The sequence below is a fragment of the Rhinopithecus bieti genome, unplaced genomic scaffold (genome assembly GCF_001698545.2).
Source record: "Rhinopithecus bieti isolate Rb0 unplaced genomic scaffold, ASM169854v2 scaffold_7681, whole genome shotgun sequence".
NCBI classification, from domain to species: Eukaryota; Metazoa; Chordata; class Mammalia; order Primates; family Cercopithecidae; genus Rhinopithecus; species Rhinopithecus bieti.
The window spans coordinates 5,129,044-5,190,631 of NW_016806571.1; the positions used below are offsets into that span (position 1 = coordinate 5,129,044).

Genomic DNA, 61,588 nt, shown 5'->3' on the forward strand with positions numbered 1-61,588 from the left:
AAAACACTTGCATAAATGATCACGAGGAGCGCTGAGGGAAAAACAGTTGGTAGGAACAAGTGCTTATCAAACTGGGAAGTTGCTCTTATTTACAGCTGCTGGCTCAAGAATCATATGCTAGGCTGGGCGCAGTGGCTCATGCCTGTAATCCCAACACTGGTTGGCCAAGGTGGGAGGATCACTTGAGGCCAGGAGTTCAAGATCAGCCTGGGCAACACAGCAAGACTTTGTCTCTGCAAAAATTTTTTTTTGAAAATTAGCTGAGGCTGGGTGTGGTGGCTCATGCCTATAATCCCAGCACTCTGGGAGGCTGAGGCGGGTGGATCACCCAAGGTCAGGAGTTCCAGACCAGCCTGGCCAAAAGTGGTGTAGCTCCAACACTACTTTCTTGAAATATTCACTTTTCTTGAGAAGCAATTCGCAAACAGTAAACTTTCAGAGTTTTACAAAATTTCCTCAGTTTTTTACAGTTGTCTCATTCACACCTATTTGGCAACTTTTTTGTTTGCAAACTCACCTCTTTTGTCTTTCTAAAGCATTCAATTTGTTTTAGTTTGCTTCTTTTACTTTTTTGGAATTGTTTTTACAAAACTTTTACTTAATATAAAATACTATCAAGACAGCAGCAAAAGGCCAGGTGCGGTGGCTCACGCCTATAATCCCAGCACTTTGGGAGGCCGAGGCGGGCGGATTATGAGGTCCGGAGATGACACCACGGTGAAATCCCATAAAAATCTACTAAAAAATACAAAAAATTAGCCCAGCGCAGTGGCAGGTGCCTGTAAGTCCCAGTTACTCGGGAGGCTGAGGCAGAAGAATGGCATGAACCCGGGAGGGAGAGTTTGCAGTGAGCCGAGATTGTGCCACTGCACTCCAGCCTGGGTGACAGAGTGAGACTCCGTCTCAAAAAAAAAACCAAAAAAAAAAAAAAAAAAAAAAAATACAAAATTTAGCTGAGCGTCGCAGCACATCCCTGTAATCCCAGCTACTCAGGAGGCGGACGCAAGAGAATTGCTTGCAGGAGGTTGCAGTAGCCAAGACTGCACTCCAGCCTGGCAACAGAGCTAGACTCCACCTCAAAACAAAACAAAACAAAACAAAAAAGATAGCAGCAACAAACATCTATGGTTCAACTTTGTTTTTTGTTTTTGTTTTCATTTTTTTTTGAGACAGAGTCTCGCTCTGTCTCCCAGGCTGGAGCGCAGTGGCACCATCTCAGCTCACTGCAGCCTCCGCCTCCGGGGTTCAAGCGATTCTCTGCCTCAGCCTCTTGAGTAGCTGGGATTATAGGCATGTGCCACCATGCCCAGCTAATTTTTGTATTTCTAGTAGAGATGGGGTTTCACCATGTTGGCAAGGCTGTTCTCAAACTCCCAGCCTCAGGTGATCCACCCACCTCCGCCTCCCAATCAACTTAGTTTTAATAGAAACAATAACTCTTTCACATTAAAATTTCTTTCCCCTGTCACCCAAGATGGAGCCCAGTGTTGTGATCAGGGCTCACTGCCACCTTGACCTCCTGGGCCCAAGTGATCCTCCCATCTCAGCCTCCCAGGCCACGGGGACCACATGCACACACCACCAGGCCTAGCTAATTTTTGTTTTTTTTTGTAGAGACAGGGTCTCAACTATCTTACTCAGATTGGTCTCAAACTCCTGGGCTCAAGTGATCCTCTCGCTTCAACTTTCAAAGTGCTAGGATTACAGGTTTGAGTTACCACGCCCAGCCTATAACATATGTATAAAGACAAAGCAACTAACATTAAAAAAAAAAAAAAAAAAAAAAAGAAGGGGCTCGGAAAAAAAACAAAACCCTGTCCTTAAAAAAAAAAAAAAAAAAAATTTTAATTAGCTGGGTGTGGTGGCACAGGCCTGTAGCTCTAGCTACTTGAGAGGCTGAGGCTGGAAGATCGCTTGAGCCCAGGAGTTCAAGGTTACGGTGAGCTGTGATCATGCCACTCAACTCCAGCCTGGGTGACAGAGTAAGACCTTGTCTCAAAAAAAAAAAAAAAAGTGGAAACCAATATAATGACTCTTGGCAAGCATTCAACTCAACTAGTGGAAGCAGACTGACCAGGTCTACAGGAGAAAAACCTTCAAGCTTCAAACATTTAGAGAGGAAACAGGGTATGTCAGTTAACATAAGGAGCTAAATGGAGTCATTTAAGAGCTTCTATACACGTCTTAAGGATTTTCTAGGCCAAGTGCTGTGACTCAGGCCTGTAATCCCAGCACTGTGGGAGGCCAAGGCAGATGGAGATCACTCGAGGTCAGGACACTAGCCTGGCCAACATGGTGAAACCCCATCTCTACTAAAAATACAAAAATTAGCCAGGCATGGTGGCAGGCTCCTGTAATCCCATCTACTCAGGAGGCTGAGACAGGAGAATCACTTGAACCCAGAAGGCAGAGGCAGAGATCACGCCACTGCACTCCAACCTGGGTGACAAGAGGAAGATTCCGTTTTGTTTTGTTTTTTGGTTTTTTTTTTAAGGATTTTCTACATCAGTATACATACATTTATCTCATTCTTCCTAACTGCTGTACAGCATTCCACAGACTTAGTTATTCAGACAATCTTCATTTAATGAACAAGCGAGTTAAAATACTATTGCAAAAAATACTGCAATAAACATCCTAGTACAAATCTCTTCATTAATTCATCAATAAGAGATTATTTTTCTCGAATAATCATCTGAACATGGAATTACTGTACTACACTGAAGATATGCACATTTTCAAAATTTGATACTACCAAACAGCTCACCAAAATTAAAACCATTTATGTATATTAGTACCCATTTTATCACACCTTCACTGTTTTTAATTTTCGCCAATCTGATAGGTGAAAGAATTCTTCCCCACTCTATTTATTTACGCTGATAATAATTGGTGTTAGCAACTTCTTTCTATATATTGGACACTCACATGTCTTTTATGAATTGCCTGTACATACAATTTGCCCGGCCGGGCACAGTGGCTCACGCCTGTAATCCCAGCATTTTGGGAGGCCGAGGCGGGTGGATTACGAGGTCAGGAGTTCGAGACCAGCCTAACCAACATGGTGAAACCCCATCTCTACTAAAAATACAAAATTAGCCAGGCGTGGTGGCACGCGCCTATAATCCCAGCTACTCAGAAGGCTGAGACAGGAGAATCGCTTGAACCCGGGAGGCGGAGGCTGCAGTGAGCCGAGATCGTGCCACTGCGCTCCAGCCTGGGAGACAGAGCGAGACTCTGTCCCGGGAGGCGGAGGTTGCGGTGAGCCGAGATTACGCCACTGCACTCCAGCCTGGGCAACAAGAGCAAAACTCCGTCTCAAAAAAAAAAAAAAATACACTTCTCATGGAAGGCAGCAACAGGATGCGTGACGGTACAAATTTTGGATACACAGTAAAGGAATAGATGATCAGTAAATTCGTATTAGAGTTTCTAAAATCTTCCACTGCACCCCAATCTGTCTGGTTCCCTTGCTGCTCCAGGATGCGAGCCTGACCTCCCCAGCCAAGAAAAAGTAATGACACAACACTGCACCTCAAGTATGAAATTACTTTAAACACACTGCTTGGCTTAATATATTGTTTCCTAAAGTGTTCCTAGGGTACAACTGGCGGTATGCAAGATGATTTTAATGGTACGAAAACGAACATTTTAGTGACTAGTGCTTTTATTTCAACTTTCATAAACAATTATAAGTAGCCCATGAAACCCACGGTTTCATTTACATTGCTTAGATCGAGACTAACGCATTAAAACTTTTTAAGTCAGTCAATTTAAAGAGAACTATTCAGAAAACAATAGTACAGTTGATAAAAAGAGATTGCAAAAATTGTGACGATGGCACGGGATTGACTTAAAATTGCATATGCCTCTGGAACAAAGAGGTTTGTTCATACCCTGTACATCCCTCCAACAAAGTGAGTTGCCTCTGGCGGAGTTGAAGTCGCCACCTCTGATTTCCCCAACAGACAGCCAACTTGCCACGGGACAAAAGGACTAGACAGGGAAACACAACTGGCCCTTGGCTACGCCAATGGCGTTGCACCGCGCGGGGCACAACCTTCGGGGTTAAAGAGCCTCCTCGAGGAAGAGATTGGGACACAGCTAAAACAGATTGACCCACAACCACTCTAGGGACCATCACCTGCCCTTCTTCAGTCCTGGGCGTGAAGGCAGATTTCTCCACTAGCCTGTGCGGGAGAGGAGCCCTGGTATTTCTAAGACCAAGGACTACTGCAGGTTCGCCGAGTTCGAGGGACGCTATGTATGCCGCGTCTAGGCCCAGACACAGGCTTCCGCGTTACCGACACCGCGTGGGGGAGGAGGGCAAGACCCGAGGCTTGCAGAGATGGGGGGTGCACAGTGGCCACAGTAGGGAAGGTGCGGAGCATGATGGTGCTCTGTAGGAGCGCAGACGCTGAAAGGCGCGCTGCTGTGGCTGGGAGAAGAGTGCAGCCAGGAGTTTGTTCCCAATATCTTAGTGCTACGGCAAAAGAAGGGGGAGGAGTAATCGTGGGGCCCCCCACACACCCGCTGCGGCGGTACACTCACCCTCGCCAAAGTCCTTCCGGAAGTCTAAGTTCGAAGATGGCGCCGCCTGTCTGGTCGCGGTCTTATGACGAAATCTTGTTAGCTGCTCTTCACTGACGCCCCCACCCCAGTGCACAAAGTAAACACGTGTGCTTGGTCGGGAGTCGGTGCCGGGCTAGTTTTCTCTTAGACTCTGTATTCCATAATGCAGCGCGGCCAGAGTCACCGAGCCCTCCGGAGCCAGCCGAGTTCCAGGGCGTCTTCAGCGGCGCCAGGGACACTGCACGGCCTCATGGGAGTTGCAGTGTCAAAAAGGGCAGATGGACGCCTGCGCGGCCAACGGGTTCCCACGCGGCCTCGACGGGAGCCGGGAGGAGGCGGACTCCCAGGCCGGGCTCGCGCTTTGGATCGCTGAACCCTGCCTTTCCGGCTAGACTGCCGCGCCTGCAGCCGAAAGAGCCAGCTAGACCTGAGAGTCTGTACCTGCAACCTGGGCGGCGTCCGAGCCCAAGACGGAGTCTGAGAGACAAAGAAGTCTAGCCGCGGGCCGCTGTAGCGAAGTCAGGGATGGGCCCGAGAGAGCTTGGAAAGAGGACAAGGAAGGGAAGTAGAAGGAATAGAAAAGCATGGCTTTGGCTGAGCATGGTGGCTCATGCCTGTAATCCCAGCACTTTGGGAGGCCAACGCGGGGGAGGATCACTTGAGCCCAGGAACTCGAGACCAGCCTGGGCAACATAGACCCCGTTTTATTTTTATTTCTTCCTGAGACGGAGCCTTGCTCTGTCCCCAGGCTGGAGTGCAGCGACGCGATCTCCGCTCACTGCAAACTCCCCCTCCCGGGTTCAAGTAATTGTCCTGCCTCAGCCTCCCGAGTAGCTGGGATTACAGGCGCCCGCCACCACACCCGGATAGTTTTTGTCTTTTTAGTAGAGAAGGGATTTCACTGTGTTGGCCAGGCACGTCTCGAACTCCTGACCTCGTGATACGCCTGCCTCGGCCCCCCAAAGTGCTGGGATTACAGGCGTGGCCACCGCGCCCGGCGAGACCCCGACTCTATTTAAAAGAAAGAAAGAAAGAAGGCTGGGCGCGGTGGCTCACGCCTGTAATCCCAACGCTTTGGAAGGCCGAGGTGGGCAGATCACTTGAGATCAGGAGTTCCGAGACCAGCCTGGCCAACTTGGTGAAACCCCCGTCTCTACTAAAAATACAAAATTAGCCGGGCATGTTCGTGTGCCTGTAGTCAGGAGGCTGAAGCAGGAGAATCGCTTGAACCTGGGAGGTGAAAGTTGCAGTGAGCCCAGATCACGCCATTGCACCCTGGCCTGGGTGACAAGGCGAAACTTTATTTCAAAAAAGAAAATAAAAAAGAACAGTGGCCTGAGTGGGGCAGGCTGTACTATATATGAGAGTGGGCCCTGGCCTTGGTCCTTGACCTTGGTCAGAGGGTTTGCCCCATTCCCTCAAAGGGAGGTGAGATTTGGTGGAGAAGGAACGAATGCAACAGGCTTCTGTGTTTTCCTGAGGCATGTAAAGCCATATAAATGTCACAGGTCTCTTTTGCTGTTACCAAGATACTAAAAAGAAAAAAATAAATTTCACAAGTCTCCCCATACCTGGAGGAGAGAGTGCAGGATGTATAAATATGGAGAACGAAGGGGTGGAGTAAACAAACCTTTCTCTGTCCGGGTAATCTCACTCATTAAATTCCCTTGGTTGGACAAAATATATAAGAAAACTATTAGAGGACAGAGCTAAGACCTAAAAGAGGGAGGAAGAGGACACCCAGTCCCATGAGTCTTCCTCTTTCTTTGTCTTAGCTAGCAATGCTTGTGTGATGGACAGCTCTCAGTTTCAAGCATTTACTTCTGTACTGAACAAATCTGTCTCTTCATTCCTGCTGCTTCAGATTAAGCTGTCTTTGACTTAAACTATTGCAAGATTTTTTTTTTTTTTCTTTTTTGAGTCGGAGACTTGCTTTGTCTCCCAGGCTGGAGTGCAGTGGCACGATCTCAGCTCACTGCAACCTCTGTCTCCTGGATTCAAGCAATTCTTCTGCCTCAGCCTCTGGAGTAGCTGGGATTATAGGCATGTGCCACCACACCCAGCTAATTTTTGTATTTTTAGTAGAGATGGTGTTTCACCATATTGGCCAGGCTAGTCTCGAACTCCTAATCTCAAGTGATCCACCTGCCTCAGCCTCCCAAAGTGGGATTACAGGCATGGGCCACCACGTGAGCCACCATGCCTGGCTGCCAGTCTCTTTTTTAAAATAAATAATTCTATTTATTCTGGAATAAGGCATTCACATGGCTCAAAATACAAAAGATACCAAGGGTATTTGTAAGGTGAAGACTCCCTTCCACCTCTGTCTCCAGCCACCCAGGCAATTAATAAGTCTCTTATTTTCAGTCCAAGAAATTTTATGTATTTATACCCAAATGTAAATACAGTTGTCTCTCAGTATCCATTTGTTGAGATTTTCTCCTGGACTGGTGGATACTAGTATCTGTGGATGCTCAAGTCCTTTATATAAAATGGCATAGTATGGCCAGGCACGGTGGCTCACACCTGTAATCCCAGCACTTTGGGAGGCTGAGGCGGGTGGATCACTTCAGGTCAGGAGTTCAAGACCAGCCTGACCAACGTGGCATAGTATTTGCAAATTGTTGAACTCATCTCTAGATTTTTTTTTTCTTTTTTCTTTTTTCTTTTTTTTTGAGACAGAGTTTTGCTCTTGTCCCCCAGGCTGAAGTGCAATGGCGCAATCTGAGCTCACCGCAACCTCCGCCTCCCAGGTTCAAGCGATTCTCCTGCCTCAGCCTCCTGAGTAGCTGGGATTACAGGCATGCGCAACCACACCCGGCTAATTTTTGTATTTTCAGTAGAGATGGGTTTTTGCCACGTTGGCCAGAGTGGTCTCGAACTCCTGACCTCAGGTGATCCACCTGCCTCAGCCTCTGGAGGTGTTAGGATTACAGGCATGAGCCACCTCACCCAGCCATAGATTTCTTATAATACCTAATACAATGTAAATGCTATGTAAATAGCATTGTATTGTTTAGAGAATAATGAGGAGAAAGTCTATACATGTTCAGTAAAAATGAAATTTTTTTTCCTGAATATTTTCGATTTGTGGTTGGTTAAATCCAGATGCAGAACCCACAGATTCAGAGGGGCAAATGTATGTATATATCTTTCCCTCTTTTTAATTCAAATAGCAACTACATACACTGTCTTCTACCTTCTTTTAACTAAGTGTACCTTGGAAGTTGTTCCATGTCTTTTACTTTTTTTTTTTTTTGAATTAGATGGAGTCTTGCTCTATCACCCATGCTGGAATGCAGTGGACTACAACTCACTGCAGCCTCCACCTCCTGTGCTCAAACAATCTCCCTGCCTCAGCCTCCACCTCCTGGGCTCAAACAATCTCCCTGCCTCAGCCTCCACCTCCTGGGCTCAAACAATCTCCCTGCCTCAGCCTCCACCTCCTGGGCTCAAACAATCTCCCTGCCTCAGCCTCCACCTCCTGGGCTCAAACAATCTCCCTGCCTCAGCCTCTACCTCCTGGGCTCAAACAATCTCCCTGCCTCAGCCTCCCAAGTAGCTGAGACTACAGGTGTGAGCACCACACTTGGCTAATTTTTTATTTATTTATTTTTTTTTTGAAAGAGTCTTGCTCTGTTGCCCAGGCTGGAGTGCAGTGGTGCAATCTCAGCTCACTGCAACCTCTGCCTCCCGTTCAAGCAATTCTCCTGCCTCAGCCTCCTGAGTAGATGGGATAACACGCCACCACGTCTGGCTACTTTTTGTATTTTTAGTAGAGACGGGTTTCACCATGTTGGTCAGGCTGGTCTTGAACTCCTGACCTCGTCATCCGTCCACCTTGGCCTCCGAAAGCGCTGGAATTACAGGCATGAGCCACTGCGCCCGGCCTAATTTTTCAATTTTTTCTAGAGATGGGGGCTCGTTATGTTAACCAGGCTGCTCTTGAACACCTGGCCTGAAGTGATCCTCTGGCCTCAGCCTCCCATAGTGCTGGAATCACAGGTGTAAGTCACTGAGTTTGGCCATTATTCCATTTCTGTACACAAAAACCTTTGTCATTCTGTGCTATAACTGGTTAGCATTTAATTGGATGGATGTGGTATAGCTAGTGCGTTGTTGATATTGATGCATATTTATGTGGTTTTGCTATTATAAACAATGGTCCCTTGCTCTTACCACACTGCTATAAGTAACCTTGCATCTAAATTACTTCAAACGTGTAACTATATGGGTGGGATAATTCCTAGAAGTGGAATTGTGAACCAAAGTTTTAGATGCATCTGTAATTTTGATTTACAACCAATCTTTTCACTGATCTACTTCTCTGCCTCTAATTTCTACTAGGTTATGTATTAATTTATTTATTTATTTTTATTTTTTATTTTTTTTTGAGACGGAGTCTCGCTCTGTCACCCAGGCTGGAGTGCAGTGGCTGGATCTCAGCTCACTGCAAGCTCCGCCTCCTGGGTTCACGCCATTCTCCTGCCTCAGCCTCCCAAGTAGCTGGGACTACACGCGCCCGCCACCTCGCCTGGCTAGTTTTTTGTATTTTTTTTAGTAGAGACGGGGTTTCACCATGTTAGTCAGGATGGTATCGATCTCCTGACCTCGTGATCCGCCCATCTCGGCCTCCCAAAGTGCTGGGATTACAGGCTTGAGCCACCGCACCCGGCCTTTTTTTTTTTTTTTTTTTTTTTTTGAGACAGGGTCTTGCTCTGTCACCCGGGCTGGAGTGCAGTGGTGGGATCACGGCTCACTGCAGCCTCAGCCTCCCACCTCAGCCTCCTGAATGGTTGGGGTGTGCCGCAGGTGTATACCACCACGTGCAGCTTTTTTGTTGTTGTTTAACAGAGATGAGGTCTCGCTATATTGTCCAGGCAGGTCTTACACTACTGAGTGCAAGCGATCCTCCTGCCTACGCCTCCCAAAGTGCTGGGATTACAGGTGTGAGTTGCCATGCCTGGCCCAGTTATCTTTCTAAAGCATAAAGCAACCCTGTTGATTCCCTGCTTAATTTTGATGATTAAGTAGTATGTTCAATATATAGAAATCCATGTAGTCATAATGATCTTTAAAGAAAAAGTAAAAGCCAAAATATCAGCTACTCATCCCACACCATTGAAAGTAGTGACCAATTCCTGAAAATTGGCAAAAAAAAAAAAAAAAAAAAAAAAAAAAGGGAAAGAATAAGGTATTTATCTTGCCTTTCCAGTATAAACTATAGTTCAAAATAACTGATGAGAGGAAGGTTTTATTTGTTTTTTGAGACTGAGTCTCACTCTGTCGCCCAGGCTGGAGTGCAGTGGTGCGATCTTGGCTCACTGCAACCTCTGCCTCCTAGGTTCAAGCAATTCTTGTGCCTCAGCCTCCTGAGTAGCTGGGATTACAGGCACCCGCCACCACTCCCAGCTAATTTTTGTATTTTTTTTAGTAGAGACGGGGTTTCACCATGTTGGCGAAGCTAGTCTCAAACTCCTGACCTCAGGTGTTCTGCACACCTAAGCCTCCCAACCTGCTGGGATTACAGGCATGAGCCACTGCTCAGCCCAGGAGTTTTTTTTTTTGTTTTTTGTTTTGTTTTTTTAGTAGATTAACAGCTAGTAAACGTGAAAAGAATGATAGAAAAATCACCATTTTGCATGCCCCAATGAAATAATTCAGGCAACAATCACCAGTGGATGAAATCCCTAAAGAGGAAACTTTGAAATGGCTGGACCCACTCATCAATGAAAATGAAACCACCAGTCATTGTTTGCCTCCTGATGTGAAGCAATATAAAGCACACAGAATCACTTATTAAACATTCTTGCCCAAAAAGTTGCATAGGAATACAGAATTTAGGGGCCAGGCGCAGTGGCTCATGCCTGTAATCCCAGCACTTTGGGAGGCCAAGGCGGGTGGATAATCTGAGGTCAGGAGTTCAAGACCAGCCTGGCCAATGTGGCAAAACCCCGTCTTACTAAAAATACAGAAGAAAATTAGCCAGGTGTGGTGATGCACACCTGTAGTCCCAGCTACTCGGGAGGCTGAGGCAGGGGAATTGTTTAAACCTGGGAGATGGAGGTTGACGTGAGCTGAGATTGCACCACTGCACTCCGGCTTGGGTGACAGAGCAAGACTCCGTCTCAAAAAAAAAGGAAAGAAAAAAAATACAGGACATAGGGAACAAGTTAAATGACAACATAAGAAAGCAAACAGTCAAATCTAGAATGCAGAACCTTTCCTATGACAACATGGCTTCTACAAGCCAATGTCAATGTGAAAAGGGGAGAGGAGACTGCTTTAGAGATGTAACCAAATGTAATGTGTGCATTTGTTTGGATCTTGAGTCAAACCGTAAGTCATTTTACAGCCAAGGAAATTTGATTATGGATTCAATACTAAGAAAGTGTAATTTAATAAGTGATATTATGGTAAATTTCCATATTTTCTCTTTTTTCTTTTTCTGAGACGGAGTCTTGCTCTGTTGCCCAGGCTGGAGTGCAGTGGCGTGATCTCAGCTCACTGCAAGCTTCACCTCCCGGGTTCACACCATTCTCCTGCCTCAGCCTCCCAAGTAGCTGGGACTATAGGCGCCCACCACCATGCCCGGCTAATTTTTTGTATGTTGTTTAGTAGAGATGGGGTTTCACCATGTTAGCCAGGATGGTCTCGATCTCCTGACCTCGTGATCTGCCCGCCTCGGTCTCCCGAAGTGCTGGGATTACAGGCATGAGCCACTGCACCCGGCCAATTTCCATATTTCTTAAGAGACACTGAAGTTATAGGAGTGAAATGATATAATGCTTGGATTTGATCTAAAGTAACTTAATCAAGGAAAAACAACACGGTGGCACACGCCTGTAATCCCAGCACTTTGGGAGGCTGAGGCGGGTGAATCACCTGAGATCAGGAGTTCAAGACCAGCCTGACCAACATGGAGAAACCCCGTCTCTACTAAAAATATGAAATTAGCCGGGTATGGTGGCACATGCCTGTAATCCTAGCTACTTGAGAGGCTGAGGCAGGAGAATCGCTTGAACCCGGGAGGTGGAGGTTGAAGTGAGCTGAGATCAAGCCATTGCACTCCAGCCTGGGCAACAAGAGCGAAACTCTGTCTCAAAAAAAAAAAAAAAAAAAAAAAAAGGAAAACCAACAAAAAGAAAATCTGAATGTGGCAAATTTGGTAACTGTTGCATCTGGTTATGGAGATTCTTTGTATAGTTCTACTTTTAGGCTGCTTAAAAATTTTTGATAAAACCAACAAAGCACATGTATACCTATGTAACCAACCTGCCCATTGTGCACATGCACCCTAGAACTTAGAGTATTAAAAAAAAAAAAAAAATCTGATAAAACAGTTGGGTGCCGGGCGTGGTGGCTCACACCTGTAATCCCAGCACTTTGGGAGGCTGAGGTGGGCGGATCACGAGGTCAGGAGATCAGGACCATCCTGGCTAACACGGGGAAACCTCATCTCTACTAAAAATATAAAAAATTAGCCAGGCATGGTGGCAGGCACCTGTAGTCCCAGCTACTCCAGAGGTTGAGGCAGGAGAATGGCATGAACCTGGGAGGCAGAGCTTGCAGTGAGCTGAGATCACGCCACTGCACTCCAGCCTGGGTGACAGAGCGAGACTGTCTCAAAAAAAAAAAACAAAACAAACAAAAAAAAAACGGTTGGGTGCAGTGGCTCATGCCTGTAATCCCAGCACTTTGGGAGGCCAAGGCGGGTGGATTGCTTGAGGTCAGGAGTTCAAGACCAGCCTGACCAACGTGGTGAAACTATGTCTCTACTAAAAATACAAAAATTAGCTGGGTGCGGTGGCGGGCACCTGTGATCCCAGCTATTTGGGAGGCTAAGGCAGGAGAATCGTTTGAACCGAGGAGGCGGAGGTTGCAGTGAACCGAGATAGTGCCATTGCACTCCAGCCTGGGAGATGAGTGACTCTGTCTCAAAAAAAACAAAAAACAAAAAACACACACATATATACCCAATAGATAACTCTCCATTTTAAGCTAACCAGTGGTTGGACTCATAGTCTGGCCCCAACTTACCTTTGCAGTTTGATCACTCAATAGTAAGCCTCAGTTCTAGCCTCACCTTTCTATGTGACACTTTTACATTGGCCACTCACTTTAAGGCCTATTCTTTGTGTTCGAGCTGTTTCTTCTTCTTTTTTTTCTTCCCCAACTGGGCAATTACTTATCTTTCAAGGACTAGGTTAGATGTGACTTGTGAAGTTTTCACCAATCTTTTGTTCATACTACTACTGGGTTACCTCATACTGTAGATCTTATCTTCGTATACCATGGTAAGTACTCCTTAGGGTAATACAGCACAAAAGTTAAGGGCACAGTCTCTAGATCCAGACTGCCTGAGGTCACATCTTCGTTTAGCTACTGACTAGCTCTGTTACCTAGGGCAAGTAACTTAACCTTTCTGTGCCTAAGCTGTGTTGCCTTGGGCAAGCAACTTCACCTTTGATGCTTCCATTATCTCATCTGTAAAATTGCATTTACTTCTTAGAGTTGTATTATTATTCTTAGAGATGGAGTGTCGCTTTGTTGCCCAGGCTAGAGTGCAATGGCGTGATCTCGGCTCACTGCAATCTCCATCTCCTGGGTTCAAGTGATTCTCCTGCCTCAGCCTCTGGAGTAGCTGGGATTACAGGCATGTGCCACCACACCCAGCTAATTTTTGTATTTATAGTAGAGAGAGTTTCATCGTGTTGGCCAGGTTGGTCTCGAACTTCTGACCTTAGGTGATCTGCCTGCCTCGGCCTCCCAAAGTGCTGGGATTACAGGCATGAGCCACCGCGTCCAGCCTTCATAGAGTTGCATTAATCTTCCTAAATGGGTAGGAATGGGTTCAGAACAGTTTCTGACACACAGTAAGTATTCAACCAATGCTAATTTATAAGGTTAGGACTCTTTTGAGACAGGGTCTCACTCTGTCACCCAGGCTGGAGTTCAGTGGTACGATCATGGCTTACTGCAGCCTCTACCTCTTGGGCTCAAGCAATCCTCCTGCTTCAGCCTCCTGAGTAGCTGGGACAACAGATGAGCACAACCATGCCCAGCTAATTTTTATTTTTTGCAGAGACAGGATTGCTATGTTGCCCAGGCTGGTCTCAAACCTCTGGGTTCAAACAATCCCCCTGCCTTAGCCTCCCAAAATGCTGAGATTACAGGAATGAGTCACTGCACCCAGCCCAGGACTACTTGTTCTCATATTCCTCCTCATACCTAGTTTAGTGTCTGGCATGTAGATGCTCAGTGAATGATTGATTTGGGTAGTTTTGGTTCTTTATTATACGGACCTTCAGGTTAGCCCCAACGCACTGGCATGGAGCTAGTTACCTGAGCAGGTCTTCACAAAGGTCTGAGGTTAGTAGCAGGTGATAAAAGGGGTTGTGGAGTCTGGACTCCTAACTTAAGTGGTGGAGATGCTAAAAGAGAAACAAAGGCAGCAGAGTTGCTGAGGGTAGGGACTATGGCATTTATTAACCCTGTGTTTCCCCCCTCACTGGTCACTGCTCTTGACTCGTAGAACAACAGGTACAGAACTGCAAGGGATCATCCCCAGCTCTGTGATCACCAGATCCACAAGCTCTGGGGGAGTCACATCATAGACTAGATTCAACAACCGTAGGGACGCGTGGTTCTGCCAGTTAGCCAGTGCGACATGTTCTCCCCGTTTACACTGCAGATCATCAGGGTCATCTGCAATGGAAGGTGTACCCATTACGTTCTTTCAGAAAAGAAGTTCTAGTTTATCTGCCCCTCTCTCTCCCTCTCAAGTCTTCATAGCTAGCTGGAGGCTTCTCTTTTGCCCTACTTACCTAGCTCATTAGAGACAAAGGCATCGGTCTGCACACGCTCACAGAACTTGTATGTTTCACAGCAAACCAGCACTGGTACATTATGGGCTCGAGCCACCAGGGCTAACTGTGCTGTCCCTACCCGTGACATCACAGACCCGTTGGCCAAGAGTGCATGAGCTCCTAATAGCACCTTGGAAACCTGTTTGTTTCACAGGAGAAGGGGAAGAGAAAAAATGTCATTGTTGTATCAATGCAAAATAAAGTCCCCTACTTACAGGATAGCAACATTAAGACAAGTAATAAATCTCAATATGGCCGGGCGCGGTGGCTCAAGCCTGTAATCCCAGCACTTTGGGAGGCCGAGACGGGTGGATCATGAGGTCAGGAGATCGAGACCATCCTGGCTAACATGGTGAAACCCCGTCTCTACTGAAAAAATACAAAAAACTAGCTGGGCGAGGTGGCGGGCGCCTGTAGTCCCGGCTACTCGGGAGGCTGAGGTGGGAGAATGGCATAAACCCGGGAGGTGGAGTTTGCAGTGAGCCGAGATCGCACCACTGCACTCCAGCCTGGGCGACAGAGCGAGATGCCATCTCAAAAAAAAAAAAAAAAAAAAAAAAACCCAACACCTGTGAAAAAAAGGGAAGGAAACAAAAACAAAGAGACAAGTAATAAATCTTTTTGTTTTCTGAGACCAAGTTTCACTTTTGTAGCCCAGGCTGGAGTGCAGTGGATCTCAGCTCACCACAACCTCCGCCTCCTGGGTTCAAGTGATTCTGCTGCCTCAGCCTCCACAGTAGCTGGGATTACAGGCATGCACCACCACTTCCAGCTGATTTTTTGTTTTTTTTAGTAGAGACGGGGTTTCTCCACATTGGTCAGGCTGGTCTCAAACTCCCAGCCTCAGGTGATTTTCCTGCCTCAGACTCCCAAAGAGATAGGATTACAGGCGTGACCCACTGGGCCTGGCAAGTAATAAATCTTTTTTTTTTTTTTTTTTTTTTTTGATGATGGAGTCTCGCTCTGTCACCCAGGCTTGGAGTGCAGTGGGCCAGGATCTCAGCTCACTGCAAGCTCCGCCCCCCGGGTTCACGCCATTCTCCTGCCTCATTGCCTCCCGAGTTAGCGGGACTACAGGCGCCGCCACCTCGCCCGGCTAGTTTTTTGTATTTTTAGTAAGAGACGGGGTTTCACCGTGTCAGCCAGGATGGTCTCGATCTCCTGACCTCGTGATCCGGGCACGTCTTGGCCTCCCAAAGTGCTGGGATTACAGGCCTTGAGCCACCGCGCCCGGCCTGGCAAGTAATAAATCTTAATGATGGCTTTTCTTCTGTGAAAACATCTTAATGATGGCTCTTCCTCTGTGAAAACACCTGACCACTGACCCACCAAATCTCCCACAGGAAAACTAAACTTTGAAGTTACTTTTGTCTTGTTCTCTCTTCCTGGTTGCTAGTTTCATGTAATGTTTTTGCAATAGCTAAACTGCTGTAACATACTGTCAGTGTTTTTCCAATTAAATATAAACAGGGCTATGTAATTTTTTTTGTCTTGACACAGGGTTTCACTCTGTCGCCCAGGCTGGAGTGCAGTGGTGCAATCACAGCTCACTGCAGCCTCAACCTCCTGGGCTCAAGCAATCCTCCCATCTCAGCATGCAGCTGGAACTACATGCGCATGCACCATGCCCAGCTAATTTTGTATGTTTGTGTGTGTATGTGTGTGTGGAGACAGGGTCTCATTATGTTGAGCAGACTGGTCTTGAACTCCTGGGCTCAAGTGATCCTCCTGCGTTGGACCCCCAAAGTGCTGAGATTGCAGGCGTGAGCCATGGCGCCAAGCCAGGACTATATAATTCTAATACTTTTAAATAATTGTGGCTGAGCACAGTGGCTCATGCCTATAATCCCAGTACTTTGGGAGGCCGAGACAGGGGAACTGCTTGAGCCCAGGAGTTCCAGCCTGGGCAACATAGCAATATCCCATCCCCACAAGAAAAATAAAAACTAGCTGGGCGTGGTGGTGCACACCAGTAGTCCCAGCTACTCAGAGGTGGAGGTGGGAAGATCACCTGAGCCCAGGAGGTCAAGACTGCAGTGAGCTGTGATCACGCCACTGTACTCCATCCTTATCTCAAAACAAAAACAAAACTAACTTTGAGAAGGGGAGATTATGTCTGTACTACTACACCTTTTTACCTCCAACTTTGGAGTCCTTTTCCTCTGTACTCACCTCTGGGAGCACATAGGAGGCTGCAGGAATCAGCAGGTAGGAGGCTGGGACACCAGCACGGACTAGAGAATGTAGCGTGTGCCTTCCTTCCAGCCATGGCCGGCTGTCCACCACTACCACCCGAAATCGCCGGCCCTCTGTCCAAGCCTCCTGAAGAATTCGTGATACCAGAGATGAGCTAGAGTGAATGAAGAGGAGGATTCAGTTATAAACGTCAGTAACTGATGACTAACTTATTCCCAACTTATTCCCAAAGGCAAATGGGTAGTCCCTTCTTCAGATCATTCCAACTCCCCAATTTGCTCAGTCACAGGGTCTGGATCATACCATCCATATACCAGGATCACATCTCCATTACTGATCTTCTGGTAAGCAAAGCGTGAAATTGCCTGAGCTGCAAGCACAATCTTCTCTTGCACATACCGATCAATGGCTGCTTGAAGTTCTGACTTGGCCTAAATGGAGCAAAATCCTTAGTGAACAAGAAATGGACACTTTTATCCCAATGATGATCATGCCAGGTGCTTGAATATGTGTATGATGACAGGCCCATAGAGGGCCCAGAGATGGCACAAGTCAGAATGCCCAAACCCTTCCTTAACCCTTGACTAGGGCAAAAAAAAAAAAAAATAAAGACTTATGTTGGCCTTCCCGGGGGTTTTGAACATGTTTCTTAATTCTACCCACAGGTGCATGCCTTCCTTATTTCTCATACTCATCACCTCCTCTTCCCGCTTGGAACTGCCCACACTGGTGATTTCCTTGTTAAGGAACTTGATGGCGTTGTGCATGCTCGCTGACAGGGGACGGCACTGAGTCAGGAAGCTGTAATACAACAGCAATACCTTACATCTGTGCAACTCTTCACAACTTACAAAGGTTTCACATTAAAAAAAAAGTCTTTAAAAAGAAAACAGAACAGAAAATGAAAATAGAGATAGAAAAGCAGGAAAAAGAGTACAAGACAAAGATTGGGTGAGGTGGGAGTGGACTTATAGTGTTATCCCTACCTCATGTAGGGTTTTAGTTTATTCACTAGATCCCTGGAGAGTTCTTCATTGGGTGGTGTTGTGTAATCCCGAATCACCTACAAGGTACACAAGGTGATCTGCAAAACGCCCCTTAATAAAGATCTCTGAACGGGGGCTGGGGATAAGCTTCACTGAGGAAAATGTTCTGAGGGTGGGAGTATTCCCTGTCCCCCAGAGGTGACCTTGGGTGACAGAGAAGCTGGGGTAGTGTTGGGGGAGGTGGGGTTGGATCGTAAGAGAGAACAGGATAGGACATACCTGCTGCAAGGCACGAAGCAGGGCAATACACCGGGCATTGGAGCCACTGACCAGGCCCTGGGAGTACTGCAGGCCGAGTCGCACCATGGCTGGGTGGATCACAGAGGATGGGATGCTGATGGGATGGCGGTGTCACATACTTCGAAAGGGAGTTTGAGCATCTACTGCCCTGCCCACCTGCCCCTGATGAAAAGGAACTTCCTTCACTAGCAGATTTCCCCACTTCTACAGTTCTGCCTTGGGTTCATACTTCTTCCTGCAGAGCCCACCTTACTAGACACTTTCAATACTGACTTACTAAAACTCCTCAGACTCAAAAGTTATGACAATCTCATAGGATCCTACCTCATAAACTGGGTCAGAGAGTTTTGTCTGCTGTACTGGGGTAGGTGAGAGAAGAGACTGACTTTGGATCCATAATCCTTTCGTGTAGGAACCTTGACAAAACAAGGAAACAGGACCAATGGCCCAGAGTTTAAAAATGATGGGATAAAGCTAGAAAGGAAGTGAACAGTAAGACTACTCTGACCCAAGCACCCATCCTTCTCACTTTGCACCCAGCACCTTTCCTCCCTCCAGTCCATTTCCCTAGTCCCTTTCTACCCAGGCACCAAACCCACTTCCTACCTGTTGACGCTCTGGTTTTTTAACAAGCCTTCTCAGAAGTAGGTCATCAACCTGAGGGTACTCAGGGAGACGCTTCACTCCTGAAAGATAATGATCATGTTTTCAGGACACTGTAGGTCTTGAAATGTGTAATTTGCTCTTAGGATATAAGGGGCATCAAGAAAAACAGGATGAGGTGGGGAAAACAGGGAGAATAGAGTAGAAAAGGAAATAGGGATAGGATGATGGGAAGAATTCAGAACTCTGGGTCCCAAGGTGAGAATGAGAGGGGAGAGCTGTTTTACTACAGGGCAGCCTGAGCTGGTGTTAGAATTAGGAGTAAGGGAGGTCTTAAAATGAAGGGAAGATACCTGAGGGGGTCTCTCCAGCTGTGCTGGGGCTGGCCTTAGGAGGTGGTCCTCCTTGTTCCCCTTTTCTTGCCTGTTTCAGGGCCCGCTCTGCCTCCTGCTTGGCTCGACGCTCAGCCCGAAGTTCAGCCTTACTCCGACCAGCTGTAACTTTCTCCCCAGGAGTGCCCAACTGAATGCCCGATTCTGGCAGTTCTCTGGTTGGGCCTACTAAAAGCATCAAAAAAAAAAAGGTGCCCAACCTGCAGGCAGGTGATATCCGTGCCCCAGCTAAAACTAGCTTCTCTCCTTGTAAACCTCTTTGCTTTACACACTTGCTCAAATCAACTTTATCCTGTCTCTCCCTTCTCTCTCCCACCACATCCCTCTACCAGCTCCACACCCCAGCCCTTTAAAAAAGACCCCGCACCTTGACATTGGGCTGCAGATACAGCAGAGCCAGTTTCTGGTTCTGCCCCCTTTTCTTCCTTCCGTTTCTTCTTCTGCTGTTTCTTTTCCTTCCGAAGCTGCAGCTTCTCTTCTTTGGTCATTTCCCTCCCCACTGCCTGAGACACAGACATAGGATACTGCTCTTCCCCAACAATTCCAAAGGGGAACAAACACTATTGGATGCTTACAAGAGTACATGGTTAAATCCCTAGTTCTCCCTAACTTCCACAAGCTACCTGTTACAAGCTTACATCCACAGAGACTGACGTTTCTCCTCCAGGGACAGAATCATATATCGCTAGAGTTGCAAGACCTCTGTAAAATCTCCTGGCTTTACTGAGAAATAAACTGACACGCGATGGGAGCTGGGACGGAATAAAGCTGGCACAACCTCCTGCGTAGCGCTTGGCAGGCGGCTTGGGAGGGAAGCCTCACTTACCCCAGGCCCAGGGCGAAGCTCCGCCTTCATCCCGGATCCCGAGTCTGCATCAGAAAACAGGGCACAAAGTGAGCCAGACAGACTCCGGGAGGGCTTGGGGGCACTAGCACTCGGCGCAGCCGGCTGCTGGGTTAGCATGACCATGGCTCCGCCGGCAGGCGCGAGGTGAGCCAAAGATCCGCGTGGGGACGCACTGCGCGGTGGATCAAAGGAAAGGAGGGGTCACCGATCCTCCTCACAGGAACCAGCCGGTGCACGGCGCGGGACTGCGCTAGAGACTGTGTAGACCGGCGCCCAGCGTGGCGCTGGAACGGAGCGGCGGGGCCCAAAGGCGCTCAGGGCCGGGCACTAGCTGTCCAGAGCTCGTCGGCCCTCGTACCCGTAGGCAAGCCTGGCTCTTCACTCACCCTCGCGAACAGCCACGGCCACAGCAGCCATCGCCCTCAGTCCTAGGCTCCGCCCGCCTGGTCACGGAGCCGCCTGGCTGCCTCGCTCCGTGGCAGCTGGGCCCACAGCGCCACCTGGGCTGGAGGCTGAGCCGCCGAAGCAAGACGCGCAGCCCTAATAGAACTACAATTTCTGACGGGCCCCGGGGCCCCGCCCCGCACTACGGGTTGCAATGAGGGCCAACTCCACTTTGGGCTCCTTGTCCCGAGAGGCGGCTCTTGCCCTTTAGACTACAGTTCCCAGCATGCCCGGGCTACTGCGTCCCAGAACCGACGTCCCACCGCCTTCCCACATCGGATCGCAGGGCTCCCAAAATGGCGAGTGAGGCTGCGGGGACTCGCTGAGCAGCGGAGGGAGAGCGTGCAGAGCCGCTGCGGCCCTCACAGTCCGGAGCCCGGCTGGGCCGTGCCGTAGGGAACATGCACTTTTCCATTCCCGAAACCGAGTCCCGCAGCGGGGACAGCGGCGGCTCCGCTTACGTGGTGAGGAGCGGCCGGAGCCGGGCCGGGCAGGGGCGGGGATAACGGGCCCGAGACTTCTCGGAGCGGCCTCCGAGGCCTGACCGCCAGCCTTCGGGCCTGGTCCTGGGCCGCCGACTCCCGACGGCCTCTCTGGGAGCTCATCTCGTGTGTGTGATTGGTCGCCCGAGCTCCTGTAGGGTAGGCCCTTAGGCCTGGTCGCCTCCTGGAGCTAGGCCGCAGCTGCCCTGGTGGGCGTCACTGGCCTCTTGGGCAGGGAGACTGCAACACAAGCGTCCGAATTTCCCCTGGACTGGCTCTTCAGCTTTGGGACCTGGCCCTGGGGAAAACAAGCGAACTAACCCTCGGGAGATTAGCGCGTTACTCAGGCGGAGTTGCCAGGCAACTTCCGGCCAGGGTTCTCAAGGGGGTTGCTCAGACCGCAACCCTAAAATGCTTGACTACTTTTGTGTCCTCAGGCCTATAACATTCACGTGAATGGAGTCCTGCACTGTCGGGTGCGCTACAGCCAGCTCCTGGGGCTGCACGAGCAGGTGGGACTAGCACCCCTGCCTTGAGACAGCTTCAAGCCCTTCTCTACACGTGGGCATCAGTGTCTCCCTTTACCCGCTCTTCTTGTTCCTGTAGACTGTAGTTCCCCTTTAATCACTGCCACAGGGAAGGGCCCTGGTTTTTCTTGTTTGACATTTCCGGCAACTCCCTAAGAAGCTTAATGTCCGCGCAACAACTGCCCCTTCCTGTCCTTATATCCTGGTTCTCTGTCCTGTCTTACTGCCCTAGTAGCCTTTACCCCTGCATGGGCAAACCAACCCTTCCCCTCGACTACCTCCACCTAGGCTGTCAAAGCACATTCCTTCTGTCATCTGAGCTGCAACTTGAAATTTTTTTCCCCGCTGATACAAACGATTCACCGATTTCCTTTTGTGTTCTTCTGCTCATTTCACTGTGTTTAGCTGTGCCAATTATCGTTATGTATCTGTGATGCAATGTTTCTCCTCCTTTCTTACCAGATCATGAACTCTATTTAACTCAGTAGAGTTCTACTGGTAATTAGTTGTGCAACCCTGAGGAAGTTACCTGATTTTTTTTTTCTTTTTTTTTTTGAGACGGAGTTTCCCTCTTGTTGCCCAGGCTGGAGTGCAGTGGCACGATCTCGGCTCACAATCTCGGCTCTGCCTCCTGGGTTCAAGCGATTCTCCTGCCTTAGCCTCCCAAGAAGCTGGGATTACTAGGCGCCTGCCGTCACACCCGGCTAATTTTTGTATTTTTAGTAGAGACAGGGTTTCACTATGTTGGCCAGGTTGGTCTCAAACTCCTGACCTCAGGTGATCCACCCACCTTGGCCTCCCAAGATGCTGGGATTACAGGCATGAGCCATGGTACCCGGCTGTTACCTGATTTCTTTGGGCCTCGGTTTCTACACCTGAAAGATGGATTCTTTGATCTGCAAAGTCCCTTTAAGTCCTAAGATACCTTGTGAACAGACTTAATACTATTAACTGTGCACTTTATAAAGCCCTTTCCTTCCTGTGAGGGTTCAGTGAACAGTCTTGCTAGGTGGTCAGTGGGCTCCCTATAGGTCCCGGCCCAGTACAAATCCTCCCCATACTGTGGAGGGGCTGACTTGTACACAATAAGATAGAGAACAGCTGGACAGCTCCCTTGAGATGCTACCTCTGTCAAAAGAATTGTTTCTCAGATGACCAGGGTAGACAGGGGAGCAGGGACTGAGGGAAGGGAGGGGCACCCAAGAGAACATTATGAGCGTATGTAGATTGCCTCATCTCATTTTCTGTGTTTATGTGAAGGGTTGTATCTCTTTCTCTAAATAGCTTCGGAAGGAGTATGGGGCCAATGTACTTCCTGCATTCCCCCCAAAGAAGCTTTTCTCTCTGACTCCTGCTGAGGTAGAACAGAGGAGAGAGCAGTTAGAGAAGTACATGCAAGCTGGTGAGTGGTTGCAGGAAACTAGGTTGACTATATTGAGGACTATGGGGAGAGACTTAAAAACAGCTGGTTCTGTAAAAGGGCCTGATTTAATTTCTAGATCTAGGAAGCCTCTTGTTTGATCTGTTATGCAATTAGCAAAGTAAATAGTCTATGAGGATGTGTAACTCTATGTACTAGCAGAACAATTTGGGCACTAACATCTATGAGAAATAGTAGTATAACACTAGTCTTAAATTAAGATCAGTGGAGAGAACTTAATTTGTATCTGATGTGCTTTAGATTAACATCATTGTTATTTCCCTAGTTCTATAGACTGGACTCACCTAGATGGCAGCCAAGGGTGGGGCAGGTGAAGAATTTATGCAAACAGTGAGTGAGGTGAGGCCAGCTGGGGGATGTGGCAGGCCACCATCAGCCCAGGAAATGGGGTCGGGGGAACCTACTGAGAGGAGGACTGGGGAGCCAAGAGTGAGTCCTAAGTTCCTGTAATATCATTCTCTTGTTCTCATAGTTCGGCAAGACCCATTGCTTGGGAGCAGCGAGACGTTCAACAGTTTCCTGCGTCGGGCACAACAGGTAAGGACTTTGGGTGGGACCAAGATTTAAGGAAAGGACCTTGCTGTGGAAGGTCATGTCTTTTATTTTTTTGAAACAGAGTCTTGGTCTGTTGCACAGGCTGGAGTGCAGTGGTGCAATCTCAGCTCACTGCAACCTCTGCCTCCCAGGTTCAAGTGATTCTCCTGCCTCAGCCTCCCAAGTAGCTGGAATTACAGGTGCCTGCCACCATGTCCAGCTAATTTTTGTATTTTTAGTGGAGACGGGGTTTTGCCATGTTGGCCAGGCAGGTCTCGAACTCCTGACCTCAGGTGATCCACCTGCCTCGGCCTCCCAAAGTGCTGGGATTGCAGGCATGAGCCACCACACCAGGCCAGGCCATGTCATCTTAATAACAGAGAAGTCATCTTTTTTAATGGAATGGAACTTCTTCTGTTTCTGTTTCTATGAAATCAAAGAAATCCCAGCCTGTATTTAAGCAACTGAGAATAAAGATACACAAGGGACCTAGAAATAGAGTTGGGCATAGGTCAAGGCAAGGGACAAGACAGTGCCTCCCATCCCCATGTGTGCTCACAACAGGAGACACAGCAGGTCCCCACAGAGGAAGTGTCCTTGGAAGTGCTGCTCAGCAACGGGCAGAAAGTTCTTATCAACGTGCTAACTTCAGATCAGACTGAGGATGTCCTGGAGGTGAGGCGCTTGTTCAGCACTGCCCCTTCTTCCCCTGCATGCCAGGGTCCTGGGCTTGGAGAATGATTGGAACCAGCCAGTATGATGAGCTATACTTTTATCCCTGTCCCCAGGCTGTAGCCGCAAAGCTGGATCTTCCAGATGACTTGATTGGATACTTTAGTCTATTCTTAGTTCGAGAAAAAGAGGATGGAGCCTTTTCTTGTGAGTTTCTCTGGACTTGACTGCTTCCTTGTACTTCCAGTAATGAGTCTGCAACCCCTCTAACTCCCTACTCCCACCCCCAGAACGAACATTGCCTCAGGGCACTTCTTTCTTGATTTCCCTTCCTTTAAATCTCACTACATTTTCCTTTTTTTTTTTAAACCCATAGTTGTACGGAAGTTGCAAGAGTTTGAGCTGCCTTATGTGTCTGTTACCAGCCTTCGGAGTCAAGAGTATAAGATTGTGCTGAGGAAGAGGTCAGGGCTGGGCCTGGAAGGGGCGGGGTGGGAGGGTGCTGTGCTGGATTGGATTATTGGGCCACACATTGAGACAGAATAATCTGGACACGGGGGTGTAGTGCTGGGTGTTTCTGCCAGGCCTCCCAAGCTTCCTCCCATTATACCATTAGCCCCTGATAGTTCAGATTGCTCCTGTTTTGCCTGTTTTCCATTCTACCTCTTGCCTTACCCCAGCTTAGCCCCATTACCCCTTTCCACCCCTTGGCCTCACAGTTATTGGGACTCTGCCTATGACGACGATGTCATGGAGAACCGGGTTGGCCTGAACCTGCTTTATGCTCAGGTGAGCTTGGAGGTGCCTCAGAACCCTTCCCCTAAAGAAAGTAACTGGTGACTCACTCTCCCAAGAAAACTGCTGTCGTGTCTTTGTTCCCAGTTTGTGGGGAAGTTCCTAGAATACTATCAGTGCTGCTGGCACAGTATCTACTCTCTCTACTTTTATTAAGCTGACAAGATCAAGGACTTACTGCAAAGAGGTCGCTCAAGTGTGGGGCTAGGGGTCAGGCTGGACAGAGGTAATGGTAGACACTTTCTTTGATTGCTGACTGGGACCTCCTACTGCCTGCCCCTTGTCTCTACTATAGACAGTATCAGATATTGAGCGTGGGTGGATCTTGGTCACCAAGGAACAGCACCGGCAACTCAAATCTCTGCAAGAGAAAGTCTCCAAGAAGGAGGTGAGCCCTGTCTCTGTCTCCCTCCAAGGGGTTGCTTTTTCTGCGCTGCCCCATTCCCCCTCCTAATGTACCCCCACATGATGACCATTTTCAGTTCCTGAGACTGGCCCAGACACTGCGGCACTATGGCTACCTGCGCTTTGATGCCTGTGTGGCTGACTTCCCAGAAAAGGACTGTCCTGTGGTGGTGAGCGCGGGCAACAGTGAGCTCAGCCTGCAGCTCCGCCTACCTGGCCAGCAACTCCGAGAAGGCTCCTTCCGGGTCACCCGCATGCGATGCTGGCGGGTCACCTCCTCTGTGAGTCGGGGTAGGAGGGGGAGGCCTGGCAAGCCTTGAGCTTAGGTATGGGCTGCAGTGGGTGAGGGAGCCAGACAGGTTGGTCAGAGTGAACTCAGCCTAATTCCCCTTCCTCTCTCAGGTGCCATTGCCCAGTGGAAGCACGAGCAGCCCAGGCCGGGGCCGGGGCGAGGTGCGCCTGGAACTGGCTTTTGAATACCTCATGAGCAAGGACCGGCTACAGTGGGTCACCATCACTAGCCCCCAGGTGTGAACCTAGCCTCAGGCCTCCTCTGGAGCACCTTAGATAAAAGTGTAGGGTTTCCAGTACTCAATATGGGAGCCATTAGTGTTGCTGGGCTCAGACTGACCACTCTTGTCAAGCTGGACACTCTTTCTTGCCCTCAGGCTATCATGATGAGCATCTGCTTGCAGTCCATGGTCGATGAACTGATGGTGAAGAAATCGGGCGGCAGTATCAGGAAGGTAGGCAGCAAGTGTGGACTGGGCAGTGAGCAGGTGGCAGGGGGCCTTTTGTCCTAGATGTGAGGCTTCTCTTGAGAGAGAGGGGGAGTGATCCTGCCCTCACCGGCACCTTGTATCTGTCCCCAGATGCTGCGCCGGCGAGTGGGGGGCACTCTGAGACGCTCAGACAGCCAGCAAGCAGTGAAGTCCCCACCACTGCTTGTAAGTATTACTTCCTGGTCAGAACCCTGGCTCTCAGCCCTGCCTCGCCTCTCCTAGTGAGTTTCTGACATCTCTGCCTCTTCTTCCCCAGGAGTCACCTGATGCCACCCAGGAATCTATGGTCAAACTCTCAGTGAGTTCCAGGGTTGGTGAGGTTGCTGTTTGTTGGGGGATCTTGCATGCTCAAGCTCTCTGACCCTACCCTGCCTTTGTTACAGAGTAAGCTGAGTGCTGTGAGCTTGCGGGGAATTGGCAGTCCCAGCACAGATGCCAGTGCCAGTGATGTCCACGGCAATTTCGCCTTCGAGGGCATTGGAGATGAGGATCTGTAATCTCCACTGCTTGGATGTCTGCCCTCTACCCGTGGAATTTACAGAAACTTGCCCTGTGCCTGTGTCCCCCAAGCTGGGGGTGGAGGGTTCTTTTCCTTCTCCCTTCCTGCCTTCCCTTTTCTCTTGGCCAGGGGCCTTGTAACCTACCTTTCCTCGTCCCCTGGGCTGGCTGCACAGAGGATTGCCCCTTCTCTTTTCAGAGCTGGCCCTTGATGCCAAATTAGCATTTAGTATTTTGCACAAAGTCTAAGGGACCATGGCTACCTGCCTTGGGGAGGAACCACAACTCCCTCTGGGCCGCTTCTGGCTTCTTGGGGCCATGGGCCAAAGGCCAAGGGGATGGGCAGAGGTCTGTGTTTGGTCTGGCCCAGTTCCCCATCATTAAACTCAGCCTGATTGCTGCCTACCTCTGGTTCCCTCTCACTGCCCCTGCTTCCCCCATCACAGCATGGACTACTATGCTAAGGGTAAGGCCAAATTGCCTGCCATTGCCAATTCAGCATAGACATGGCTTTGTTAGTGTTTCCTTTATTATAAAGCACTGAAATAAGTTAAATAAACAGGTGGGAGGCTGGGCAGTCCCCCAGCCAGTTTGTCCACAGCCCTTGGGAGCAGTGGAGGTGAATACAGGGCCCTTCTCACTGAGCTGGTGAAGTGCATCAGTCAAGGCAAGGCCCCCTGGTCCATATGGCCCCCCGCCCATGGGGTTGGGCTGGTCCTTATAGTGCCTAGGTTAGTCTGTGTGGAGCCCCTGGCCAGCGGGGGAGAAAAAGGTGGCTTCTGGTCCGTCTGTATAAAACATGGGGAAGAAGGACCTAGTTCAGGGTGAGTCTGTATGGACAGCCCGGCTGCCAGTAGTCCCCAGGGCTGGTGGGCCCCGAGAGCTCAAAACAGAGGGTGGGCTATGAGGTGGGGCCCAGCCCTCAGAGGCAGAGAGACCAGGCCCTCCTGCCCCACCGTGGCCATGCACCTTCTGGTGGCGCTTGTAGTTGTCCCAGTGGCCCGTGGTATAGGCGCAGGTGGTACAGCGGAAGGGCTTCTCGCCTGTGTGCCGCAGCATGTGACGTTTGAGGTTCATGCTCTGGTTGCAGCTGTAGTTGCAAAGGCTACACCGAAAAGGTTTGTCACCAGAGTGGATGCGACCATGACGCTTGAGGTTGGCCAGATTGCCACAGGCATAAGGGCAGAGGGGGCACTTGTAGGGCTTCTCTCCTGTATGGACGCGCTGGTGCCGTTTCAGGTTATCCAGATGAGCAGAGGCATAAGGACAGCGGGCGCAGCGGAAGGGCTTCTCACCACTGTGTGTCTTCATGTGCCGGGCCAGGTGGTTGGGATAGTGAGTGGCAAAGGGGCAGAGGCTACAGGCAAAGCCTTTGTCACTGGGGCCCTGGGGCCCCCCACTGGCACCCCCTCCAGCCTCTCCTCGCATGCAGCGCCCACACATGGCAGCTCCCAGCCGACTACCCTCACCCTCCTCCAGCTCTTGTCCACAGCCCCGGCAGGTCCAAGGGAATAGCAGCTCTGGCAGTGGTTCTGATCCAGTTCCACAGAGGCCCTCCCCTTCACCCCGCAACTGCCCACAGTCTGGCAGGAAACTGGCACCACCTGGTGGCACATGGAGGCTCAAATCTGGAAGGAGCAGAGCATCTGTGGGGACAAAGACCTGGGCTATGAATCCAATCCAAGCATTCCTAGGGCCAGCCACCCATGTCCCAAGGTCTTTGGTTCCTGGTCTCTCTTACCTTCAGGTCGCCGGGGCACCGCCCCTTCCTGCTCTGTGGGACTGGGAGGCCGGGCTGGTCGTGGAGCACAGCAGCGGAAGCCACAGGTCGGGCAGGGAGGAGTGGGGGGCCCTGCGTGGGTACGCTGATGCCGCCTCAGGTTGCCCAGGCTGCTGCAGGCAAAGGGGCAGTGGGGACAGCGGTAGGGCTTCTCGCCAGTGTGGGTGCGGGTATGTCGTGTCAGGTTGACGAGCTGGGCTGAGGCGTAGGGGCAGCGGCCACAGCGGAACGGCTTCTCTCCGCTGTGTGTCTGCATGTGCCGCTTCAGGTGGCTCGAGTAGTGGGACACGAAGGTGCAGAGGCGGCATGAGTACAGTAGCCGTGGGGGCAGCAGGGGCCCCCCACCCGGCCCTCCTGCCCCACAACACGGCCCCTCACCTGTCGGCCCCCCACACAGCTGGCAGGCTGGGCCTGGCCTCTCACCCCTGGCCTCCCCTGGACCCCTGGCTGGCTCCTCAACTTCACTCTCCGCACTTAGTGCCCGGCCGCCCCCAGACTCATCGTCGCTCAGCCCGTAGGGAAGCCCAGGCCTGGCCCCTAGAGAGTCTCCTGGTGAAACAGACATGAGAAGAGACATCAGCATGGGGTAGGATCAGGCTCCAAACTCTCCCCTTTTCAGTATGGTCTCCCCACTTGCTTGGCTCCACCCTTAGCTTTGATGATCCCTTTAGTTCCCTCCTAGGAATCAAGTTCTCCCCTGCAGTAATTCCTGAAAATTCAACATGAATTGTCTACCTCTTAGACTGGACTAATCTAGTGATGGTAGAATTGATCTGTATCTAGTTTCACTGAATGGGCATCAAGGGCTCACAGTGGACCACAGACTGAAATGAATCAATAATATAATTCTTGAGATAAAAAAGTAAAAATACAAAAGGCAGAGAACCCCAAGACCTTTTTCTAAACCCTATTGCTAAGGCCCCTTTTAGTAAAGAGCTGATATAAAATAAAACCTATCTCTGAGGCAAAATTTGGAGGGAAGTGGAGACAATGAAAGTAATGCATGTAATACCACTTGCCTGCTTAAAGAACAGATTGATATTTACATGGGTCCCCTCAATGACTTTCAAAAAACATCTTGCATAAATGGATGGGTTAGTGCAGCAAATTAGGGTAGGGTGCTGCTAAGATCACAGGGAAGAGGGGCATGGAAGGATAAAGACAGAAACTAAAACCTCTCAATACAAAAGGAGCTTACGCTGCAGGTGAAAGGGCGTTAAATTAGACGTCAGTACTGGGTTGAATGATTTACAGAGAGTTTTGGTTCCCTGAACCTCTCTTAAAAGTAAATACACACAAGGAATGGGCTAGGAAGAGACAGGGCATTTACTTTTCATCAGTTGCTCCAGGTGATTCACCCACCCTCCTATTCATATCACCTTTGGCCGGGCCTCAGAACTTCACCTCAACAAAGTGATGGAAGTGACTGGACCATTAAACAAATGAAGTCATCTAGCTCAAATGTAAGGGCAACCAGCTCTCGGTTGTGGCAGGAAATGGTGCTCTAACCTGCCTCCCGAAGGGCTGGGGTCTCCAGCGGCCACTAATCCTTAACCAAGTCCCGAAAACCCACCTTCCGAGTCTCTCTCGAAGCCCATGAGCTGGTCACTGTTGCCGTCGCCTTCCTCCTCTTCCTCTTCCTCCTCAAACTCCAGATCCTGGCCTAGTAGCAAATCACTCTCCAATACCAGGGCCCCGGGTCCTTCGTCGAGGGAGTCTTCAGTATCCACTGAAGAGGGGAGGGGGCTTGTGGATTCTCCCTCAGGAGCCAGCCCTCGTGGACTACACTTCTCGTACTCGCTGACCCACTCTGATTACCTTAGTGCCTCGGTGGGAAGCTAGGAGTCTGGATCGCCCACTTCATCCCTCAGGAGTCCCCCTCCACCCTGACCTGAGCCCACTCCACTGACCCCACCCCCACTCCTCTCCCCTCAAGGCCCCTGACCCCTGACCTTTGACCCCCTCGCATTTCACGGGCTGCGGGTGGCTTTGCTTCCTTCGGGGCATCGTGACCGGCTCCAGCCCGACGCGCCTCCGGCCTGCGGCCGCCCGACCCCGCCCCTCCTATCCTCGGCCGCCCGTCTGCCTTCCTCTCAGGGGCCCGCGGGCCGCCCCCATGCAGTCGGCGCCCTGGGCAGCCCCGGCCCTGGCCCCGGCGCCCAGCTCAGGCCGCTCCCGCCGCCGCCGCCGCCGCTTCCATTCATGGAGCCCCCTACCCCCCCCTACGGAGACCAGCTGGTACCTCCGTACTCGCTTCCGCTTCCGCTGCCGCAGAGCCGCACGGGACGCGTAGTCCATGGGAAGCGGCGGCGGCGGGAGCCTCAGTGGCGTGACCGGGAAGTGATTGTGACGAGACGGCGAGCGAGCCAATCAGAGGCCGGGGAGAGCCGGCCGGGGAGCCGCGCAGGAGGCCTCCAGCCCGACTCCAGGTTTCAGGCCCGCCAGACCGGCCCCGACCCCTCCTGGGGAAACTAGGAGAGCATTTCTGGCTCTAGGAGGGGGCGAGGGGTAGCCGCCACGCCCGCCAGGCCGACCTGCCAGCAGCTCGCTTGGAGCTCCCCTACACACGCGCGGGACACACACGCACACACTCACATGGGGGCTCGCCAGATGCTACAGATGGGGCCAAGTCTGGGGCCACGGCAGCAGAAAAAAAAGGACACGATGCGCACGATTAGGTTTTGGCCTTTAGTCTGAAAAAGTGTTGATTGAAAGTGTACAACAGAGCGGGTGCAAGCGGCCGAGGGGCCATGGAGCCGCCGATAAAAAAGAATGTCCTTAAATAAAGTGTTCACAGAGTAAAAACCAGAACCGCCAGTCCTTCCCTCCAACACAACAGAGCACAGGCACAGAACCGGTGATGAGCCCGAGGAGCAAAGAGGCGGCTGGGGAGGACAGCAGAGGCTCCCGGCTGCTGTGTGGAGGGAGAGCCCTCTTTGGAATGGGCGGAGTGAAGCCACCCAGCTCCCCCTGCACACCTCATACCCACTGCTAAGGCTAAAGGAAAAAGACAAAACTCAGTCTCAGGTCCGGAGGGCTCAGAAAACAGTCTAGGTGGGCAGGGGTCTGGATGACTGCTAGTCCCGCTTGGCCTTCTTCTTCTTGTCGCTGTTGCCATTTTCTTCAGCCCCCTCAGTAGAGAGCACTTCCTCTAGTTTCCGCTTGCCACTCTCTGGCTGGAGCTCTGCTGTGTTTCGGGGCTTGAAGCAGATGATGATGCAGGTCATGTTGTCACACCCTGTACCATCCCCAGAAGTGTCTGGTGCCAGGCACTGATCCAGCAGCTACAAAAGGGATGGGGGTAGCTCAGCCACAGGGTTTGAACACCTTGCTGGGAACCTAGAGTCCCACAAGAGGGCTGGCCTGCTGAGTCAGGATGACAGAAGGAAAGAAATGGGCAAGAGGTATCACAAAACAGCCCACTTGCTAGTCCATAAGGCATAAGGTTAAGTCAGAGAAATGAGAGAAGGTGGAACTTTGTAGTCGGGGTTTAGCGTCTGTCAGCAATTAATGGTACTGCTCCCAGATTGCCGACTTAGCTCAGATGAAAAGAGTAAACCCTGGCTATGCAGACCAAACACCCTCTCTTCTCCACCTTGGTACTCACCTCTTCCACAATGGATGACAATAACCGAAGCTCCCCATTTTCATCACGCTGGCTGATCTTTGATTGAATGAAGTCTACAACTTCCTGGCTGCTCATCACATTCCTGGGGTCGAGAACAACAGTCAGAATCTTCCAGTCTCACCAAGGCAGAGTAGAGGAGTATGGACAGAGGTGGTGGCCCAGGCCAGTGTAAATAACTACAGAAATTCTCAGCTCTGCCTTAGTCTGGGTGCTCTTCACTCACCAAGAGGTCTAGGTCTGCCTAGGTTCTAATCCTAGTGCCCTGAGCCCTATAAGAGAAGAAATGATGCAGAAAGGGGAATTTAGGGCATTCTGCCAGTGCTCACCAGATGCCATCACAGGCAATGACCATGAATTCATGGTCGTCAGTGAGAGTCAGCACCTTGATGTCAGGAAGGGCTGAAATCATCTGTTCCTCGGGTGGCAGGTTCTTGTTTCTCTTATAGAAGTGGTCCCCTGGAGTAAAGGAATGGTTGGTTGATGAGCAGTTTGGATACTTTTCCCACAGACTTGTGTTTGTGGCAGGTCAAACCTTGCCATTCATTTCCCTTCTTTACAAAGTTCCATAATCTAGTGGAATGGAGAACTGAGTCCTAGTTTTTCTAGTTTCAACCCTACTACCAGACTGCTGAACCTTAAGAAAGTCACTCACTGGTCTTGTTCATCATTCAAATGTTACATAAGATGGGTATAATAATACCTATATAGCCAGGCGCAGTGGCTCATGCCGTAATCCCAGCACTTTAGGAGGCTGCGGCGGGCCTGAGGTCAGGAGGTCGAGACCAGCCTGACCAACATGGAGAAATCCTGTCTCTACTAAAAAAAAATACAAAATTAGCCAGGTGTGGTGGTGCATGCCTGTAATCCCAGCAGCTCAGGAGGCTGAGGCAGGAGAATTGCTTGAACCTGGGAGGTGGTGGTTGCAGTGAGCTGAGATCACGCCATTGCACTCCAGCCTGGGCAACAAGAGTAAAAACTCCGTCTCAAAAAAAAAAAAAAAAAAAAAGATACCTATGTATAATGATATCTATACCCATTTTAGCTATTTCACAGGAATATAAGAACAGAGGTAGTAGATACTGAAGTGCTTTGAAAGGCACAAGCACTAGGAAGATTAAAGTTTGCTACTAGGTAGTCTGGGACAGACAGCAAGACCCTAGAAGTCTTTCCCAGTTTCTTGGCCCTTACCAATGGCTCTGGAGAGGTTGAGGCCCCCGTTGACTCGCCCATCCATGGTGACCTTGCCACCAGCATTCTTGATGCGTGCTAGTTCTACTTCATCCTCTGGTTTGTGATCATAGGACATGTCTAAAGCTTTGCCAGCCTCAGATACCACACAGCGAGAGTCTCCTGCGTTGGCTACAATCAACTGCTTCCCTCTTATGAGGGCCACCACCGCTGTTGTACCACTGTCAGAGCCAGGCTAAAGAGGAAGAAAGGGAGCATCATGGGAGCTTCTGAACATGAGTTCCTCACTGATGTGCTCCTGACCATTCACCTATGCTTGCTTTCACTGGGACCCCCAAGAAAGCTTTAACAAATAGGAGAGGCACAAATTTCATCTTTCTAGAGACAGCAGCACACTCCCTCTCCTGTGTTTTTAGATAATTAGACCCCAAAGGCTTACCATCTAATTCCCCTTGCGGAATAAATCCCTATGACTATCACGTCCATCCTAAAGTATCAGGGGGATCCCCTTCCCCTGTCTCAAAATCAAAATTAGGGGATTCACACCTGCCTTGTGGCTTTTCAAGACTCATTGCTCCCGCTCCCCACACACCTCCTCTTTGCCTTCCATCCCTGGCACCATCATCTCTTCTTCTTCTTCATCGTCCTCTTCAGCCTCCTCCGTGTCATCCTCATCTTCCTCATTCTCTGCTTCCTCACTGCTGTAGCCATCCTCTTCCTCACTGCATTCCTGCCAGGAGGAGGATCCCAGACTGCTGAGACTGGGATGATCCCTTCCCTCCCCCCAGCTCATACTCAGAATCAAGAGGCCCTCACTGAACACAGGTCCTCAAAACACTGAAAGATACAGGTATATGGTCATGAAAATTGGGGGGATGGAAAGGGCTAGCATGAGTATTACTGACATCCTGAACTAGGCTTAGCAATACTAGCAAAAAGCCCAGGACAAGGCAAGGGCTGCCAGCCAAAAGTATCTTTCAGGCACTGTGGCCAGAAAATAAATTGTCCAGAGAAGAAAACAGCCAACTAGCCAAGGTAACAACTATATTCTTGTTCTCTCTCTAGGAGACAGACTCTGAAAGGCCAGAACTAGATCTGCTTGTTATAGTATCAACAAAGGAAGAGGTAAGAAAGCAAATGGTACCTGTGATGATGGAGCTCAATGAATTCAAGGCTAAAGCTTAGAATACAGTGGGTCTTGGGGGATGATGTCAAAATAGGAGAAGGAGAGTTGAAAACTACAGATGGCAACCAAACAGGACCTCTCTGCAACTTCAGCATCTGCCTGCCCTCACAGGCCCTTACCTCACTGTCTTCCTCTTCCTCCTCCGCCTCATCTGACTCATCCTCACTGTCCTCAAAGAACTTGGACTTAGTAACTCGAGGCAGCTTGTCAGAGGCTGAAGAGCAGGAAGGCCCAGCCTCACCAGTGGGAATGCCAGGCTCACCAACTTGGCCTGCCTCAGTCCCACGTTCCGAGTTGGAGGAAAAGCCTGTGTAGGCCTTGGCTGTGGGGCCATTTTCCTGTGAAGGAGTTTCCCTAGTTGAGTCCTCAGGTCCTGCCTCCCCATTGAGGCCCTGGGACCCTGGTTCCTCGCCTGTCCCAGCTCCAGATTTGCTGTGGGGAGGGCCCTTGTGACAGTTCTGCCCGTAGCGTGTCAGCAGCTCTTCAATAGTCATGGTAGCCTCTTCATGCAGCAGTGCAGCCTCCTCATTGTCCACTGCAGGGAAGAGGCTAAATCAGAGCCCCCATGCCAGACTCCTCATGGGATCCGTTCATCTCACTATCTCAACAGCCCTTATAGCCTCTAACTTCCCCACAACCTCCCACTCTTAAGGTTCCTCTTGCTCATCAAGTCTCAGAAGAACATGCCCTAGCTCTTCCTCCTCCACAGACTTCTTTGGTTGTTGTGTTTCATCCCCTTCTTAATCAAAACAACACTAGTTACTATACTTCCCCTCTGAGGTCTCATTTGTTATTGTTAAGTTGTAAAAACTCTATTCTGGCTGAGGATCCAGGAAGCCCACAGTGCTATTGTAGAATTAGGATTTAGGCTTAATGACTGGCTATTGGGGCTAATAACTGCTCCAGTCTTGAGGGGTAAAAAAAAAAGCACATAAATACCAGCAGGAACCAGGAAGATCCCATCACAATGACAAAAGATAATGTATATACAATGTTTACAGCTCAGATGCCACTCAACAAAGATAATTCTGTCTCTCCTTTTCATAACCACATACAATGCAGGAGAATACCATAGGTTTCTTTAACATAAGGACTCCCCAGGTCCCTAGAAAGCCACCCTATCTTAGAATTGATCAGAAATATTAAATAATATTTCTTAAAATGCTGATTTCCTCTCAAACAAGGGATGCCACACTCACCATCATCTTCATCAGCTACTTTTTCTTTTTCATCTTCATCCTCAGTGGGTCGCCCTGCAATCTGTGCCAGCTCTTTAATGACTTCCTCAGTGGTCAGTTTGGCATCAATAGCCAAGAAGGCATCTTCTAAAGCCTGAATATAAGCAAAATAGTCTAAGACTAGTACAACATGAACTCCCTATGTACAATCCTGAGTACAAGGATGGAATACAAATTAGAGTGTGAGCTACCACAGGAAGAGACACTCACAGATAAAAACAGTTCAGAGGCCTAGGAATAATAAGGCAAGTCTAAAAGGTGGCCAGTAAGCTCGTTTTAGGAACAGAATTCTTCAAGAGTAAATAAGCAGCAGCAGCTAGGGGACAAAAAGAAAGGAAAAGCCCAAGGGCTAGAGAACAAGGGAAAAGCCTACACAAGTGAGAAATGGGCAGTGTGAGCAGACAGACCTTCTGTAGCTTGCCTTCCTTGTAGGCCTTCTGATCTTTGATGATATCAGGAAGATATTTGGCACAGTACAAGGCAACTTCCTCCCCTAGAAGGAAAGGAAGGAAGGTCACCTGGAGCACTGCTCCCCACACATAGAAAATGATACAATATTTATATGCCATAGTGGAGTGAACCCCAAGGGTTGAGGGGATAAATATCTTAGCACCCCTGAACCCTATTTGAAGGACACTGTTTGGGGAAGTTCTGATCCAAAAAAATGGATTTCACCATCAATTCTCTCGGGTATATTAATATAACTCATCTTTTCTCACCTGTATACTTAGTTCTCTAGTGAAAAAAAGATAAAGAATCAGCTCATCTGGGTACAATTTTTTTTCTTTCTTTTTTTTTTTTTTAAAGAGAGGGTCTTGCTCTGTTGCCCAGGCTGGAGTGCAGTGGCATGGTCTTGGCTCACTGCAACTTCCACCTCCTGGGTTCAAGCGATTCTCCTGCCTCAGCCTTCTGAGCAGCTGGGACTACAGGCACAAGCCACCATGTCCAGCTAATTTTTGTATTTTTAGAAGAGACGGGGTTTCACCATATTGGTCAGGCTGGTCTTGAACTCCTGACCTCGTGATCCACCGTGCTGAGATTACAGGCGTGAGCTACCGTGCCTGGCCTAAAAATTTTTAAAAATAAAAATAAAAAAAGATAAAGAGGCTCTTTGGATTAAAACAAGTCCTGGTGAGATTATAAACCAATACAGTACCTACTGGGAAAAAAGAATGACAGAATACAGAAAAACAGCACCAGGCAGGAAATGATATTGAGGGCCAGACCTTGGAAAGTAAATGAACAAGGGGACTGTTCTTGCCCTGGAACGTCTGGAATTGGGGTCCTAGAATGTTACCAATATGATCTGTTAAAGTTACCTCCATGTCCATCGTAGACAGAAAACATGGCTGTCTCACTGTCCAGCTCAGGAATACAGTTGTGAGCATCCTAGGAAAAGGACAGCATAATTGGCATGTCTCAGGGTCAAAGAATATTCCTCAGGTCATAGGGATCAATGTCACACCTTACTAACCTTTCCCTGGCTGGCCTATATGGCCTAGAAATAAGACAGGAAGATGGAATGATAAAATAAATGATAAATACAGAGAAAGAAAAGAAAAAAAAGAGGCAAAGGAGGAAAGGGGAAGGAGAAAAGGAAGAATCAGGTTACTACCTCTATAATAACCTCAACCTAGGAGATATCTCAGTCCAAATGGCAGAATATTTGGCTGCTAGAAATAAACCTGACCCTTTTGGATCTGTGGAAACTACGGGAAAACCAGAATAAAGGATTTTTTTTTCTTCTTTTTTTCTGAGATGGAGTCTTGCTCTGTCACCCAGGCTGGAGTGCAGTGGCGCAATCTTGGCTCACTGCAACCTCCGCCTCCTGGGTTCAAGTGATTCTCCTGCCTCTGCCTGCTGAATAGCTGAGATTACAGGTGCGTGCCACCACGCCTGGCTAACTTTTGTATTTTTAGTGGAAATGGGGTTTCACCATGTTGGTCAGGCTGGTCTCGAACTTCTGACCTTGTGATCCGCCTGCCTTGGCCTCCCAAAGTGTTGGACAGGCTGTATACAGCATTATTTATAATAAAAAACAGTTGAGGTCGGGCACGGTGGCTCATGCCTGTAATCCCAGCACTTTGGGAGGCCGAGGCGGGCGGATCACTAAGTCAAAAGATTGATACCATCCTGGCCAACATGATGAAACCCCATCTCTACTAAAAATACAAAAATTAGCCGGGCGTGGTGGTGTGTGCCTGTAGTCCCAGCTACTCAGAAGGCTGAGGCAGGAGAATCACTTGAACCCAGGAGGTGGAGGTTGCAGTGAGTGAAGATAACATTACTGTACTCCAGCCTGGGCGACAGAGTGAGACTCCGTCTCAAAAAAATAAAATAAAAAATAATAAATAAATAAATAAATAAAATAAAAAACAGTGTAACCATCTAAATTTCCAGGAATAGATTACAAATGGTACGTATCTCCAGTGGAATACATGTAGCTGTTAAAAGCAAATATATGTTAATTTGGAAATCAATTCATAATATCTTAAGTAGTTAAAAGCAAAAAGTTAAAGTATCTACGTGTATATGTGAGTCTGGAAGATCACATAGCAAACAACCACAGAGGGTGAGATTTGAGTAATAATTTCTACTTTTGACATTCATTTTAAATTTTGTACAATAAACCACACTGTTCCATTCTGAATAAGGACAACAAACACACCTAAGAATTGGCCTCAAGTTGCCATTCTACCATATACTGCATGATCTCTGGTCAGCTACTTTATGTTGTGCCTCAATTTTATCCTCTGTGATGTGGAATAACAACATCTACCACACCCACATCATCACAGAACTGTTGATAATGATGCAAAATACATAAAAGTCCTTTGTAAACTGGAATTTGCTACGTAAATATATATACATACACACATACGTACATACATACACATATGTATATTCTGCTCTGAAATTCAGCATCCATTTCACATTTTTCTTTTTTGTTCTTCTCAAAGAGGACCATCCACAATAAAGATTCATCTTACACCTTGAGGTCTCAGTCCCGAGAACTATTGCACAATTACCCTCTCCTTCACTTCTTGGTGAAGCTTGGGATCTATATTATGATTTGGAACTGCTTCACCTTCTCTAAACACTTTAATTTTCCCCTTTTACATCTTTGCTCATAACTTTTACCCATACCTTTGCTTCTCTCTATCCCTTACTGAGACACAGCCAAGTATTTCAACATGGTCTCTCAGCAATCTAGAAAAACTCACCCAACCTTGTATAACCCCACCAACTGATTTATGCCTGAATCAGAACTACTAAGTTTGCTAGTCATAAAATGTTATGAGATTGGCTGGGTGCGCTGGCTCATACCTGTAATCCCTGCGCTTTGGGAAGGTAGGCAGGAGGGAATGATTGAGATCAGGAGTTGGAGACCAGCCTAGGCAACATAGCAAGACCCCGCCTCTACTAAAAAATTTTAAAATTAGCTAGGCATAGCAGCATGCACCTGCAGTCAGTCCTAACTACTCGGAACACTGAGGCAAGAGGACCACCTCACCCCAGGAGGTCAAGGCTGCAGAAAGTTATGATGCACCACAGCACTCCAGTCTGGGTGACAGAGGGAGACCCCGTCTCTAAAAGAAAAAAAAGTTATGGGATCACATTGACTGTGGTCACTACTTCAATTCAGCATCTTGTTTTCTTTCTTTCTTTCTTTTTTTTCTGAGATGGAGTCTCCCAGGCTGGAGTGCAGTGGCGCGATCTAGGCTCACCGTAACCTCCACCTCCCAGGCTCAAGCAATTCTCCTGCCTCAGTCTCCCGAGTAGCTGAAATTACAGTATGCACCTGCCACCGTGCCCAGCCAATTTTTGTATTTTCAGTAGAGATGGGGTTTCACCATGTTGCCCAGGCTTGTCTCAAACTCCTGAGCTCAAGTGATCTGCCCACCTCAGCCTCCCAAAATGCTGGGATTATAGGCATGAGCCACCGTGCCTGGCCAAACACAGAAATTCTCCTCTCTTCCTAGATTAACAATTTATCTTAAACTCCTGATCTCAAATCCTTCTCCTTCAAGATCTTACTTCACAGAGAATGTAATAACCTTAACAGCAATCCAAATAGCCATTTTGCCAGTGGCTCATGCATGTAATCTCAACATTTTGGGAGGTCAAGGCAGGAGGACTGCTTGAGGTCAGGAGTTCAAGACCAGGCTGGGCAACATAGCGGGACTTCATCTCAGCAACATCCCCAAATAGCCATTCTGCAGACTTCATTTCCCCTAGCCATTATGTGGGATTAAACAGCACAAATCATGTCAGTTTCCTTTCCTTTTTCAATGTTTATTTTAGAATCAGGGAGTACATATATAAGTTTGTTACAAAGGTATACTGTGTGATGCTGAGGTTTGGGGTATGACTGAACCCCTTTCCCAGGTGGTGGGTATAGTATCAAATAGGTGGTTTTTCAGCTGTTCCTCCGCCACCCCCACTCCCTACCCCCCGCGCCACCATCTCTAACAGATCTCAGTGTCTATTGCTGCCATCTTTATATCCATGTGTACTTGATGTTCAGCTCCCACTTACAAGTGAGAACATGCAGTATTTGGTTTTCTGTTTCTGTGTTAGTTCACTTAGGATAATGCCCTCCAGCCACATTCATGTTGTTGCAAAGACATGGTTTCATTCTTTTCAATGGGTGTATAGTATTCCATGGTAGCTATATACCGTATTTTCTTTATCCAGTCCACCACTGATGGGCACCTGGGTTGATTCAGTTTTTGCTATTGTGAATAGTGCCACAATGAACATACACGTACATATGTTCTTTTGGAAAAATGATTTATTTTCCTTTGGGTGTATACCCAGCAATCAGATTGCTGGGTCTAATGGTAGTTCGACTCTTAGTTCTTTGAGAAATCTCCAAACTGACAGTGCCTAGACTAAATTAATTTACACCCTCAAAAACAGTGCACAAGTGTCTGCTTTCCTCTGCAACCTTACCAATGTCTCTCATTTTTTGACATTTTAACAAAAGCTGTTCTGACTGGTGTGAGATGGTATCTCTTTGTGGCTCTGATTTGCATTTGTCTGATGATTAGAGATGAGCATTTTTTCATGTTTGTGGGCCACATGTACATCTTTTGAGAAGTATCTGTTCATGTCCTTCGCCCACTTTTTAATGGGGTTGTTTGCTTTTTGCTTGTTAGGTTCCTTATAGATTTTGTATATTAGACCTTTGTTGGATGTATACTTTGTGAATATTTTCTCCCATTCTATAGGTTGTCAGTTTACCCCCTTGATAGTTTCTCTTGCTGCATGTCACTTTTCTTGAAAGATCTCTTGGATTCTGTGTAGTTCTATACCTCTGACTGCCTGTTTCTACAGGATGTCCTTCCTTCCTTCCTTCTTTCTTCCCTTTCCTTTCCTTTCTTCCCTCCTTCCCTCCCTCCCTCCCTCCCTCTCTCGCTCTCTCTCTCTCTTTCTTTCTTTCTTTCCCTTTTCTTTTCTTTCTCTCTCTCTGCTGGGATAACAGGCACACGCCACCACACCCAGCTAATTTTTGTATTTTTAGTAGAGATGGGGTTTCACCATGTTGGCCAGGATGGTCTCAATCTCCTAGACCTTGTGATCCGCCCACCTTGGCCTCCCAAAGTGCTGGGATTACAGGCATGAGCCATGCCCCGGATTACAGGCGTGAGCCATGCACCCGGCCAGGATGTTCTTTCTTTCTATACCTCAAACTTAACACATGTAATCAGGAAATCAGCAGTCTGTAAAAAAATCAGAGGTTCCCCTATAGGTCTTATTTCTGTAAATGGAATCTTAACTCTCCCAGGCAACACTTAATCCCAAAGTCAAGCTTAACTTCCTGGCTGTCTTCCACCATCCATCACTGAGTCCTGCTGGATTTTCCTTCATCATGTTGTTGCTCCTGGATTACTTTGTTTTGTTGGGTTTTTTTTTTTTTTGAGAGAGAGTGAGCCTCCCTCTGTCACCCAGGCTGGAGTACAGTGGCGTGATCTCAGCTCACTACAACCTCCGCAAGCCAGGTTCAAGTGATTCTCATGCCTCAGCCTCCCAAGTAGCTGGGATTACAGGTATGTGCCACCACGCCCGGCTAATTTTTATATTTTTAGTAGACACGGGGTTCCACCATGTTGCCCAGGCTGGCCTCAAACTCCCGACCTTAGGTGATCCTCCTGCCTCAGCCTCCCAAAGTGCTGGGATTTAGGCATGAGCCACCACGCCAGCCCACAGTAAAATTATTATTATTACTGTCGCCAGGCTGGGGTGCAGTGGCGTAATCTTGGCTCCCCACAACCTCCACCTCCCAGGTTCAAGTGATTCTCCTGCCTCAGCCTCCCGAGTAGCTGGGACTACAGGTGCATGCCACCACACCTAGCTTATTTATTTATTTATTTATTTATTTAGAGACGGAGTCTCACTCCGTCGTCCAGGCTGGAGTGAAGTGGCGCAATCTCAACTCACTGCAAGCTCAGCCTCGTGGGTTCATGCCATTCTCCTGCCTCAGACTCCCAAGTAGCTGGGACTACAGGCGCCCACCACCACGCCTAATTTTTGTATTTTTAGTAGAGACGGGGTTTCACCGTGTTAGCCAGGATGGTCTTTATCTCCTGATCTCGTGATCTACCTGCCTCGGCCTCCGAAAGTGCTGGGATTACAGGCTTGAGCCACCGCGCCCAGCCTAATTTTTTATTTTGGGCAGAGATGGGGTTTTAAAATTAGCCACGTATGATGGTGCACACCTGTGGTCCCATCTATGTGGAGGCTGAGGTGGCAAGACTGCTTGAGCCCAGAGGTTGAAGCTGCAGTGAGCTACCACATAGCACCACTGCACTCCAGCACAAGCAAGAATAAGACGCTGTCTCAAAAAAAAAAAAAAAGAAACCATTAAAAAAAAAACAGATAACAACAACTGTTAGCAAGAACATGGAGAAACTGAAATTCTTGTGTACTGCTGGTGGAAATGTAAATGATAGAGGTGTTGTGAAAAACAACATGGAGGCCAGACACGGTGGCTCACGCCTGTAATCCCAGCACTTTGGGAGGCCAAGGCAGGCGGATAATTTGAGGTCAGGAGTTCAAGACCAGCCTGGCCAATTGGTGAAACCCCATCTCTACCTAAAAATACAAAAATCAGCCAGGTGTTGTGGCAAGCACCTGTAATCCCAGCTACTTGGGAGGCCAAGGCAGGAGAATCACTTGAACCCTGGAGGTGGAGGTTGCAGTGAGCCGAGATGGCACCACTGTACTCCAGCCTGGGCGACAGAGCAGGACTCTGTCTCAAAAAAATAAAAAAAATTAGGCAGTCACTAAAAGACAAATACTGTATGACTCCACTTACAGTATGAAGTATCTAAAGTAATCAAATTCATAGAGACTGAAAGTAGAATGCTGTTTGCCATGAGCTGGGGAAAAGAGAATGGGGACTTACTTAACGGGTATAGAGTTTCGGTTTTGTAGGACGAAGAGTTCTGGAAACTGGGTGCACAACAATGTGAATGTACTAAATACTACTCAACTGTACATTAAAAAAATCATTCAGGCCGGGCATGGTGGCTCATACCTGTAATCCCAGTACTTTGGGAGGCCGAGGCGGGTGGATCACTCGAGGTGAGGAGTTAGAGACCAGCCTGGTCAACATGGAGAAACCCCGTCTCTACTAAAAATACAAAAATTAACTGGGCATGGTGGTGCACACCTATAATCCCAGCTACTCAGGAGGCTGAGGCAGGAGAATCTCTCGAGCCCAAGAGGCGGAGGTTGCAGTGAGCCAGGATTGCACCATAGGTGACAGAGCAAGACTCCATCTCAAAAAAACAAACAAAAAAAGAAATGATTAAGATGGTAATTTTTATGTTACGTGTATTTTATCACAAGGAAAACTTTTTTTTTTTTTCTTCTTGAAACAGAGTTTTGCTCTTGTTGCCCAGGCTGGAGTACAATGGCATGATCTAGGCTCACTGCAATCTCTGCCTTCCCAGTCAAGTGATTCTCCTTCCTCAGCCTCCTGAGTAGCTGGGATTACAGGCATGCACCATCATGCCCGGATAATTTTGTATTTTTGGTAGAGACAGGGTTTCTCCATATTGGTCAGGCTGGTCTCAAACTCCCAACCTCAGGTGATTCGCCTGTCTTGGCCTCTCAAAGTGCTGGGATTACAGGCGTAAGCCACTGCACCCAGCCACAATGAAAATTTTAAAGAAAAAAAAAAAAGCCAAAAACTTTCCACAAAGAAGAGCCCAGGCTCAGATGGCTTTATTGGTGAATTCTACCAAACATTTACAGAAAAATAATACCAATGATTCACAAACTCTTCCATCACATTGAAAAGAAGGCAACACTTCCCAATTCATTCTATGAGGCCAGTATTACCCTGATTCCAAAACCAGACAAAGACATCACAACAAATTACAGACCAATTATCTCTTATGAATATAGACACAAAAATCCTCAACAAAATAGTAGCAAACTAAATCCAGCACCATATAAAAGGATAATTACACAGTGATCAAGTAAAATTTATACACCAAAAAAATGCAAGGTTGGTTTAACATTCAAAAAATCACTTAATACAATATAGCGTTATCAGTAGACTAAAGAACAAAACCCTATGATCATCTCGATAGATATTATAAAAGGCACTTGACAAAATCCAGTGCTCATTAATGATAAAAAGACTCAACGTCAGAATGCCAGTCTGGGCAACACAGTAAGACCCTGTCTCTATAAAAAAAATTTTAAAAATTAGCCCAGTATGGTGGTGTATGCATGTAACCCCAGCTACTAAGAAGACGGAGGCAGGTGGATCTCTTGAACCTAGGAGTTCAAGGATACAGTGAGCTATGATTGAGACACTGTGCTACAGTCTGAGTGACAGAGCAAGACTGTCTCTTAAAAAAAATATAAAATAGACTCAACAACCTAGGAATAAAAGGGAACTTCCTAAACCTGATAGAGTACATCTATGAAAAACTCAGTTGGCTGGGCGTGGCGGCTCACACCTGTAATACTCCCCCAATTGATCTACAGATTCGACATAACTCCCATCAAAACCCAGGTGCCTTTTGTGCAGAGATTGACAAATTAATCCTAAAATTTATATGAAAAATAACGAATTTTAAAGACATTTCAAAACGTACTTTTTAAAAAGCTACAGTAACCAAGATAGTGTATTACTGGCATGGGGACATGTAGATCAATGAAATGGACTTGAGAGTTCAGAAATAAAACCCTCATATTTACGGTCAATTTATCTCTGACAATGATGCCAAGATAATTCAATGGGGGAAAAGAACAGTGGTTTAAACAAATAGTGCTGGGACAACTTGATATCCACACACAACAGAATGAAGTTGGATCACTCCCTCACACCATTCATAAAAATTCACTCAAAATGGATCACAGACTTAAATGAAACAGCTAAAACTATACAACTCTCAGAAGAAAACCTAAGAGAAAATTGTTGTGACTTTGGGTTAGGCAAAGCTTCTTAATAAAAGCAAACAAAATAGACAAATTGGACTTTATCAAAAGCAAAAACTTTTGTTTCAAAAGACACGGTCAAGAAAGCAAAAAGAGGCCAGGTGCGGTGGCTCACATGTGTAATCCTAGCACTGTGGAAGGCCCAATCGGGCAGATCACAAGGTCAGGAGTTCAAGACCAGCCTGGCCAACATGTTGAAACCCTACCTCTACTAAAAATACAAAAATTAGCTGCGCGTCATGGCGCGTGCCTGTAGTCCCAGCTACTTGGGAGGCTGAGGCAGGAGAATCGCTTGAACCTGGGAGGCGGAGGTTGCAGTGAGCGGAGATTGCACCACTGCACTCCAGCCTGGCAACAGAGCGAGACTCCGTCTCAAAACAAAACAAAACAAACAAAAAAAGAAAACAAAAAGAGGCAGGGTGCAGTGGCTAATGACTGTAATCCCAGCACTTTGGGAGGCTGAGGCAGGTTGATCACTTGAGGTCAGTAGTTCGAGACCAGCCTGGCCAACACGGTGAAACCTGGTCTCTACTAAAAATACAAAAATTAGCTGGGCGTGGTGGCACACACCTGGGTCCCAGCTACTCGAGAGGCTGAGGCAGGAGGATCACTTGAACCCAGGAGGCAGAGGTTGCAGTGAGCCATGATCACGCCACTCCATTCCAGCCTGGGTGGTCAGACCAAGACTGTCCCCCGACCAAAAATAAATAAATAAATAAAAGAAAAAAAGAAATCAAAAGTCCACAAAATTGGAGAAAATATTTGCAAATCATATATCTAACAAACTTGTATCCAAAACATATAAAGAACTCAACATATCAAAAGACAAAAAAAAAAAATCCAATTAAAAACGAACAAAGGCTTTAAATAGACATTTCTCCAAAGAAGATACACAAATGGCCAGTAAACACATAAAAGATGTTCAAACATAAGGCCTGGCATGGTGGCTCTAGCCTGTAATCCCAGCACTTTGGGAGGCCCAGGGAGGCGGATCCTTTGAGGTCAGGAGCTCAAGACCAGCCTGAACAACATGGTTAATGCCCTGTCTCTACTAAAAATACAAAAAATTAGCTGGGCGTGGTGGCATGTGCCTATAATCCCAACTGCTAGGGAGGCTGAGGCAGGAGAATCGCTTGAACCTGGACAGAGTGAGACTCTGTCTCAAACAAAAAGTTCAAACATCGTTAGCCATTTAGCCATCAGAGAAATACAAATCAAAATGACAAGGAGACACCACTTCACACCCACTATTAGTTATTATAAAAAAGGTGGTAAGTGTAGTGAAGATATGAAGGAACCGGCATCCTCATATATCGCTGGCAAGAATGTAAGATGGTACAGCCACTTTGGAAAAGAGTTTGGCAGTTTCTCAAAATGTTAAACATGTAGTTACCATATGACCCAGCAATTCCATTATTTGGTATATAACCAAAAGATATAAGGATATATTTCCACACAAAAATTTGTACATAGTATCACTATTTATAACAGCAAAAAAAAAAAAAAAAAAAAAAAAGGGGAAAATCCAAAATGTTTATCAACTAAAAAAAAAAAAAAATGTGATATATCCATGGAATATTATTCAACCATAAAAAATAATGAAATACTGATTGATTCATGATACAACATTGATGACCCTTAAAAATATGCTTGGCCGGGTGCGGTGGCATACATCTGTAATCCCAGCACTTTGGGAGGCTGAGGCGGGCGGATTGCCTGAGCTCAGGAGTTCGAGACTGCCCTGGGCAACATGGTGAAACTCGTCTCTACTAAAATACACACAAAAAAATTAGCCGGGCATGATGGTTGGTGCCTGTAGTCCCAGCTACTCAGGAGGCTGAGGCATAAGAATCGCTTTAACCCAGAAGATGGAGGCTGCAGTGAGCCGAGATCACGCCACTGCACTCCAGCCTGGGTAACAGAAGGAGACCCTGTCTCCAAAATAAATAAATAAATAAATAAAAATTTAAAAATTATGCTTAGGCACAACTATGATATATCAATTAAAAAATATGAGGCCGGGTATGGTGGCTCATGCCTGTAATCCCAGCACCTTGGGAGGGTGAGGTGAAAAGATTCCTTGAGGCCAAGAGTTCAAGACCAGCCTGGACAACACAGTAAGTCCCTGTCTCTATGAAAATAAATGAATAAATAACAATAATTAAAATCGACCTTCTGGGGATAAGAAAAAGAGTTAACTAGGAGATAAGAGAAAATTCAAGAATTGTTAAGTCATTAATTTGGGATGGAGTACTGGGTCTTTTGCTTCCATTCCATCAACTAAGTGAGGAAGGTTCCAACAGAAACAACTGTAGCAAATGGGAGTGCCTAAAAGAAAACTAGCATCTCTTTCCTGGTTACCCAGGCAACAGACTTGGTGATCTGCCTGAGCTCTATGTCTATCTGAACAGAAGGAGAGAATTTTAAAAAGTGACCACTGGAGCCTGAACCATCTTGCTGGTATCCATCCAAAGGAGTCCAGCAGTATGAGGTCAAGGATACACAGCAGGTGGTAAAAGCCAAAGAAAAGTCTAAAAACCAAAAGTGGAGATCAAGTCCCTCTAGGCCAGGCCTGGCTATTGCTGGAACCAAAGAGATGGTGAGTGATAACTGGATATGAGACTGGAGTTTTAAAGAGAATTCTGGCTGGGCGTGGTGGCTCAAGTCTGTAATCCCAGCACTTTGGGAGGCTGAGATGGGCAGATCACGAGGTCAGGAGATCGAGACCATCCTGGCTAACACGGTGAAACCCCGTCTCTACTAAAAATACAAAAAAAAATTAGCCGGGCGTGGTGGCGGGCGCCTCTAGTCCCAGCTACTCGGGAGGTTGAGGCAGGAGAATGGCGAGAACCCGGGAGGCGGAGCTTGCAGTGAGCCGAGATCCAGTCACTCCACTGCAGCCTGGGCGACAGAGCGAGACTCCGTCTCAAAAAAAAAAAAAAAAAAAGATAATTCTGATTCTCTTTAGCTCTGTAAAATAAAACCTGCAAGGCAATGATCTAGAAATAAGCAAAAGAACCCTGGTCAGCAAAATACGTATTCTTAAATCTACTACAACAATGTATGTGTGATTAAAAAAAAAAAAACTCATTCTTATAGGCAAAGCTGAGGGTAGAGGGAATGCTTGGGGTGGGGAGTTATTTACTTCTCAGGTGTCAACAGGCTTCAAAGTCAATTTCAAAAATACATATGCTTAGTAAAAGCATCCAGATATAAAAGGAAGTGTATTTAGAATTCCATTTATAAAATGTTCAGAATAGGCAAATTCACAGAGGTCATGTAAATTAGTGGATGCCTGAGGCTAGTGGAAGGGAGATACGGAGTTACTGGTAAAGAGTACAGGGTTTCTTTTTGGGGTTCTAAAACTGATTGTGGTGACAGCTGTATAACTGTTTGAATATACTACAAAACAGCCAGGCACGGTGGCTCATGCCTGTAATCCTAGCACTTTGGGAGGCTGAGGCAGGTGGATCACTTGAGGCCAGGAGTTCAAGACCAGCCTGGGCAACATGGTGAAACCCTTTTTCTACTGAAAATATAAAAATTAGCTGGGTGTGGTGGCATGCGCCTGCAGTTCCAGCTATTTGCAAGGCAGAGGCAGGAGAATTGCGTGAACCTGGGAGGGGGAGGTTGCAGTGAGCTGAGATTGCGTCACTGTACTCCAGCCTGGTTTACAGAGCAAGACCCTGGCTTGAAAAAAGAAAAAAAGAAAAAAAAGAGAATATACTAAAAACCACTGAATTACACCCTTAAAATGAATGAATATCCTTAAACCCACTGAATTATACTCTTAAAGTGAGTTCATATACCATACAGTGTATGAACTATATATCTCAATAAAGCTGATTAAAAAGGAACCTGTAAAAAATAAAAAGGAACCTGTATATACATTTTCAAATACTAAATATGATTAAAAGGTGTTGTTTTCTGCTAGCATTGGGTCAAAAGGAAAAAAAAGTTGATATACTTCATCTCTGAACTAGATCTAGAAACAAAACAACTATACTGAAATACTCTGTCTACAAAATGTCATTAAACATCTTAAGTTCAGTTCTAAAGATTTGTGTTTCCAGATACTACAATGTCAAGAACTACTGATCAGACCTGTATAAATTTCTGTGCTTAAATTCAAGCCCTTACCTCTCAAAGTCCAATTCTAAGACTAATAACCCAATAGAAGATTGGAGGTGGGGAAACAGTAGTAACAACTAAGGAATCAGACAACAGAACTTCGTGTAAAATATCCTTGAAATTTTGAGGAATAAGTTCTGATTGTATTTTCCAGTTGCTTGAGAACTTACAAGGGAATGGAATAAAATATGAAATAATTTCCAGACCAGGCATGGTGGCTCACACCTGTAATCCCAGCACTTTGGGAGTCAAGCCAGGAGAATCACTTGAGCCTGGGAGTTCAAGGCCAGCCTGCGCAACACAGCGAGACCCTGTCTCTACTAAAATAAAAAAATTAGCTGGGCCTGGCAGCATGTGCCTGTAGTCCTAGTTACTCAGGAGGCTGAGGTAGGATTGCTTGAATCCAGGAGGTCAAGACTGCAAGTGAGCTATGATTATGCCACTGCACTCCAGCGTGAGCAACAGAGGGAGACCCTGACCCTAAAAACAAAAGTAAATAAATATAGGCTGGGCGTGGTGGCTCACGTCTGTAATCCCAGCACTTTGGGAGGCCGAGGCAGGCAGAGCACAAGGTCAGGGGATCGAGATCATCCTGGCTAACATGGTGAAACCCTGCCTCTACTAAAAATACAGAAAAAAAAATTAGCCGGGTGTTGTGGTGGGCACCTGTAGTCCCAGCTACACGGGAGGCTGAGGCAGGAGAATGGTGTGAACCCAGGAGGCGGAGCTTGCAGTGAGCCAAGATCATGTCACTGCACTCCAGTCTGGGCGACAGTGTGAGACTCCATCTCAAATAAACAAACAAACAAACAAACAAACAAAAATAGGCCGGGTGCGGTGGCTCATGCCTGTAATCCCAACACTTTGGGAGGCTGAGACGGGTGGATCACAACGTCAGGAGATTGAGACCATCCTGGCTAACACGGTGAAACCCCGTCTCTACTAAAAATACAAAAAAATTAGCCGGGCGTGGTGGTGGGCGCCTGTAGTCCCAGCTACTTGGGAGGCTGAGGCAGGAGAATGGCATGAACCTGGGGGGTGGAGCTTGCAGAGAGAGGAGATCAGGCCACTGCACTCCAGCCTGGGCAACAGAGCAAGACCCCCGTCTCAAATAAATAAATAAATAAATCATCAGCCTGGGCAACACTGCAAGGCCCCATCTCTACAAAAAAGTTAAAAAAATAAAAAATTAGCAGGTCATGGTGGCATGTGCCTATAGTAGGCTGAGGCTGGAAGACCCCTTGAGCCCAGGACGCTATGCAGTGAGCTATGATCAAGTCACTGTAAAAGTAGATAAGGGTAGTGAGGATGTGAAGGAACTGGCACAAGAAATCCTGTACTCCTTACCACTCAAGCATGGGCAAGAGTGAGACTTTGTCTCAAAATAAATAAATAATTTTAAAAATAAAAAGGCCGGTCACGGTGGCTCATGTCTGTAATCCCAGCACTTTGGGAGGCTGAGGCAGGCAGATCACCTGAGGCCAGGAGTTTAAGCCTAGACTGGCCAGCATGGCGAAAACCCTTCTCTACTAAAAATACAAAAAAATTAGCCAGGCATGGTGGCGCGTGCCCGTAATCCCAGCTACTTGGGAGGCAGGGGCAGAACTGCTAGAACCCAGGAGGCCGAAGCTGCAGTGAGCCGAGATCGCACCACTGCACTCCAGCCTGGGCAACAAGAGCAAAACTCCATCTCAAAAAAAGAAAAGAAAAGAAAAGAGTTTCTCCATGCTCATGGGCATACATGTGATATAATCCTATACTAGCTTTGAACTGTGAATGGGTACTGTATGCTAATCAAATGCAAATAATGCGTTTTTATAAAAGTTGCTTAACTACATTCTAGACAAAGAAATTCTGGCCAGGCACGGTAGCTCATGCCTGTAATCCCAGCACTTTCAGAGGCGGAGGCGGGCGGATCACCTGAAGTCAGCAGTTCGAGACCAGCCTGACCAACATGGAGAAACCCCGTCTCTACTAAAAATACAAAAAATGTGCCAGGCGTCCTGGCACATGCCTGTAATCTGAGCTACTCAGGAGGCTGAGACCGGAGAATCACTTGAACAGGAAGGCCAGTGAGCCGAGATCGTACCACTGCACTCCAGCCTGGGTGACGGAGACTCCGTCTCAAAAAAAAAAAAAAAAATTGGCCGGGCGCGGAGGCTCAAGCCTGTAATCCAAGCACTTTGGGAGGCCGAGACGGGCGGAACACGAGGTCAGGAGATCGAGACCATCCTGGCTAACACGGTGAAACCCCGTCTCTACTAAAAAATGCAAAAAAAACTAGCCGGGCGAGGTGGCGGGCGCGTGTAGTCCCAGCTACTCAGGAGGCTGAGGCAGGAGAATGGCGTAAACCCGGGAGGCGGAGCTTGTAGTGAGCCGAGATCCGGCCACTGCACTCCAGCCTGGGCGACAGACCCAGACTCCGTCTCAAAAAAAAAAAAAAAAAAAAAAATCAGAGAAATTCTGACCTGGTTTAGTAAGTTAAAAGTGCTTTAAGCTATTGATATGAGATGCTACTTTGAGGATAAGAAAATAAATGTTTTTCAACCTTCAATGCCCTAAGGTAGAACCCCATAGCATACTTGTGATGTTTCTTTTTGTATTTTTTCCATTAATTTAATGACTGAAACTAATATGCAGGTATTTTAAGAATTTTCTGCTCAATACTATCTCTATAGTCAATTCTAGATGACCCCTTTTGACCATTAATAAGGCAGCTTCTACACAGCAATAAATAGCCAGCCTACTCAAAATTATACTATAGATATTGACACTGCCTTTAATAAAAGGACAAATATGATTCATAGGACAGAAAATTCCTGGCCGGGCATGGTGGCTCAAGTCTGTAATCCCAGCACCTGGGAGGCCGAGGCGGGAGGATCACGAGGTCAGGAGTCTGGCCAACATAGTGAAATCCCATCTCCACAAAATACAAAAAAAAATTAGCTGGCCTGGTGGCAGACGCCTGTAATCCCAGCTACCTGGGAGGCTGAGGCAGGAGAATCGCTTGAACCCAGGAGGCGGAGGTTTCAGTGAGCTGAGATACAGCCACTGCACTCCAGCCCAGGTGACAGTGCGAGACGCCATCTCAAAAAAAAAAAAAAAAAATTCCTAACTCTCCATAGAAAGCAGTTTTGTCACTTCCAGAGAACCTCACAACCAAATGTTAAATGTACTCTTGTCCCTTTAAGACTACATCAACTGATAGGCCAGGCATGGTGGCTCACGCCCGTAATGCCAGCACTTTGGGAGGCCGAGGTGGGCGGATCACAAGGTCAGGAGTTGGAGACCAGCCCGGCCAACATAGTGAAACCCTGTCTCTATTAAAAACACAAAAAATTAGCTGGGCATGGTGGCAGGCACCTGCAATCCCAGCTACTCGGGAAGCTGAGGCAGGAGAATTGCTTGAACTCAGGAGGCGGAGGTTGCAGTGAGCCTAGATCATGCCATTACACTCCAGCCTGGGCAACAGTGCGAGACTGTCTCGGAAAAAAAAAAAAAAGACTACATCAACCGAATCTATTTTCAGATTGGACTTCTTATTTAGCCATCAAAAACTCAAGGGCCTTACCTTATATATTGCTCAGGCACCCCTCCACAATCTACCTTTTTTTTTTTGAGATGGAGTCTTGCCCAGACTGGAGTACGGTGGCTCAATCTCAGCTCACTGCAACCTCTGCCTCCTGGGTTCAAGCGATTCTCCTGCCTCAGCCTCCTGAGTGGCTGGGATTATAGGCACGCGCCACCATGCCCAGCTAATTCTTGTATTTTAGAGACAGGGTTTCACCATATTGGCCAGAATGATCTTGGTCTCCTGACCTTGTGATATGCCTGCCTAAGCCTCCCAAAGTGCTGGGATTACAGGTATGAGCCACCGTGCCCGGTCCCTACCTCTTAATCCCAAAGTACATACCGCAGCCACTTTTTTCATGGAGAAAGAAGGAGGGAGGGGAACATCATCTGTAGTTTGTTTGTTGTTTTTTTTTTTGAGACAGAGTCTGTCACCCTGGCTGGAGTGCAGTGGTGCAATCTCAGCTCACTGGCCTTCCTGAGCGATTCTCTGGCCTCTGGCTAATTTTTGTATTTTTAGTAGAGATGGGGTTTCACCATGTTGGCTAGGCTGGTCTCGAACTGACCTCCGGTGATCTGCCCACCTTGGCCTCCTGAAGTGCTGGGATTACAGGCGTGAGCCGCTTCGCCTGGCCTGTGGTATTTTGATTACCTCTTCTCAAAACACCCTGGCTGCTGGGCATGGTGGCTCACACCTGTAATCCCAGCGCTTTGGGAGATAGAGGCGGGTGGATCACCTGAGGTCAGAAGTTCGAGACCAGCCTGACCAATGTGGAGAAACCCCATCTCTACTAAAAATACAAAATTAGCCAGGCATGGTGGCACATGCCTGTAATCCCAGCTACTCAGGAGGCTGAGGCGGGCGAATCGCTTGAACCCAGGAGGCAGAGGTTGCAGTGAGCCAAGATCACACCATTGTACTCCAGCCTGGGCAACAAGATAGAAACTCCATCTCAAAACACCACCACCACCACCACCACCACCACTATCACCACCACCACCACCCTGGTCACACAGGAAGAGAAGCTGGAAAGAGGCAGAAAATAAAAATGCCAGCTATTGATGGTTGCCATCTTTGTCTGAAGAGTCCTCCCTACGACTGAATCTACCCATCAGTCAGGATTTCAACAACCTTTATTAGTATGATAACCTTACCTCAAATGAAGCATTAGGACCAACCAAATAGGGTACATAAACCTTAATAATTGTTGGATTAAGCCCTAAAGCTTCAGAGGAATGGGAGTACTTTATATTTTCTGGAAAGATAAGGTTCAAGGAAGAGGCTAGAACTCATAGTTATTTTCTTGCAATAGCAAAGAAACTATGCTACACTTTGAGGAGAAAAAAAGCCAGAAGGAAAAGTATCAGTGAAGCACAATAGGATCCCAAACAATACTCTTCAAGAGGATTTGATTAGGCATATTTAACTATTGATTAGGCATATTTATTCAAACAAGGGCAACTTCAGAAACAGCACATTAGCAAGATTTTAATACCCTAAGCAATTATCTCTCAGGAGGAATAGGATGTAAGGAATAGTCTAGTAAGATCTGTATACACTAAACTGTCCCTGACAAAAAAAATCATTTTCTAATTGAGGAGAAACCAAAAAATAAAGGGAAATGCCCTACAGAGAAGCAGCAAATAGTATGAAATCACTGGGCAAACCAACATGAAACACTGAGTAGCCAAGCAACTCAATCCATAAAGAAAACTAGAAAGAAGGGCACTAAAGAAATGGAAAAACAGCAGAGAAGTGAAAAATATTAAATGAGAAACCTGGAAGAAACATTTTACTGAGAGATGGAATATTCACCTCAAATCTCACAACATTAACAGAAAATGCCACGGAAATGGAACTTCTCGACTACCTACTTTCCTTCTGAAACTATATCCAGATTTATTTACTCATTCTTTTTCTTTTTTCTTTTTTGAGACAGAGTCTCACTCTGTCGCCCAGGCTGGAGTACGGTGGCACGATCTTGCTCACTGCAACCTCCGCCTCCAGGGTTCAAGCGATTCTCCTGCCTCAGCCTTCCAAGTAGCTAGAATTACAGGCATGCACCACCACATTTGGCTAATTTTTTGTATTTTTAGTAAAGACGGGGTTTTGTCATGTTGTCCAGGCTGGTCTCGAACTCCTGAGCTCAGGCAATCCACCTGTCTCAGTCTCCCAAAGTGCTAGGATTACAGGCATAAGCCACTGCGCCTGGCCTATTCATTTATGTTTTGAGACAGCATCTCGCTCTGTCGCCCAGATTGGAGTGCAGCGGGGCGATCTCGGCTCAATGAAGCCTCTGCCTCTTGGGCTCAAGGTGATTTTCTATCTCAGCCTCCCAAGTAACTGGGACTACAGGTGGGCGCCACCACACCCAGCTAATTTTTTTTGTATTTTTTGTAGACACAGGGTTTCGCCATGTTGCCCAGGCAGGTCTTGAACTCCTGAGCTCAGGTGATCTGCCTGCCTCGGCCTCCCAAAATGCTGAGATTACAGATGTGAGCCACTGTGCCCAGCCTAGATATTTCTAATAGACAATTACATCTACTAAATAGTTATACTGTGTATGGTGGTGAAATATGAATGCTATGCTTCAGTTTGACATAGATGCTTAACAATGTCTAGTGTCTTCAACAATCTGATCCTACAGATTCTTTCTAATCCCAGTACTTTGGGAGGCCAAGGCGGGCGGATCACCTGAGTCAGGAGTTCGAGACCAGCCACATGAACAAATCCTGTCTCTACTAAAAATACAAAATAAGCCGGGCATGGTGGCACATGCCTGTAATCCCAATTACTGATGAGGCTGAGGCAGGAGAATCGCTTGAACCTGGGAGGCGGAGGTTGTGGTGAGCTGAGATCGCGCCACAAGAGCGAAACTGTCTCAAAAAGAAAAAAAAGTGAGAGCCAAAGCAGATGAGATGAACTATAGGATCCACTACAATCTTGAAATTTTATACCTAATTATAAAATTGTTATTAAGGTCAGTTATGAGTATAAAATTTGAATTGGAAAACAAAACATTTAAGTTCATACTGTCATTCCAGACCTAACCACAGGGAGGAGCGAGGGATCTGAAACGATTCCCAAGGGAGACAGTATTTCGCTGTTACCTGAAGCCCACCCGGTAGGTGGACAAACCCTCAATCCCAGACAGAATATTTCCCTGGCCCTTTTGCCTAGACTTCAGAATGCTCTTCACAAAGACACGGTTAACCCGTCTTCCTCCCTTTCCTCCCTACCACAGTTTTCCCTCTTCTCTTTTGTAGTTTCACATCAAGTTTTACCTTATACTACTTTTCCCTCTAGAGTTTTCCTTTCCCCTTTTGTCCAGAGTAAAATTTTCTAGAAAAGCTCTTTGTAGGTAGGTTGTGATGAAAAAAATTGATGAAACAACTTAAAATCAAAGAAACTATACAACAATTATAGGCAAACGACAATTACTGATTAAGTTTTAGAGAAATCCTAAGAAAGAAAACCAAGCATAAGAAGAAGAAAAATCTAGGGACCGACATAATCCAAGTTTTCCAAAGATAGTAAAAGGCCCTGAAAAGAGTGCAAATGAGTGACAACCCCTGGAGGTCGGGTCCAGCCTCTGAAATTAACATGCAAGAGCCCAAGGCCAGGCAACCAGAATGTGAAACAGACTCTGCCCGGGTTTCCTTTCACTGTCAAACTCCTAGCCAAAAGAGGCTTCCCACATCACATATTTTAAATATTAAAATTTAAAAAGTTATTCACATCGATTCACCTCTCCCTCGAAAAACAAATGAATAAATAGTCCCTCTTTCCGTCTTTACTCCCACACTAAACCTCACACCGTTGATGAGCCTGGAGGGCTAGGTTGGCACGAGAGGATGGCGCCAAAGCTCGGGGAGAGGGCGGTCAGTGGGCGGAAGGTGCCTCTTCCCACATGGCCGAGCCCTCGCCGCCTGGCCACCCGCATACGGTCCCTAAGCATCGGGAGCTCCCTCTCGACCCCGACCCCGACCCCGCGGTCTCTGTCGCCCCGCAAACGGCCGCTGCGGCCGCAGGCTCCCGATTGGGACCCTTCCCAGGGGAGGACCCCATCCCCCGCTCCCTTTCTCCGTCAGATTCCCGCCCCGCAGCGGCCAGCCTATGGGCCCCTGCCTCACCTCCATGGAGACGCGCCAGCCTTGCATGGCGGAGAAGCCGTAGGGCAGCGGCAGGCGCGGGGCGCCGACCCCGTCCCCGGAGCACTTCACCGTGTTGGGCTGGGAGAGATAGGCACCCATGGCGACGGCTGGCCGGCGGCCTCAGGGGCAGGAAAGCTGGGCGCGACCCGTGCCGGAGCCGAAGCCCCGGGGGTGCGCGCGGCAGGAGCAGGCCCCGCGGCGCGACCGACGCAAGGTGCCGGTGAAAGGCGCGAGGCCGGCCAGGAGGCGGTAACGGGACGGGAGCTGAGAGGGAGCGGAAGCGGAAACGGCGCCGCTCCAGACCCCGCCCGGCCGGCTCGGCGGGGCCAGGCGCTGCGGGCAGTCATTTCCTTAGCAACTCGCCCCGCCCGCAGGGACAACGGCCCGCCCAACGGCCGCTCCCGCGAGACTGGCGCGACCACGCCCACCAACGGCCGCAGTTCTCCTCCGCTGCCTCGGGCAGGTGGCGTGTCGCCTTTCCCTGCACCACTTCTTCGTTCCCAGTCCCCAGCCTCTTGGCGTTTTGTCTGACGCCTCTTTTGTGTCGGACTCGACGCTTCCGGCCCGTCCTCCAGCGTTTTCATCCCCGTCTCCTCAACGTCGCACCCTCAGACTCCGCAAACCCCGCCCGATTTGGTTCAATTAAAGTTGACTAGTATTTGTTCTGCGCTTAGGAAGCACTTGGCCAGGCCCTGCGAGGCCTATATGAGAAGAATGTCTTTTCTGACAAAGGAAAGCGAAGACCTCGATCTGTGACATAATTCGAGTTAATACAATGTAGAAATGTTTGGTACAGCCTATTCTGGGTGAGAAAAGCTCAAAGGATGGGAGGAGAAGCTGTGTCTTGGAGGATTGAAAGGATGTAGACTCTCAGGATGCTTCTGGATTGCGTTATGCCACGGGAAAGGGGAATAATGTTAGGTTTGGAGGAGTGAGGGAAGAATGTGAACTGCATTTGGGGAGATTTTTGAGGAAGCTGGCTGGCCTCGGAGAATGATTCTAAGTTGTAATATTAGCTAGCTAACTTGATAAAAAGAGGCGCCAAGATGAATGACTTGGACTTCATTGTCATCCTGGTGTAACTTTTGGCATCGTTGGTCTAGTCTTTGTACGCAGTGTACATTGGAGAGAGAGAGAGTCTGGGGCACTGTTGGTTTTTTTTAAGATGGAGTTTCGCTGTTGTTGCCCAGGCTGCAGTGCAATGGCGCTATCTCCGCTCACACCAACCTCCGCCTCCCGGGTTCAAGCGATTCTCCTGCCTCAGCCTCCCGACTAGCTAGGATTCCACGCCTGGCTAATTTTTGTATTTTTAGTAGAGACGGGGGGGTTGCACCATCTTGGCCAGGCTGGTCTCGAACTCCCGACCTCATGATCCACTCGCCTCAGCCTTCCAAAATGCAGGGATTACAGCTGTGAGCCGCCGCACCCGGCCTGGGGCACTGCTACTGGTGAGAGAGCTCTAAGTAGGAGATGAGAAGAGCTGGGCGTAAGGTGGTACCAGGCAGGGTGGCAGTGGGAATCCAGATGAAAGGACAAATTAGACAATAACGAGACAGATTTGGTAATAAATTGGATTCAAGGGATGGAGAGAAAAGGAGAAATTCTCCAAACTATTGGCAATATTGATTCTTTTCGGCCGGGCACGGTGGCTCACACCTGTAATCGCAGCACTTTGGGAGGCCAAGCAGGGGTGAATCACTTGAGACCAGAAGTTCAAGACCAGCCTGGCCAACATGTGAAACCCGTCTCTACTAAAAATACAAAAGTTAGCCAGGCGTAGTGGTGCGCTCCTGTCATCCCAGCTACTTAGGAGGCTAAGGCAGGAGAATCGCTTGAACCCCGGAGGCAGAGGTTGCAGTGAGGAGAGATCGTGCCACTGCACTCCAGCCTGGGTGACAGAGCAACTCTGACTCAAAAAAAAAAAAAGATTCTTTAAAAACATAAAACTAATCATGACTTCCTCATACTCTTCAGATAGTCCAAATTCCTTATACTTTACAAGACACTTCATGCAAATCATCCGGATTCACATATGCCTCTCTCTCTCTCCATTTCTCCTACAACTCTGATTCAGCGATGTCTTTGGGTGCGTCTAAAGCCATGCTTTATCTTACACTTTTACCCATGCAGCACACCTCTCCACACCCCTCTTGACCATCACTTTCTCCAGGAAGTCTTCTCTACTGTCACTATACTAGTTTGGGTGCACACTTATTTGTCTTTCCTGATAGAATATAAGTCTTTATGACGGCAGAGTTTCCATTAAACTTACCATTGTGTTCTCTGGCATCCCTTGCACAGTTGTATGTGCTGAATAATGTTTAAGTATTTGTTGAATGAATGAATAACACCAAGATTTTGACTCTGCATAACAAAATGTGGTGGAGCCATTAACAGAAAAAGGTGCAGTTTGAGGGGATGCTAGTTTTGGGGGGAAAACAGTGGTTCCATTTAGCGTGACAACTAAATATAAAAACATTGAAAACATTAGAGTTGAGCCATGAGAGTGGAAAAGATGTTAATTAGGCTTGCAGGTTGCCAGGAACCTAGATGAGATCTCTGACCAAAGCAGGGTAGAGGGAGCATATAAAATTACTCAGTCTTGGTTGCAGTGAGCTGAGACGGTGTCACTGCCCCCCAGCCTGGGCGACAGAGTGAGACCCTGTCTCAGAAAACAAACAAATGAACAAAACAACAACAATAAAAGTTACTCAGCCTCTTCTTTCTTCTTTTGCTCCTCCTCCTCCTCCTAAGAAATGAGGTCTTGCTATGTTGGGAGGCCAAGGCGGGTGGATCACGAGGTCAGGAGTTCGAGATCAGCCTGACCAACATGGTGAAACCCCGTTTCTACTAAAAATAGAAAAATTAGCCAGGCATGGTGGCGCGCACCTGTAATCCCAGCTACTTGGGAGGCTAGGGCAGGAGTATCGCTTGAACCCAAGAGGCAGAGGTTGCAGTGAGCCAAGATCGTGCCATTGCACTCCAGCCTGGGCAACAGAGCAAGACTTTGTCTTGGAAAAAAAGTTTCCACTGAAACTACAAACTTAGCAGGGCATGGTGGCATATGCCTGTAATCCCAGCTACTTGGGAGGCTGAGGCAGGAGAATCAGTTGAACCTGTGAGGCAGAGGTTGCAGTGAGCCGAGATTGTGCCACTGCACTCCAGTCTGGGTGACAGTACGAAACTCCGTCTCAAAAAAAAAAAAAAAAAAAGAAATTATCAACCCTGAGGCATGCAATTATAGATCTCTGGGAATGTTGCCAGCCTGGGCAACATTGCCTTAAAGGTTAAATGTGGATGGGCGTGGTGACTCACACCTGTAATCCCAGCACTTTGGAAGGCCGAGGCAGCTGGATCACCTGAGGAGTTCGACACCAGCCTGGCCAATATGGTGAAACCCTGTCTCTACTAAAAATACAAAAATTAGCCGGGTGTGGAGGCAGGCGCCTGTAATCCCAGCTACTTGGGAGGCTGAGGCAGGAGAATCACTTGAACCTGGGAGGCGGAGGTTGCAGTGAGCTGAGATTGTGCCATTGCACTCCAGCCTGGGCGACAGAGCAAGACTCCATCTCAAAAAAAAAAAAAAAAAAGGGTTAAATGCTCTAACTTTAGAGTATAATATGACACCAGTTCAATTGTAAATTTGCATGCGAACTGAAGATCACCCAAAAAAGTGTTAATCCAGATCATCCAAAATATGCCAATATGCTCATATTTATATTGCATATTATAAATTTATATTGTCTTCCTATGTTACCCAGGCTGGCCTCAAACTTCTGGGCCCAAGCGATCCTCCCGCCTCAGCCTCCTGAGTAGGTGCACACTGTTGTGCCTGGATCTAATTGTTTTTGACCCTTTCTTCATATACATGTGATGCATATACATCTTGATATTATACTATTCATAAAATGATACCTTTAAAAGCTCAGCAGTTTTGATACTGTATTCCTTCTTGGTTGTGATTAAAGGTGAAAGATTGATCCAGAGAGGGAAAAAAAAATCTCAGGGACAAGATTTAGGGCTAAGAAAGAAGGAATTTAAATATTTTGAAGTTACTAAAAAAGAAGAGGGAGAGTCTATTTCTGGGATTCTGGGCTAGTTCTTATTTCCCTTTATACTCAATAATTTATATATATATATATATTGTGTAGTCAAATATATATTTGACTTTTTTTTTTTTTGAGACAAAGTCTCACTCTGTCATCCAGGCTGGAGTGCAGTGGCATGATCTTGGCTCACTGCAACCTCTGCCTCCCAGGTTCAAGTGACTCTCCTGCCTCAGCCTCCCAAGTAGCTGTGACTACAAGCGTGTGCCACCACGCCCATCTTTTGTGTGTGTGTGTGTGTGTGTGTGTGTGTGTATTTTTAGTAGAGACAGGGTTTCATCATGTTAGCCAGGATAGTCTTGTTCTTCTGACCTCATGATCTGCCCTCCTCGGCCTCCCGAAGTGCTGGGATTACAGACGTGAGCCACCGTGCCCAGCCATATTTTGATATCCTTTTTTTTTTTTTTTTTTTTTTTGAGATGAGAGTCTCGCTCTGTCACTGAGGCTAGAGTGCAATGGCACGATCTTGGCTCACTGCAACCTCCTCCTCTGGGTTCAAGCAATTTTCCCTGCCTCAGCCTCCTGAGAAGCTGGAATTATAGGCGCCCGCTAACACACACGGCTAATTTTTGTATTTTTTAGTACAGACATGGTTTCACCATGTTGGCCAGGCTGGTCTTGAACTCCTGATCTCAGGTGATCTGCCTGCCTCGGCCTCCCAAAGAGCTGGGATTACAGGCATGAGCCACTGCACCCGGGCCATATTTTGACATCTCATAAAACCGTTTCTGGCTGGGAGAGACCGCCCTCCCTAGGGCTAACCAATTAGAAATAGGAAAGGACTTTTTTTTTTTTTTTT

General features: G+C 47.7%; 5 protein-coding genes across 13 annotated transcripts in view; 1 reads left to right on the forward strand and 4 right to left on the reverse strand.

Annotated features, from left to right (window-relative positions):
* The window catches only part of GTF3C2 (general transcription factor IIIC subunit 2), a 32,079-nt gene extending 26,895 nt beyond the window's left edge, over positions 1–5,184 (reverse strand). The window contains exon 1 of the mRNA XM_017876956.1: positions 4,552–5,184. The gene's annotated coding sequence lies outside the window, so the exon portion shown is untranslated. The remainder of the gene's footprint in view (positions 1–4,551) is intronic.
* An 8,848-nt stretch (positions 5,185–14,032) lies between these two features.
* Positions 14,033–20,348, reverse strand: EIF2B4 (eukaryotic translation initiation factor 2B subunit delta). 6 transcript variants are annotated; one of them, XM_017876960.1, is made up of 13 exons: positions 20,152–20,348; positions 19,745–19,788; positions 19,286–19,421; positions 18,880–19,086; positions 18,530–18,609; positions 18,248–18,339; positions 17,903–18,017; positions 17,624–17,700; positions 17,336–17,438; positions 16,941–17,068; positions 16,614–16,791; positions 14,400–14,580; positions 14,033–14,280 (listed from the first exon to the last, which is right to left on the reverse strand). In XM_017876960.1, the coding sequence occupies exons 1-13, from the start codon at positions 20,180–20,182 to the stop codon at positions 14,081–14,083; spliced, it is 1,572 nt and encodes a 523-aa protein (XP_017732449.1). In that variant the 5' UTR covers positions 20,183–20,348; the 3' UTR covers positions 14,033–14,080. The 6 variants fall into 6 exon arrangements, with proteins under 6 accessions (XP_017732449.1, XP_017732450.1, XP_017732451.1 ...); XM_017876961.1 differs by having other exon boundaries at positions 18,880–19,083; positions 20,152–20,319; XM_017876962.1 differs by having other exon boundaries at positions 17,903–17,991; positions 20,152–20,319.
* A 19-nt stretch (positions 20,349–20,367) lies between these two features.
* Positions 20,368–26,750, forward strand: SNX17 (sorting nexin 17). Its single transcript, XM_017876969.1, has 15 exons — positions 20,368–20,673; positions 21,129–21,203; positions 22,503–22,620; positions 23,132–23,196; positions 23,758–23,868; positions 23,982–24,072; positions 24,242–24,329; positions 24,585–24,654; positions 24,956–25,048; positions 25,143–25,346; positions 25,468–25,593; positions 25,734–25,811; positions 25,938–26,012; positions 26,104–26,145; positions 26,231–26,750. The coding sequence occupies exons 1-15, from the start codon at positions 20,611–20,613 to the stop codon at positions 26,342–26,344; spliced, it is 1,413 nt and encodes a 470-aa protein (XP_017732458.1). The 5' UTR covers positions 20,368–20,610; the 3' UTR covers positions 26,345–26,750.
* Positions 26,751–26,852: 102 nt separating this feature from the next.
* Positions 26,853–30,460, reverse strand: ZNF513 (zinc finger protein 513). 4 transcript variants are annotated; one of them, XM_017876966.1, is made up of 5 exons: positions 30,078–30,395; positions 29,699–29,854; positions 28,087–28,674; positions 27,315–27,991; positions 26,853–27,133 (listed from the first exon to the last, which is right to left on the reverse strand). In XM_017876966.1, exons 1-5 carry the CDS (start codon positions 30,130–30,132, stop codon positions 27,008–27,010), a joined length of 1,602 nt encoding a protein of 533 aa, XP_017732455.1. In that variant the 5' UTR covers positions 30,133–30,395; the 3' UTR covers positions 26,853–27,007. The 4 variants fall into 4 exon arrangements, with proteins under 4 accessions (XP_017732455.1, XP_017732456.1, XP_017732454.1 ...); XM_017876967.1 differs by having other exon boundaries at positions 26,853–27,991; positions 30,368–30,460; XM_017876965.1 differs by having other exon boundaries at positions 26,853–27,991.
* A 335-nt stretch (positions 30,461–30,795) lies between these two features.
* On the reverse strand, positions 30,796–57,059 carry PPM1G (protein phosphatase, Mg2+/Mn2+ dependent 1G). The gene is made up of 10 exons (XM_017876964.1): positions 56,663–57,059; positions 36,685–36,754; positions 35,773–35,858; positions 35,327–35,459; positions 34,247–34,662; positions 33,534–33,671; positions 32,942–33,176; positions 32,080–32,209; positions 31,733–31,835; positions 30,796–31,409 (listed from the first exon to the last, which is right to left on the reverse strand). Exons 1-10 carry the CDS (start codon positions 56,780–56,782, stop codon positions 31,203–31,205), a joined length of 1,638 nt encoding a protein of 545 aa, XP_017732453.1. The 5' UTR covers positions 56,783–57,059; the 3' UTR covers positions 30,796–31,202.
* Between the last annotated feature and the right edge of the window lie 4,529 nt (positions 57,060–61,588).

Excerpts from the sequence above, each read along its gene's own strand:
- ZNF513 (XM_017876965.1), bottom strand. The coding sequence starts at position 30,132 with ATGCCCCGAAGGAAGCAAAGCCACCCGCAGCCCGTGAAATGCGAGGGG. Across the intron at positions 28,675-29,698 it reads CTTCGAGAGAGACTCGGAAG|GAGACTCTCTAGGGGCCAGG; the intron begins GTGGGTTTTCGG and ends CTGTTTCACCAG. Across the intron at positions 27,992-28,086 it reads GGTGCCCCGGCGACCTGAAG|ATGCTCTGCTCCTTCCAGAT; the intron begins GTAAGAGAGACC and ends TTGTCCCCACAG.
- SNX17 (XM_017876969.1), top strand. The coding sequence starts at position 20,611 with ATGCACTTTTCCATTCCCGAAACCGAGTCCCGCAGCGGGGACAGCGGC. Across the intron at positions 21,204-22,502 it reads TCCTGGGGCTGCACGAGCAG|CTTCGGAAGGAGTATGGGGC; the intron begins GTGGGACTAGCA and ends TTCTCTAAATAG. Across the intron at positions 24,073-24,241 it reads AGAGGATGGAGCCTTTTCTT|TTGTACGGAAGTTGCAAGAG; the intron begins GTGAGTTTCTCT and ends TTAAACCCATAG.
- PPM1G (XM_017876964.1), bottom strand. The coding sequence starts at position 56,782 with ATGGGTGCCTATCTCTCCCAGCCCAACACGGTGAAGTGCTCCGGGGAC. Across the intron at positions 35,859-36,684 it reads TGTCTACGATGGACATGGAG|GGGAGGAAGTTGCCTTGTAC; the intron begins GTAACTTTAACA and ends CTTTCCTTCTAG. Across the intron at positions 31,836-32,079 it reads ATTGCCTGTGATGGCATCTG|GAATGTGATGAGCAGCCAGG; the intron begins GTGAGCACTGGC and ends TCTCGACCCCAG.
- EIF2B4 (XM_017876958.1), bottom strand. The coding sequence starts at position 19,888 with ATGGTCATGCTAACCCAGCAGCCGGCTGCGCCGAGTGCTAGTGCCCCC. Across the intron at positions 17,701-17,902 it reads TGCTTCGTGCCTTGCAGCAG|GTGATTCGGGATTACACAAC; the intron begins GTATGTCCTATC and ends TGTACCTTGTAG. Across the intron at positions 14,581-16,613 it reads CCTCCTATGTGCTCCCAGAG|GTTTCCAAGGTGCTATTAGG; the intron begins GTGAGTACAGAG and ends TGAAACAAACAG.